We start from the raw sequence: 60,948 nt of genomic DNA on the forward strand, positions 1-60,948 counted from the left end.
GCCCCAGGCAGATTTGGGGAGCCTGGTGGTGGTGCTCAGCGTGTGCGTCCTCCGGCCGGCGAGCCCAAAGGGTTTTGGGGTGATGGGGGCAGCCCGGACCTGCAGTGTGGGGTGGACACACACATGCACGCACAGAGCTGCCATCAGCTCACCACGAGGAGCGGGGTCAGGCCGGAGGCTGCGTTCGTCCCGGACACCTCGCATCGAAGCCTTGCTCTGCTGATGCACCCTGGGCTGCTTTTTTCCCCCCCTAAAAGTACTTTTTCTCCCATTAACAAGAAAAGGTAAGGAATCCATCAAAGCAGTGATTAGCTCAAGGAAAAGGGAGGAGCGGGTCGTTAAAACAGAGGCAGTGACGCAGCCTGAGACGGGCTGGGGAGTGCTGGTAACCCGCTCTGGAAAGTTGGGGGGGCATCGTGGGACCTGGGTGATGCCCCCCCTGCCTCCAAGGCGCCCCCATTACTGCAGCCCGGGGGGTGTGCAGCAGCTCTGGGGGTGTTTTTCCTTCTGGGGGCTCAGAAGAGCCGCGCCGTTCAGCATCACACAGCGGTGGGTCGGGGCTGAGCACGGGGACAGGGGGGAGCTGCGTGAAATGAGGACAAATCAAGCTAAAAGTGCAGTTCTAGGAGGGCGCAGACTGCGTGCGGTGCCGGGAGGTGCTCTGAGGAGCAACGTGTGCTTCACTGCAGCAGCTCCGAGTTGGTTTTGTTGTGACCCCATCCCCACCGGGGGGTGGGCAGCGAGGTTCTCACACATCCCCCGGCAGCAGGAGAGGTCTGAGTCCCAAAGCACCACCCGCCACGAGTGCCTTAGGATGGTGAAACCTCAACTTTGGATCTTTGGTAGGACAAACCCTTACCCGAGGCGGTTGTTGGCCCTGCTGCAGCACAAACGGGCTGAGAGCTGAGCAGAGCTGCTAGGAAAGGGGAAACCCGGCACTTCACCACCACTGGGGGACAGCAGAACCGATGTCGATCGAAGGGCACCACGTCGCAGGGTTAAACTGTACGAGACCACGCACCAGGAACATTTATGGCCCCACGCACCGGGGCTGTGTTACCTCCTCCTGACTTCGGGAATCACAGAAACCTCCCCGCAGCTCTCGGTGACAGACTGGAGCACGCGGGTACGGAAAGAAGCAGCCCACGCGTAGTTCTGCATTGAAAACATTTATTTTACAACAGTGGTTTCAGATAACTTAGCAGTCTTTATTTTAGTTTATATTCAGACGTACGATACACAAAACTACCATGCTAGAACATAAAATAATTCCTTCTGCTGGAACTGCGGGTATGTACAGGAGCTCAGTAGTATCGAGTGTTACAATCCACAAGGTTCGGACAGCCACATCTACTTACATACAGTTCAAAGTATGGTCCTTTAGTAACATAACAAAATATATATATGTCTATATTATAATTGCTTCTCAGATGCATTCATACTTCGATTGTGTTTTTTTCTTTTTTTTTTTTCTTTTTTTACAACTTTTTTTTTTTTGTTTTTAAAGACGGGCTCCCCCCACCCCGCCCCGCCCGAGGTGAAGTACAGTGCAAACGCCGAACGCATTCCCTCCTCCTGCCGTCCTCAGCTCCCTCAGGCTTTGGAAAGAGGCCAGTACAACACAACCCCGTGATGAATTACTTAGCTTAGGGCCCTGCTCACATGCAAAATTAATAGAAACCGCCTTGGATGAGCTGATAACGCAAAGCAAACGACCCACGCCCAGCCCAAAAAAAAAAGTGGGAGAAGGTGGGGACGAGCAGAGGAAGGGATGACAGCAACTGGCTCACGTGGCGCACGCCCAAACGAGGACACGGCGAGGCTCTGGGACTTGGCAAGAGGCAGAGTTCATCGACCGCGTGGGACACGGACAGAACGACAAAGGTGGGCGCAGGAGGTGGGATCCCCCCACCTGCTGCATGGAAACCCACCGTGGAGACTCACGCTCTGCATCAGGCATCAGCTCCTGGGGTGCAGGCTCGGCTGCGCTCTCCACCCGGCACGAGCAGCAGCAACCCGGTGGCACCCCCACGAAGGCCGGCCACAAGCTGCCTTTACACAAACTAACTGCAGTTTGGTGACTTGCAAGAGCTCCCCGGCTTACAAGCCCGACCCGCAAACACTGCAAATTGAGCAGCTGGAGCAGGCTGTGCCAAAACACTGTTCGAGTTTTAATTCTCTCTAGCAAGGAGGGAAGATTTCGGGAGTAAAGGTTGTTTTCTCCTTCCCAAGCAGCACAGCTCCCTGCTTTGCCCACCACCTCTTTATTTATACAACAGGATCCTGCCGCTGTTTCACCAGTCACTCAAGCCAGGAGTTGTTTTTCCTGCAGCTGCAAGGAGAAAACAAAATTCTGGCCACACAAAACTCGCACCGTGCGCTTGTCTGAGAGCTCACAGAAGCACTTTGAGCCAAATTTCACGTTTTACCACCAAAGAAAAAACGGCAGCAAGTGCGAGGTGCACACCTGTTGTATAAATATATGTATGTGCATATACACACACACGGTGCTGCAATCCAAAACCTACAGCGCGGGTTGGGACCTTGCTTTGTGAGCTCAGAAATCCACTTTGTAGAGTACAACGTGGTGAAAACCAGCATAGGGGGAAAAAAAACGCTGTATTCTGTTCACCTCTAGAGATGAGGGTAGTGAGCACGTTTAAACCACCCCCACGTCCCAGCCCACACAAGCCAAACCTACCCCCTTGCCCTCCTTGCGGCTGCTGGGTTTCATTTTGATCCCTAAAAAGAAGCCCGAGCAGCAAAGCCCAGCGCCAGCCGACCGGGCTGAGGCCAAAAGGGTGGAATTTGAGCAGATCACACTCGGTGGAAGCCGTCACCGCGCACGGAGCACGACCACGGGCACACAGCCACGCTGCTGGCCGCGGGGGAAAAGGGAGCAGAGAAGACACCAGCACTCGAGAATGAATGGCCACTTTATAGAAGCGCTTCCTCTGTACACATACATACATATATATAGAGCCACCAGGAACTCCCGGCGTCTACCCTTGGAGCAACAAAATCAGCTGTGCACGGAACACGGGTGCTTCGTTTCCAAACGAAGGTTTGTCTTCCACATTTATGGCATTTGGCTTGTGCAAACAGAAAACAGACCGACAGCTTCCCTCGTGCGGTTCCTTCGTGTACAGGAAGCCTCGCGGAATGGAACAGGGATTCGACAGGGATTTCCATCTTGCAGAGTTCCACACAGCGCTTAAACCTCCGAACGCAGCGCGTGGAGCAGACCAGAGTTCTTGCAGGACTCGGACACGGACAGATTTCCTGCCCCTGAGTTAGCTATCAGTCATACTTTCAGGATATTTAAGCAGTTGGTGCAATGGTATGCTACAAACTAGATGATTTCCACGACAATACAGAGAAGCGGCATCAAATGATGAAGCGAGTTAAGTTTATACCGACCTTACGCCACTAACACTTGCGCTGGGGGGTTACAATTCAGTGCTCTGATTCTAAGATTAACGCGTATTTAAACAGCATCCAGAATTATTAACACGAGGCAGGGGCCGCCAAGGGGCAACAGCCTCCCTGACTGCCTGGCGGGGATCTCCTGTTAAATATTATGCCAATATCCAGTTGCATCGGGTAGGGAAAACTGCAGCACAAAGACGTTTCCTAAACTCTCTGGAAACGTCAAGAACACTGAAGGGCACCAGACAGACGAAGGGCACAAACTACTGGAGAGAACGGGGTACCCCTCTGGAGTGCACAGGTTACAGATGCTCTGAGATGTGCCCCCCTCACAAAAAAAAAAAGCACGCCAGGGTCCCTCGACACCACGCAGCGTAACTGCCTTAATAAACGGGACAGGACAGGACGGGAGGGCATCTCCCAGCGGGTTCCTGCCCGGGTTCTACCTGTAGTGTTTGTAGGCTCTGAGAGGAAAGGGTTTGAAAGCTGCACTCCCCCTTCCCAGGGCACCGTCGCGGGGCTCGGCGTTGCTCAGCTCGGTGCCAACGCCGCCTCCCAGCGCGGGCGCCTCCGGTCAGACCGCAGGCTGTGCAGGACCCGACTTCCAAGAGCATCACATCGTAATACCACTAGGAGCGCTAATATCTAAAGCAGTTTAAAAATATTACAAATCTAAAAATAAGACTAAAAAGGTACGATGGCTCTAAAACATCACCGCGTGGGATCGGCAGAAATGTACACCATATCGGACACCACGGGGGCTTACAAAACCAAAAGTTATATACAGATAAATATTTAAGAACTTCCTACGTACATCACCAACAAAACGATACACGTGAAACTGCTGCAATAACCCTTCAGCAGCTCCAAGCGAGGGCGCAGTCCTCGTACCCCGTATCTGCAGGGAGTGTAGGGGGTCAGGCACCGCGAGCCCCGCACCGCCAACAGCCCCCGGCTGCTGTGCCGTGCTCAGGGCTCTCCTCACTTACCCGAAGCCACGAAGGGCACAACGAAACTCGCAGCGAAGCCAGCAGCCAGCCCTCGACACGCACAGAGTCGGGCTCTGGACGCGCTCCTCCCCGCGAGGAGGAGCCACAAAAGCGCTCAGGAAACGGGCGCTGAGCGGGGGCGGCCGCACTCCCGGAGCTGAGGTCTCAGGCAACTCGTAAAACAAAAAACTGCGATGCAACTTTTTAAAAATAACCAAAAAAAATATCCAAGCTCAAGCGTTCATTCGGGCGGCAGGCCGAAGAGAGATGACAGCGCTCGGGTGCAGCTCTGGAAGGAAACATTCTGCACGCAAGCAGTGCCCGCGAAGCTGCTGCTTCAGCTCTGGCAGGGACAACGCAGCCCCAGCAACTTCAGCTCAGAAATGTGCCACAATTAACAATTATTTCCAACACAACTTTGCATTTACTAGGATGAAATTTGGCCACTTGGAATTGCAACTCCTGTTTGACACGGGGATGCTCTTGTACCTTACCTCCAACAACAAAAAGAAGTGGGCATTGCCCTACCTAGCTTCTGGTTACACAATTTTAGTCTTAAAGCAGCAATGTTTAAATAACTTTTTTGTAGAGTTCAGGAAGAAAGACGTTACTATACAATCATATTAAATTCAGAGGTCTGAGGAGGAATACAGGCAAACTAAGACTGTTTCAAAAAATATGAGTATTTCCCTAAAAAGGCTTTTTCTCCTCATTCCCTGTGACTGGGATCTCAGCATAGCTTCCCTCAGAGCATCTAGCAGCACTCAGACCAATCCCCTACACCCACAGAAACAACCCAAAGGAAAGGAAAGCAGCACCTCTCGCTAAACGAGCAACCAAACCAGGCGGTTTCCCCTGGATGTCACCTTTCCATGCAGTGCAGAATGCAGATGAAGGCATCGCCTCCACCCTCCCTTTGCCCCACACGTCAGACCTGCTGTCAGCTCACCCGCACGGCTTCCCCGCGCTGCTGCTGCCTCCTCGCACCCCGACACCAGCCCTGGTGCACTCGCTCACTCTCCTGGCCGCTCGCTGCTCCCCATCAGCTTTTTTTGGGGTCAAAAGAGGTGCCTGGGGGTTAAGGAACAGAAGCACAGTCAAAGCTTTTTGCTACACGTCCCGATGAACGCGTGGAGATGGGAGAAACACACGCAGAGCGCACGGGGAAACAGCCTTCATCTCGCTCTACCCAGTCAATCGTATCAACTGCGCTCATTTAAAAAGCCAAAAAATCCCCCAGGGCGGTTTTGTTTGTTTAAGCTGACAACATCGAGTGATCTGCGTGGATTACAGGGGCCATTCGAACCAGCGAGTTCTCAGGGAAGGGAGCCTGTAGAGAAATTCAAGCATAATCCAGGGTGCAATTCAACAGCCAGAACCAGCGCCGGGCAAAACCTACAAGGACAGCCTACGTGATGTCATTTTTTTAAGCTTTAAAATTGCTTTTCTTTCCAAGGGGTCAAACAAAGACTTAATTGAAGACCTTGAGCCAAATCAGAACTGTCCTCAAGCCCACTCAAGAAAGTTTTCCTGACAAATCAGAATCTTTCACTAACCCACAACGTTTCAGGTCTGAAGGGCTTTCTGCGAGGCAGAAGTTAACAAATGTGCTCCTTACATCTCGTCAGTTTTCATTTTTGGAACCTGATGTGGTGACAAAAGCATGCTTATTTGCAACAGGCGAGCAATAAACATGGGTTTGTACCAAGAGCGACAGTAAAATCCCACTTTGCACGCGTTCCTCCCTCGGTGTTTAGACTGTTTCTATAACATTTTCTTCTACCCAGTGCGTTGAGCGTGGCTTCACATCAGATTTTATGTGCTCTATCGTTTCCAGCTCATGCACAGATGGAGCGAAAATAAATTCAGAAAGATTCCCTGGCAGGAGGGTACCCTTCATTCGCTGGCAGCTCCCACAGCCTGACAGTGCTTTTTTTTTTTTTTTTACCCCATTCGTAACGCCTGGACCTTAAAAGAGCAGCGGGAGAGACCTTCAAAGCACACCCCGGACGGGAGGCTGTAAATAGCCTCAGGACAGAATCAGGTGAAAAATGAAAAAGGGGAGATGAGGGTACAAAGAACAGAGGCATTGTGATATAAAACCATGAGAGCAGAATTAACGAGGCTGTAATTAGCTGCTAGAAGCGCCACACGTAGCCTTACTGGTAGCTGCTCTAGATCCCGGCTCCGTATGACCTAAACCAAGAGAATTAACAACAAAATACACCAGCGATTCAGCAGCGGACTAAAATGCCTCTTTAACAGTTAAACAAATCTCAGTCAACCACAGTTTCAAGAGAAGTATTCAAACATTATTGGCTTCACAACACAACAGGAAACCTTTCAATGGTTTCCCCACAGTTGTTCCGAGGAAAAGAAAAACTGGTGTAAACAAGTCTAAACGCAAAACAATGTGCAAATTATACAATATAAACATAAAGAAAGGTGGTTTGTTCTTAAAAAGCCATTTAAGTGCTCCACAAAGATGCTCATGAGAAAATTAAAGGGCTAATGGATTATAAAAACACGTAATACCCCATTTGTCTCTTAGTATCTCATAATATTAGAGAAAAATGTAAAAGCCAATTATTATTATTTTTTTTTTTTTTTAACATTTATGCTGTTGCCTGTCTGTATTTTATCCACTTGCTCGGTGAAAACCAACGAACCAGTTTCACTTTAAGATTCTCATGCATTCCGAAAAGCTGCACTATTTGGTCTTTAGCATTTCAGGAAAAGTCAAACCAAACCAGAATTGTGCTTGCAGTTAAAATCCCACCGCCACCACCAACGAAACCCATTCACAGTTGGTTTTGTGACAAACTACAGCTTGTGATTACACTGACACTGAGGATAACCCTTACGCATAAAGAGGTGCTCATCAATTTACCTGTTCAAAGATTGGAAACTCTCCCTTCTTATTTTTCAAGGTAGATTTATTTAAGCTGAAAACCAGCATTAAAGAGAACTCCAGCTCTACAGGACTGGCATTTTTTTTTTTTGGTTCTTGGCTTTGTAAACTTGCTTAAACAATGCAGGAATAAGAGAATTGGCTTGCTGCACCCAAATGAAAATCATGAACTTTTAAAGGTCTTTGACAGCTTGGCTGTATGAAAAAATGGTGGCTTCTGTGAAACTTTTTCTTTTTAAATCTCATTTTTAGGCCAGTACTACTGCTTAAAATGCAGAATGTCTCCCTCACACATATTGTGACAACTCAATACATTACACCACAGACATTTAACATAACTCCATACATGCTATAAAAAAAAAAAAGAGAAAGAAAACATAAAACCGTAGCTAAACTGCTTTAAATACTGCATGCTACAGCACTTCACGTATCATCAAGATACGACACTGAAAGGTGACAAAAGGCTGAAGGGATTACAAAATATTCTCGGCAGGTTGGAAAGCTGCCTTCTTACTCTGGCAGAATTTTTTCCCCCTCCCCATTCTCTACTTCTAATGTTCATGATTCTAGTGTTGAGTTGGCCATGTAATTTTTTATCCATTCTAATTACAGTGTTTCCTTAACTTAATTAAATCCATCAGTGTGGTAGCTGGGGTGAGAGTCAGCTGTGAGCTGGGTCGTCTCTGTGGCTGATGCTGGCTGTATCACAATAGGTGCGTCTGAGGCCTCTGAAAAGCAAAGACAAAAGGTTTAGCACGTCAAGCAGAAGAAAAAGCAGCGTTCTGTGGTGCGGCAAGCGGAAGGTCCGTCTCCCTGCAACACTTTGATAACACAATTTTACACTCCTCTAGAGCACGATGAGGATTTATGGTCTTTCAGTCTGCACACACTGCCATTAGCCTGGCAATAAATGTTCCGTATGTAGCTTTTATTTCTTTCTGCGTTTAAGCAGCTGCTGCTCTCCCACCATTCAGCAACACCAGTTACAAACAGCATCAGAGCACACCCAGGACACTACTGAGCAGGCTGGGGGTGCACGAGGAGCTGGGAGGGGACAGAACCAGATGGGGGCTGCCATCACTCGGTCACTGGTCAGCAGGTGGTGAGCAACTGCCTTGTGCATCACTTTGTCTGTTCTTTTTGTTGTTATTTTAATTTCTTTCACTTTTTCCCCCCCCTCTTTCTTATTAAGCTGTCCTTATCTCAACCCACGAGTTCTTTTACTTTTCTTTTCTTCTCTCCCCCCGTCCCACTGGGCGGGGAGCGAGCGAATGGCTCCCTGCTCAGCTGCCCGCTGGGTTAAACCACAGCAGACACCCATTTCTCCGAAGCTGAACCCAAGTTCAGCAAAGACCCACGGGGACTTCTCAGCAGCTGTATTCCTGTGGTGGTGTTACCCGTGTAACCGTTTAAACTCTGGTGCTTCTTCTCCCCCAGAGACCCGTGCTGATCTCTCTTCAAAGCCAGCACTGCTCCTTAAATAGCCCACTGAGCACGAGGTCAGAGACCGATACTCTCTGAACATCAGTCATCCTACACTTGTAGAAATCTCACAATTTATTTATTATTATTTTTTTACCTACCCCTTTCATCTGACTGCAACTGTGCCTCCAAGTCCTCTGGAGAGACGTAGTATTCCTGCTCTTCGCCTTCAGGAGGTTTAGGTTTACACTTCCCACAGCAACAATTACAGCAGCAGCACAGACAGCAACAGCAATAGCAGCCTGTGATGAGCCCACAGAACACAAACAAGGCCTGCAGAGGACAGAAGATAAAGAAATGTTCATAATCTACGCCCACCACGCCGCGACCATTGAGTTTGTGAGACTTTGATATGGAAACTAGAGACAAAAAAAAAAAAGTGATGTAGAGGCATAACATATTGGCTACGTTTTTATATTTAACCACCGTGAGGTATTTAAAATATGTGCAAAAACTGGTGACAGCTATGAACATTTCCTACTGAGCTGAATACTGTCAGTCTGGTTTACTTGAAGAAATTCCTAGAAATTAGGTTTAAGTGGTCTGTGTTTTCTGCTACATCTGCAAGATGACACTGAAGCAAATCTGTAGTGAAATCCAGAGGTACAATAGTTTCAGACAGACTGGAGTCTGCATAATATCCCTGGCCCAGATTTACACTAGCTAGCCGACGTACAGATTGTCATGTACCTACAGCAGGGACTTACCCAAGGCCGTAGGCATGGCTGCAAAGCTAAATCACACTGAAGTTAGGAGATTAGATCCTACCACTACCTGAGCAAACCAACACAAAGCCAGCTGAGCCTGTCTGGGTGCCCATCACTGTGAGGCAAAATTTTCTCATGAAAATTAATTTTCATGAGCAAAATGAAAATTTTCAGAGGTCACTGCCTAGAACTGTTTGAAAAAATCATTGTACAAGATAGCAAATCACTCTGATTTGGGGACTTCACTTCCTACAAGGGGACAGAGAGATAGAGACAATGCTGGCAACAGGGTAGAAAAACAAGGCATATTATGCTTAAAAATGAGTCCAGTAAAATAATTCCTCGGTGCTAACAGAAGACATCTATACAGTAATTATTTCACCTTTAAAAAAAAAACATTTTAAAAGTATTTGTGAAGAAACATGCAGTGCAATTTGGTACACTGTGAGACTCTTCCACTGTACAAGAAACAATGATTGGCAAGTGAACAAATAATCTGGAGTCTGTGAAATCACAGTTAAAAGGTTAAATTACAAGGTGTCAGAGATTCAACAAGTTCCAGAAGTAAAAGCAAACACCATTTTCAAACGGAGTTCTTTAAGGATTTTAAATGTCAATCCAGAACAACTTCTCCTTGCACTTTTATTTACCTTTGCCCACCAGCTGGATAGGACGAAATACGTGTTCACGTTTTCTTCACCAAACTGCTCTGCTACATACAGACCCAGAGAACCATACTTATCATAAATGTTTCGCTTCGTCGCATCGGTCAATATTGCATGTGCATTATTGATCTCTTTAAATTTTTCTGCTGCCTCTGGATTATCAGGGTTTTTATCAGGATGATATTTCAATGCAAGTTTCCTGCAGAAAGAAAAAGAGTATAGATTAAAAAATGGGATTTGTGTTCCCCATCCCCACCACCTCCTTGTTCCATAGCCTGCCACTCAGGAGAGGTTTTCAAGTCCCCATTGAAAGTATCTAAGCAGCTCTGGTTTCCTTCATTTCTGATTCACTTCCCTGTTGATAACAAAACACTGCTGCACTGTCTAGCTTAATTTGCAGGATTGATTTCAGACTGCTGGATTGAATCCTCAGAAATCCACTGGAAAAATTCAGCACAATGAAGAAAAGAAGAAAGCACTCCCTTCTACCCCTCAGCCCCAGCAATTTCCACCAGTAGGTTTTCATGCTGCTGAAGCAAAAACCAAGCTAACAGAAGAAAGAGACACGGCATGTTTATGATACAGTATCAAAGAGTAAATATAAGCAAGCTGCCACAACTTATCTACAGTGGTGGAACACAAAAATAGAACAGACAATCACTTGTGGTTAATTCACCAGTTCCTGTGCAGGTACAAAATACATTTCAGTTCAAGTCTTGCTAGAACAGAACTGGCTTTCGAGTTTCGAAATATCAGGAAATTTTAACGTACCTCCCCATATCATCCGAGATCTTACAACTAAATGATAGCGGTTTACAGCACCCTGAGGTCACGAAGGATAGCACAAAAATCCAAAAAGTTTAAGGACTGATGAATTTGCAAGTTCAGACATGGCCCAAGCAGTGAAAGACATGAGTACTGGCCAAACACCTCTCTAACGAACACAGAAAAAACACTGCTTGGCCATTTGAGCCATTTGTGCTCCAAAGCAGAAAATGATTTGGAATTCTATGCTTACCACCACCAAAAAGGCACTTGTCCTTTTGTAGAAAATGACCACAAGTTGTTATTTAACAAACACAAAGAAACCTGCAGACATTTACCTGTGACAATTTTGAAGCTGGGCAATATTCAGATAAAATATTTGTGCAAGAACAGGTCTGGATGCACATACACAACATCAGAGTTCAAATAATAGAACAAATGTGCACTTGAAGCATTTTTATACTATGATGATGTTGCGTGGGAAGGTAACATCCAGGGCTGCCAGTAATGCCATAGGCTCGGTGAGGACTGAAGCAATCACAGTTTTTACAATTAGAGGGAAGTTATGTAAACTTAAGGAGGACTTCGCTACTATCAGGTTGCAACAGGTAAATATTTTTCATTTCCCATATGCACACAGATTCCGTAGCCCACCGGCCAGCAAAAGACATCCCAGATCAAATGGAACAAAAACGAGGTGGCCAGTAAAAGAGCAGAGGCAACAAGATAAGGTGACGTTTCAGATACACATTAAGCAGCTACATTCCCCCTTGGATCCAGTCAAGTCCTTCCTCCAAAGGAAAAAAAGTTTGCAGTTTTTACCCCCATGAGTGAAGTCATTTTCTGGTCACTGAGGCTAGGGGACTACTGCCTCAAATTTCCAGTTAAAAGATTTTAGAAAGCCATAGCTAATTCTGGATAGTTTGTCTGCCTAATTTATTCATGGGTTTCACTCTGTAAGCGCTATCAGTATTAAAAAGTGACTTGGAAAGGGAAAAAGGGTTTGGTAAATGTTGAAAACTAGAAGGAAACTTATGTATTCTCAAGTAAAGATTTCTACTGACCCCTAGTGTAATGTTAAACACACTGCCACTTGTCAAATAACACGACCATACATAGCTCATGCTTAAGGTAAAAAAAGCAATTGCATATAAGCAAGTCTGGAGGGAACGTGGGAAGATAGGATGGGTACAGGACTTTAAGTTTTTACTCAGTCAATGTGAAACCACTTCACATGTCCAACTTTAAGAAAAGAGGTAAAAAAATCCAATTTTAAAACTAACTCCACATAAAGTAAGACATTTTGCATGTAATTTTAGAAAGAATTGTCAGTCTCCATCCTTGTTTACATCTTCAGTCTGCACCTCACTGTGTCAGAACTAGAAATGATGGATAAAGGGGCAGGACTGCCCAGCTGTGTTCTCTAAGCCAGGCACAAAGCTACAGAACGTAAATGAGGAGTTAAACTCTGATCCCAGCCTTAAAACATGGTTCAACTTTCAGATAAAGAACTTGCAGAATGATGCTGCACATTTGAGAATTTAACTTGCTATAAAGAACATTTAGGGATCTAACAAGTCTTGCACACAAAGTCTAGGCATGGTTTCCACACAATTTTAAAAAGAAACCACGTGTTTTCACCTGGTGTCCTTGCTAATTTTTCTTGCAAACGTTTTAAATAAACCAACATGAGCCTATACATAAATACCACATCTGTTGAACACTTAAAAAGCTATTTGTGGTATCAGGCAACAGGTGTAAGACTCAAACCTTTACCTGTATGACTTTTTAATGTCATCAGAAGTAGCATTCTTGTCCAGTCCTAGCACGTGGTATAACGATTCTCCAGAGGTAGACAGCGAACGTTGCCTCTGGTCTGCCATCTTAACTAGCCTGAACAGAGGAGTGGTCCCTGGAAGAAAAAAATAAAAAATTAAGAAATGCTTAAACTAAATAGAACAAAGACCTTATTACAGAAATCAGCCTTGAAAAAAGAGGCTTCAGGGTATGAGAACTGCATGTGAAAATTCACCTTGTAGGTTTTAACAGGTGTCGAAGAGAAAAAGCTCTTAATATATGTGGAAGTTAAAGAGTTTCAGAAAACCCAACAGTGAATTATCAGTGAAATTTGCTCCATCTTCAACACATCACCAAGTCCTACAGAATCAGTGGTGTATATACCCAATTTCACTCTTTAAAAAAATAGAATAAAACCCAACAGCTGAAGTGTAGCTACAGGTATGTCCCGCATACACATCCCTAATGCCATTCATCTTCTTTGTCTTAATGTTATTTATTCATGACAACAGCTAGAAAAATAACTGGACAACAGCGAGGCTGCTGTCACACTGAGGCTGCCTTTTTGCACCACAGGTGCACGGGGTAAGCACAAAGCTCCGCGTCCATCTCCCCCCTAAGAACCAAAATCTGTGAATCAACCATTTAACTTGTCTTCTAGATAAATCATACTATGGAAAGCGACAGCCTCCTGCTCTAAATTCAGATGTGCAGACCTCGGAGGTCTCCCCGGCGCAGACAGATATGGATACGCCCTCTAACATCCTTAGGAGATTAGCATCTGCCGTTCTTTAGCTGCAGAACTGCAGCGAGGATGAGCATCGAAGAGAAGACTATTGGCTATTTTTGGATTATGTCATTACAGCTAGCCCACACCAGATTATGTAGACTTTGAAAAAGATATTTAAAGCACCAGACTTTTCAAATTTAACCCTTTGTCTTATATAACAAAGTTAATAACTTCAGCTTTTTTTAATGCTACCTAAAAGAAATACTCAAAGATCTGTCACTACCTGGTTCTTGATTCTCAGAGCCTACCTGGTAACTACTCTGCTGCGTTTGGCCTCCCCAGCTTTTAATTAGTTTAATGCTGATAACTGGGTCTGGTTTTGGTAACTGGAGTGCAGCTGCTGAACTAGTAAACTCTCATCTAATTTCCTTCAATAAATCATTGGCAGCTCTGGTAAGTTTAATTAAATGCTACCTAATAAAGAAGTGGTAAATTAATAATGATGATGATGATAACAGTAGTAAGAATAGCAGCAGCTCTAAATTCATAGGCCAAGAATCCAAAATACACTCCAAGTCAGGAAGGAGGATATGTGTGTAGGAAGAAAAAAAATCTTTTATTTTTTTCCCCTTTTAAAAAGACAGTGATAAGCTACTGAACCGTTTCCACAGGAGAGAAAAAATATCAAGGAGAGGAAAACCATCAAGAACCACCCCGTCCAAGAGCACAGGAGACAAAACACCCTCCAGGGTGGGATTTCCATGCCTGCCACCACCAGCCTGTCCCCCCAGCAGTCCTGCTACAGAGGTCAAAGACTGGTGATCCTGACGTGGATCCGGTAATCTAGCTAATCACACAGGCTGCCCCGATGGCTGTGCAGGCTCCTGTGCTCCATTCTCATCCACCGGGAACACCACCTCTTCCTGGGAAATTCTCTTGCACTTTCTATTACGCCCATGGGCTGTGAGCAGCATCCAGCCCTAGGGACACTTCTCTGGCACTCCACTACCTGTGTTTAGCAGTCTGTAGCTCCACTTAGGCAAAACGAGCTCCCTTTCAAATCAATCCAACACGCCCCTGGCGCACGGATGCTGCAGATCACAGGTACGCACCATGTTCTGCTTAATAAAATCTCTCCTGTTAAATGAGGGCCAATTGGTTTAGTAGAAAAAAATTCAATTTGATGCAGGCTGTGGCTATCAGTCTGTAGGCTGCTTGTCAAGAATAAAGACAGTTATAGGAATAAAATCTCATGCTGCTACAATTTTTTAATCATTTTCATCTGAAAAGTTCAGGGTAGGGGGGTGCTTGCATTTACTTTTCAATACTGGAACGAAGAGGACATGGAGGCATCGGCAGAAGAATGGAGGCCGAGGTGGTAACAGGAATCCACCTGGGAAACTTGTTATTTAAAGGATCAGAACAGCCTTATGACTACGAAAGCAACCTTTGGCTTTTCAAATACGGAACAGAATTACAAATCCAATAAAGGTGCGAGTTATTTAAGTTTACAGGACTTCATAAAGCAGGATATTGCCTACCCTCCTGTTTTTACAAGTGGCTCTAACTCACAGCACAGCTCTGTTTTTAAAGAAGTGTTGTACCCGGCAGTAACAAGGCATCTGCTGCGTGTTCTAAGCAAGCAGGATTCCCTGAAGAGGTTTCGCTCAGAAGGTCCTGAAGAAAGGTAATCCCCCGGATTAAACAGCACAGTTTTTAACCAGCTGTGTACCAGACTGCCCCGCATTAGTCAGCTTTAATAGAACATGCACCTGCTCTCAGCGTGGCCAGATAAGTGTAATCAGCACCAGCTTAACAAAAAGAATTAGATTAAACCTGGACAGTTACAGGAAAACTGTGTATAAATATTTTATACACATCAGTGGTAAACTGGGCCTTAGAAAGACTGATTTTCTTTTTAACTTCTCAAAAGAATCCTATTAAGCTTCCTGAAATTGTTGGTATGTTTCTTTCTGCCAGGTTTGCCGCTTCTTAGACCCTTTTATAACCTGAATTTAAGCCATCAAAATGACAGACTACAATTACAGCAAAGAAAAAAGGATAGTTCCCTGCTATTTTTTTGGGGACATCCCAGTGAGTATCAGCACCAAGGATGACAGCAGATCAGGTGGTTAGAAGCAAGGAGGGCTCAAACTTCTCCCTTTTAAACCTTATCCCAGCCAAACCTGGCCCAGCCACTCCTGCCCCTTCAGCCTGAGACCTCCCGAGCTAACAGCTTGCTGCTGGCCGGAGGGGCCCTGCCTCCTTCTCTCCCAGTCCCAGCAGTGAATTTCCACCACTCCTCCAGTCCCAGCTCTGGCAAGCAGCTGACCCTGCAGCAAGAAGGCGCAGGGACCTGAACTGGAAGGGGGCAGCAAGCAGGGCATCAACTTTTCCAAGACACCAAGCTTATTTGTGTGGTAGGAAGGAGGGGGGAGGTTACAGAAGTCACATTTCTGCTGGAAAGAAGCACAACCTGGAGTAATACAGTGATGGAGGGCTAATTTGACAGAGGGTAAGCATTATTTCAGTGCCATCAGCATCCACGAGCTGCCTAACAACAGCAGCTTTCCACTTCACTCCAAGGCTGGGGCATTAAATATTTAGTCGTTAACAAACCTTTGGAAACTATAGCGCCAAGCTGCCTAAAATATCCCTTTCCACATTTCAAATTCTTTTTTTTTTGTTTTGTTTTGTTTTCCATGTAAGCCACAAAGGCACAGCTGCTCGCCTGGAATTCCTCACTGGGGGAGAGGCTCGGGGAAAGAGCTGTGGATGCTCAGCACCACCGACAAGTCTGGGAGGGGCAGGGGAAACCGAATAACTTTCAGAACACTACCAGAGAAGAACATTAGGTAAAATATGAGAAAATGAAATGCAAAGCCATGCTGGAAGTGCAGGGCAGGAACCGAAGAGACAGGCTCTTCCCACACAACTGCAGGAAACCACAAAAGCCAGCACTCACCTGGAATCTCGTTGGACTATTCTGAGGTAAGCGGTAACTGCTCGCAGGCACCTCCAGAACCGAATCTCCTAAAGACAGAACAAAATCAAGTAAGTTTTTCACTGACTTACGTTGAGGACTCGTTGCCAAGTTGTCATCCCATTATTTTGTCGGAAGAATCCTTTGCAACGTGCTAAAGATGAGAAGGAAGTGAAATAAAAAGTTAACCATTATCTAATTATGCAGAATTTTCACTTGAAGCAGATAAATATTGGAGCTGTCGGGAAGGCGGAGGCACACTGCAGCCAGGATACAGTCACCACGCATACACCTTCCTACCACGTGGTCAGCTGGCATCAAGGAACGTATTTTGAAGGCTGCATCTCAGTATTTCTTCCATCACGCTTTCACTCACACACTGCCTTGCTGTCAATGTCCAAAATAAAATAAGGGTATTTTTATTGCCCCAAATATCTTACTCTACAGGAAATCTCCACAATGTAAAATATTATCTTCAGAAATGATTAGGTCAAATGAAGTTAGAAATACTCGAATCTGTACTTTAAAGGGCTCTGGGCTTCTATCTGTAACTTCAGCCTCTTCTCCCAAACCTCCTACACGCAGACAAACACGTAACCAAAATAAGATGCCAGGCACGCTGATAGCTCTGGGCACACACAAACCACTTATCAGTAAGACTTCAGGCTTTTTCTTCTTAGGCATTTGTGAAAGATCTGGACTTTCAACAAGGGAAGTGTGTTTTTTTAAGTCCTGAGAACCTGTAATGTTGTTAGAGAGAGACTGCTAAAGAAGCTTAGCTAGCAGGGGGACCGCAGGAGCAGCAGGCACGCAGCCTCTCCTGCCTCCCTTGCCAGGGATGCGAGGCTACCCACGGCACTGCAACAGCACAGCACAGAGGGTTTAGCAGTGTTCATATCTCAGGTGCCTTCCTGACCAACAGATATATTTATTTTTATTTTCAGTGGAAGAACAGCACTGCCTGTACTGCACCTTTCTTCACAGGTAGTAACAGCACTGCCGCTCTGATGATCAAGACACGTAAGGAGACAGCAGCTGCACTCTGCCAATTTCAACGTCATTTTGCACAACATCCAGACTGCTCCATGTGCTTCCACTGGACAGCAGCATCAGCTCAATTTGCCAGGGCAAATTTCCATCAAGAAAACCTCACTTTTATCCCAAAGGATGGTTCTTGAGCCCTTAATAATATGCTTTAACTTCTGGTTAGCCCTGAAGTGGTCGGGCAGTTGGACATGATGGTCTTTTAAGGTCCCTTCCAACCAAACTATTCTATTCTAATTCCCATTCCCGTGCTCTGAAGCAGATTGCAGAGGGAAGAAACAAACCTCACTTCAGCGTACAAGGAGGGAGAGAACCTGAGGTGATGCAGCAACAGAGAATACTTCTTCTGTTGGTCAAGACAATGTCACACAGGCTGCTGCGGACCATGAAAACAAGAGAACATGAACAGAGGGACCTTCAAAAAGCTAGATGGTGCTGCAGAAAACCTTAGGGAAAAGCCATCACTGCAATAAATTGGAATTTATTTCTGATTAAGCAGGTACAGAACAAACCTAGCCCACGCCAGGAGTCACAAAGCCACTTCTGATCAGATCAGAGCACAGTCAACTTCGTCTCCTCCTTCCTGCTGCCGCCAGCGGGGCACCAGCCGCAGGGCGCCCCGGGCTCTCCTGCACCGCGGCCGGTGGCTCCTCGGCTCCACATCACACCCTGCCTGGAGCTACCCTCGGGTATCAGAACAGAAACAAAGGGAGAGAAAACAAAAGGACAAAAATCTGAAAAGAAAAAAGGAATTGTTTAAAAAAAAAAATAAATCAAGATCAATGGATGTTACCTGGTTCCAAACAACTCAGCAGTATTAAAACCACGGCAAGAAGTTTTGTAGCACAAATGAAGGAACACGCTCAGGACGTTTGCCTGCTCTTTCAACTACTTTGCTCATACCAACACCAGTTCTTCTAACTTCACTTGTCCTGCAAATTTGCATCCAATCAGCTAAGATGTATTATACATTTTCTACATACACTGCCTGTAGGTCATGTTCAGCACCTTTTCTTCCTCCAAGAGATATAAGCCAACTTTTCAACTTTTCCTTACAGAAATCAGACGTTCCCAGATCTACCCCTTTGTGATAAAGCCATGTTTTTTCTCCTCTCTGCCCTAACCTCGTCTGACGCATGCCAGAGAACCATTATTATTCAACAACTGCATGAACGGAGCTGTCATCGTCCTGCTCCAGAGGTTGTCAGCAGAAAGTGAAACATCTTCAGGATGCCTTGCCTCAAAAGCTACGTCATGTACATGAACTATCCCACACCCATCCAAGTATTTAAAGGATTAATGCTGCAATTAAGGCATAAAAAATACAGTTAGTAAACAGAACAGAAACTCCCTTTTTTTTTTTTATTCTCATGTCCTTATTTGCTCACATCACTTCCAAGATGAACCAGTAGTAGAAAAATGATGTGTAAAGCTGAAGGTAAAGCACACTGGTGGGTAACTACACCCTGACAAGTACTATTAGCTGTTATACTCTTGGTAAATGTTCTCCTAGCTGCCTTGAAACACTTGAGTTTTACCCAAGACATCTATCCACAAAAACCTTGTTCCAAGAGGCTTTTAAATTACAGAAACTGAGGAGCATCCTACAAATCCTACAACCCAGAAGAATCGCTTCTCCTTCACTGTACCACAGAAACAAAACCCTACGTTGAAGCATTGCACTGTAACTCACACGTGCCTTCTACCATCTTTCGATTCAAACTTTAGTAAAGTGTAACTGCAGAAAGCTGTAAATGGACCTTTCTGACTTTAATCCTGAAGAGCATGTTGACTCCAGACAGTTTAAAAATATAAATACCCAGGTAAGGCTGACCTAAGAGCCACAGAATTAATTCCAAATGCACGCATCTTTCTCCTGCAAAGAGCCCCAATTTATCTCCCTTTGGAACAGAAGATGGGTCACCAGCAGTGAAAGTTTTCATAAAATATCCACTGAATTCTCTGAAGTATTGGCTAAAAACCAAACAACTTCTAAAATAAATGAAGTCCCAGGCAACCCAACTTCCCTGTTGATTCAGGCCTAGCCTGAGCTAAGGCCCATCATTACGGACTAAGGCTGCACTGAAACTTGGAGCAAACTTAACTACAGCACCGCGAGTGTTGTTGCTCTAATAAGCTTAGCAGATTAAAATGCAGCCATTTAAGTCTGATTGACCAACCTGTTATAAAAACTTGTGACCTTGGACCTTACACTAGAGTAAGATTCAAACCTACTAAGGAATGGTTTCTGTATCATGAAAAAAAATAACTATTAGATTTACATTTTCTATCCCCCTCAGCCAGAAGAATTATTCTTTAAAACCTTGTTTTAGGATAGATTCCCTGCTTAGGATTTCATTTCTCCTACCTAATCCTTTAGCAAAATTAAATTATTGCTTATGGCATTACAGTAGTTTATAGGGCAGAGTGCAAATGTCACAAATTAGATATGGCTACGAAAATAACTGCATTTGCTTACTCGGCTATCTAAAAATTTAAGAAAAAAACATCAGTTGTGTTGTTTGCCTCGTTATTACTCCTAAAAGTTTCCCCATGAACATCTACGCGGCATTTGGATCACTGACCACTCATAGCATGTGAGTGCACTAAAACCAATCAGGGAAAACATTCAGTGCTGCAGGTGAGTGATGCTAATGTCACTCATTTCTTCTAAAGAAGGATATTTGCACTTTCTTAAAAGCATTTGACGAGGTGCAGCTCCTTCCACACTAGCTGAGTTGAATAAACTATCATTAAAAGTCCTATTGCTACTAACTACACCAATGGAGTAAAGCATTAAGCTTCAAATACAGAAGTGTTAGAACAAACACATGGGTTTATTCGCATAAAAATACAGCTCACACTGCTAAGCAACACTTGCAGGGGGTAAAACAACTGAAGGTGTTGTATTAAAAGTCCAAACCCAGGCGCCCACGGAGCAGAAGCTCAGCAATGTGGATCAGGCTGGCAAAACGAGCCCACCAAACCCTCTGCAGGTTGCTCCAAGCACCTTGCTGCTTTTTGGGGTCAGGCCGAGCTGTGTGTAGCTGCAGATAAGCCGTGAAGGAAAGCCAGGCAGCTCCAGGTGGGTGAGGGAAGCCCGGCCGCCCAGCAGCACCTTCTTGCAGCACAGGCGGTTTTTGGCGAGCCAAAAAAAAAACGGAACAAGGAAAGGTTACGCAGTGCATCTCAGAAAAGCCACGTAAGCAGGCCGAGACACAAAAAAACGATGCCGTGACATTCCCAAACACGAACCCATCTTTCAAGTTACAAATTGTCCACCGAAGGGAGATTTATTAGAAATTAATTTGCAAGGGCAGGGCCAGATTAACCCATGCTCATCTACAGCAGCAAGAGAGGGAGAAAAAAAAATCCATCTGTCTTCTTTTGCTACCAGCCAAGGAGGCAGCCAAAAAGTTAAGTTCTTCCCCTTCTTCCCCCACATCAGGACAGCAATATATGAGCATGGTTTTACACAGCGCAAGTGGTAGACCTGAATTATTTCACAACTAATTGATTACTGCAATTGTCCATCATTAAATAAACTCTTGGCCATTTCAATCATGAAGTTTTTGTTACTGACTTAATAGTTTAACGCATAAAAAAGCAAAACCCACCAGGCTGTACCAGCAATAGAAGGTAATTTGCACAAGTTCAACCTGGTCTAAAATAAAATGATTGAGTCAAACGTTTTATTTTGAAAACCTTTACCTCTGTTTTCAGGTCATTAATCTCTGCCATTCAGCTGTCTGTTAATTATCTCTTCCCCAGGCCAGCACACAGATCTCCCTCTTCAAAAGTCAGGAATAAAAACGCAAAAGAAGCAGAACACCAGCAGAATTTGGAAAGCCAAACAGATACAGCCACCCTCCAAGCCACACAGATCAGGAAAAAAAAGGCTGAAGTGCCCTTGTCTGACACCAAGGTAACTGGCTCTCTTAAGCCATGTCCTCTCTTCCTACTTCACGGGGTAAGTAGGCACTAAAAATCTACAAAATTTCACCTTTTCTTCCCTTAACTGATCAAGACAGAAAAGAAGAAGCTGTTCTTCTCTGACGTACTTTTACCTCTGGTATCCGATCAGGTCTCCCCAGCCTAAGACGATCAGTGCTTGTATCCTTCAGCTGTGAAGACTTCCATTCCAAAGACTTGGCCTTTCGCACAGTTTAAAAATTAAACATCTCTAAAAATCCCTTCTTCTACTTACTCAACTGCATTTCCCCGGTTTTTGTGGAGCGGGGAGGAGACTTCACTATTTCATCATTTCACTTCCTCACAGAAACTGCCAGAGAAAAGAACATTTTAATTTCCTCCCGGACTAAACAGAAACCCCAAGCCTCTTGCAGGCATTCAAAGGCTTCTTTATCAGACCAGAAAGAAACAAAGGCAAAAAAAAAAAAAAAAGCACAACAGGTTTGTTTTCTTTTCAGACAAGATCAGATACCAAGAAGGTATGTATGGAAACAACAGCAAACCACCAGGCTGTTTCTCCCTTCCTATTTTCCAGGTTGTACCCACACAAGAAGTGAAGTCCCTAGGAAGAAGTGGGCCCTAAGCAGGTGGGAGAAACCCCTCCAAACCCTGGTGCCGGGCTGCTGTGAGGAGGAACAGGCATGAGCAGAGCACCTCCAGGCCCAGGTAAGGATCCATCAGGACTGAGAGAACCTAGATGTGGTTTTTGTATGGCCAGTGTCACCTCAGCTCTGGACAATGCTGCCCCAGCGAGCGCAGGACCCCAATGCACACCCCTCACAGGAGCAAGAGCCACACGAGCACCGAGCAGCAGCAGAGATACAAACAATAACCAGGTGAAAGTCCCAACTATGGCTTTACTAAGCTAGCTGATACAAACAAAACAAAGAGGACATGCAAAACTTTCTCCAGTCACCTTCATGCTACCGATTCCATCCCCCTGGGCAGTGCCAAACGCTACCAAAATCACCTCCACAGGCACAAGGAGCTTCGTAGCTGCCCATTCAGCTACCCAGCAGGCTGGTATCCTGAGCATAAAAGGAGTTGTGCTTTCACAATCCAACCTGAACCGACCAGCACAGTTTATACAACTCAGACTGCAGTTTTCTACAGCTTCCTAAAAGTACTTTGGGGCTGATGACACATATTTAGTGCCTAGCAATTAAAAATGGCTTTCACAGCATGGAATAAAGTCTCTGTGAATTATTTACTACTGTAACTATTCTTACTACACACCAACACGTGAACCAGCATACAATCCCCTTGGTCAGTCTGCCCTGCGATGTGCTCCGGACCCAAGACCTTGTTCGTTGTCTCTGCTGGGCTCATTTGGCTGGAAACATCCAAAATAAAGCCCAGGGGTTGGTCCAGAGTGGTTTCCATTTGAGCTGCCGTTTTCTCACAGGAGATAAACTCCTTGGTATTTTCTAATTACACAGCGTGGTCTCACCAACCCAGGATTTGTGTTATCCCACCCTCAGGATCACAAAGCGTACCGATAGTTATTCCCACTCTCCTCTCTCCCTGCACACATCTAACCCGCAAGCCGTGCGGTGAAGTTGGTCTTCAGTTCCACCACTCATTCTGGAACCACTATTTCCTGGCTATTTAGGCAAAAAGCAAGCCGGTAATTTAGAAATCACACGGTAACGGAATGGTGCTGATTTTCCCACTCCTCACCGGTGATTAACAACAAGACACAGCGGGAGTTTGAGACGTGGACTTGGTTTGCAAAGCTGGCACTTAGGGAAAAAAGCGCCTTGCAGACTGCCTGTAACTGAGTTATTCCAACGCGTTATGTATTTTGTAAGATGAGTTTTCAGGCTGCAGTCACAATTCAGAGGCATCAGGACAAAATCACCGCTATTACACTACCTCATAATTTAATCGCTGCCATTCCTAGTAAATACGGCTTTTAGTTTTGCTGTAAAGCATGGAATTATCACATTTAGGCTTTTTTTCCACCCGAACAGCTGAGAACGAAGCCAGAAAACCCTATGGCTCTTGTGACTGTTGTTTTCATTCCTCCCTCTGATCCTACCTGACACCGGAGTTAAACGGCTCGTCGCTCTGCCCGTACCCATGGTGTGATGCTAAACCACCGGTATCCTCATGCTCTTTCCAGATCTGGCAGTACCTCCTCCTGCACACCCCAAAAGGAGCAGAATTTGTTGCAAAATACCACCGTTTCCTTACTTAGGGTTACTTTTAAGCAAGTTTAGATATCTCTACATTTAAGCAGCTTCATAACGGCAAGGAAGGAAGAGTGGAAGCCATCACCGAAAGATAATTTTTAACACACAAGAGGCTTTGTGCTGAAGATGTCAACAAGAAGTCACGGGAAGAAGCGTGGTTTTAAGATAAGATGCAAGAAACCAGGCTCTGAAGTTGCACCTGAGAGGACAGCTACAGGAGATGCTGGGTTTTCATCCTGCAAGGTATTTCATCCAACACGTCCCGTTTCAGGGCTGGAACCAAAAAATGAAGTCACAGGGATCGTTGTTCCTGTTACCCCGTTGTCTGAACCACTCAGGGAAATGACGACGTGTTTGGGAAGTTCCAGCCACGCAGCTCACAACAACTTCTGATTAATTCAGCCTGTCTGGTTTTCCTAAGCTAATTGTGAATAGCAAATGCTGTGGCAAAGCAATTTTTGTAAGGGCCAGAAGGATGAATTAAGTGAGCACGGAAATCAGGAACTTGGTAAGGAAAGGAAAAAAAAAGACGGAGGGAGAGAGTCATTAACAAAGAGCAATATTCTCGCTATCATCCAGGCCAAGTATTTCTGTTCAACGTGCATTTATTTTGCTCAGTGTTCAAAATGGTCTATTTACAGCTAAGTGTGGTATTTCCTTATACGCTGTGATTCCTGGCACTAACTCCAGGGCCTCCAAGAAGAACCACCAGCCTGTTTGTCCACCCAAACCCCTGCGATAAGGAAAGCAGCTTTCTGAAGAGAAGACATGGTTCATTGCCTGGTTTTCTTCCCCTGCTCAGCCCAGTAACTGGAGGCACACACTGCAGTCGCTCTTGGTGGAGAAACAGCTTCGCCGTGTGACTGCTGGAGTTGGGTGGTTGTCACGTGGAAAGCAGTCCTAAAGCTCACAAAGAACAGGAACTCAAAATGAACCTGGACCTTGAATCAACTCAGTGTTTTCAGTAGTCACTGAACTGGGTTTTTCGACTCCACGTAGAGCAGAAAATACAACCAAACATCACTGGTTACAGGCTGTGAGAAACCGGTCACCTCGGCTGTAACCGAGGTATCGAAGGCTGCCCTTCCCTCCCCAGTAATGAGGGGAACAGGAGAGGCCAAACAGGGCAAGAAGGAAAAGAAACCCTTAAGGAGGAAAAGAAACAGACAGCTGCCCCACTGATGTCCCCGAGCAGCGAGGTCCCCTGCCTGAAATGCAGCACGTTGAGGCGAATCAAGCCCGCACACGGGTGCTTGCTGCGACCTGGTGCTGTGTCAGGACAGCACCAGCCCCTGCTGGACCCAAACTACAGCAAAACTGAGAAAAACGTAGTTTCAATTCCCAGCACAAGACAGCAGCTGGTTTCACAAGGACCCCGCGTGCCCTACCCAAGCACGTGAACACGCCGTGAATTTATTTCACACCCCTTCTGCCCGCTGCTCTCGCAGCCATCACGTGCTGGAGACGCCCAGCACGACCCGATCGAGATCTCCACCACATCCCATTCTGCTTCTTGCATTTATCAGCAGCAAGAACACCAACTTCCACGCTGCCCTCGTGACTTCAGAGAAGCAAGATTAAGACATTTCTTAGCGTGTTTGTTAAATCCTCTAACCGCCTGCCAAGCAAGAATAGGAGAAACCTGAAATTATAAATATCTCAGGCGGTGCAACCTGGCTTTGGTGGAATGGATTTCCCACACCGGGCACGTTCCGGATGCCTGCAGCCATCATCACAAGTGACCGCCAGCAAAGCAGCTGGAGGTAGGCCTCTGAAGTCCCCCTTCTCCCGACATGCAGCTTTAAACCTCCTTATGTTTCTCCAGGAAGCGTTCCTAAATCCCCGTGCTGTGAAAAGCAGATTCCTAAGGAAATCTCTTTAATGTCTGGCCCAGCCTAGGCCAAAGCCCACATGTGTCTTACACACCCCGTGCTGGAATTGTGGCACAAAAACTGCAAAATATTTCCGAGCATAAATAAAATCGCTAAGATACTGCCATCGCAGGAACAGAAAATCCTGGTAAGACGTAGAATAAGCAATGACAGATGGAAAGAAATAGAATATTTTCCTTTGAAATACAGCCAGAAATGTAAAGGCTTAAAAGGAGAAAAGCAAGCAGACATGTGCAGGTTTCTTCTTTTTGCAACTTCCTATTTGGCTCCCGTAACATCAGTAAACTCTGGGCTTTTTCTACCTTCATGGCAATGTGTTACCATCCTATAGATCCTACACATTCCCCTTTCCTATCCTGGCCATATTTCTGGCCACAAACGTGCCAGAACATCAGCACTACCAGGTAATGCAGCTTCATCAAGAACTTGTGGTGTCATCACAACCGATTTGAGCAGGTGACAAAAGGGATGGGGACAGCTGCTAATTTTGGTTGACCTGGGCCGAGAAGCCTGGCGCTGCTCGCATGGGTACCACCGTGCTGCTGCACCTTCAGGTCTCGAGGAAAACCTGCAGCTCGAAGGAAAACGCACTGAATTTTAATGCTGCCCTTACAACATGCTGGCATTCAAAGTGTTTCGGCATCTCCGAAGAAGGCGGAGAAGGATTTTAAACAGGCACGTTTTAGTGCAATGCAGATAGAAGTTCGGTGCAGTTAGGAGAAGTCGCCAGGACACGAGAAATCTGAGCAGATCCTAAAGCAGGCCTGTTCACCCCAGCCCAACAAAATCCTACACAGCATCAGTCCACTAAAACCCCGCTACCTAACATTATCAGGACAGGAATCATTATTTAGCTCCTGCACGCAGAGAAGAAAATCGTTACTCTTTTTGGTAGCTATTATCGCGTTATTAAAATATTCCAGCAATGTTTTGAAGAATTTACCTTCTGGAATGTAATTCTTTGCTATCGGCTTACACCATCTGCAGTAGGAAACGGAGCGCTGCTGAGCTAAACCGTGCACTTTCTACTGAAAACAGATGAAGCCCAGTTGTGAAGATAACGGTCCAGCTGAACTTCCGAGTTAATCTTAAAATACTCCACTACTCAAATTCCTGCCTTTCAACAACAAACCCAGTCGCTGGTCAGCAGACCAACAGCAGCCAAGGCAGTACCAAAACCCTCCCAAAAACACATTAAAATAACAGCCAGAATTCCCATGCAGCTCCTGAGCATCAGCAACCTGCTGACAGCCACACACCAACATCACTCCTCCACTTCCTTTCTTCTTCAAGCCTTTTCTTTTGCAAACATCCAGCCACCAAACCTTCCTGAAATCGGAGAGGAGCTCTGCTGGCCAGCACAGGCAGAGAGTTAAACACGCAAAGCATTTACACGGATGCTCCTAAACCAATATTGCTTAATTCACCTGACTTGAATTACTGGAGAACAAGGAAACCACTTTTCCTGTGTTAAAATAAAGAATTGCTCCGTTCTGCTCTGGTCCTCAGCATTCGGCACGCCCCTCGTACCTCCACCCAGACTTTGCCACGACCCCTCTGTGTCCTGCAGTCGCACAACTACTTCCTGGGGCTGCTGAGCTGTCCGCTGCCGTGCTCCACGCCGTCTGCTCCCAGGTCAGGGGTCCCATCCCAGAGGTGAGGCCACCTGCCGAACAGAACGCAAACCCGGCTCTGAAAACTCCTCTTCCTCAGGTGAGGCCTCCCAGGAACAGGCAGCCCCACTCCCAAGCTGCCCAAACACACCAAAAACATTTTGATCTGGATGTCAATATTAAAGTGATTTAAATAAGAGCAAACACCAGGGAACTGAGGGAAGCAGAGCACTCATCACAGGCTGGTTACGGTATCGTTGCTGCACGTTAAGGCATTCACGTGGACAGAAGGGGTTTGCAGAACTGCCTGCCGTTCTCAAATCATGCCCTCCTTCCCAGAGAGGACACCCGGGCAACTGAATTCATAAATTAAAATAAGAAAAAGCCATATCAGCACCTCTTACATCTGACCTAAAGCAGGATGTAAGTAACCCAGTGAGGCTTCCATTCACATTCACCACCCAAATGCCTGAACGCCGATCATTTCTTGAAGCTCACAAAGAAATACGATGACAAATGACAACAACCTCCCAAGACCTCAACTTGCGAGCCAGCCAGGATGTTCAGACCCAACCTGCGTCCCACCAGGCCCCCACACCACGTTCTGCAGCCGCTCCATCCTTCCAAAGCACGAGCATCCAGCCTCACCACTGCCACGATGGGCACCTGCCCTCGGCCCCATAGAAAAACCTGCCTGTGGAGCAAAGAAATTTCCCCCGCTGCTCTCATCAGCTGAAAAGCCAGCGTTTGCAGGCTCCAACCACCTCAGGCAGCTTCACAACTGACGTTACCGACGGCTGTGCCACCTCAACCACAAACCGCGCTGCCTTGTGCACGCCGTGCTAGAGGAGGAGGCTCGCCAGCTGATCAGCAGGCAGGGTTCTTGGCTTTTAGGGCAGCCCGAAAGGTGTTGATGCTTGTGGGGAGTAATTAACGCGGACGCAAAGGCTACGTGGAGACAAAACACACTACAAAGACGCTGCTTTTTGCAGCCGTTCCCTGATAAAGGCTGGTTAAATATAGCAGCAGCCGCCCTGTCAAGTTAGGAAACCACCCCTTGGGTTTTAGCACTGCTTCGGACCTGCAGTTCAGCAGTGCAACACCACAGAAATTTGGGTGGAAAAAGGACGGACTTGCAGCACCTCCCCTTCATTTAAACACCACGGAGAATCCCCAAGACCAAGTAACGGATGGAGGGAAGAAACATTTATTTATGCTTACAAACAGCTGTGAGTCAAAGCCTCACCTCCACGCTGGGGGTTGGCCACACCGCAGGCTGCTCAGCCAACAGCAGGACACGTTTCTCTAAGGCCTCAGAGCACCACGAGCAAACCGCAGAAAGCTGCTCAATAAAATTAAACTTCTTTGCATTCTGTACTCTATCGAAATCAATCTATTTCACTCCAGCTTCTGTCGCCCCTCTTTTCTCCCTCCCAAAGCAGAGAGTACTTAAATTATTAGAACTAATTCGTTAATGCAAATTAATTTGGTGTCTATTTCTCGGAATCTCTTAGATTAGGACTCCACCAGTTTCTACCAAAGGTAAACAAAACAGTAAACAGCGATGTAAGCAGCCCAAAACCAACAGACACCTCAAAACTTCAAAAAACCTCTAATAAAATTGTTGTAACTGTAATAATTTCCACTTAAATGCAGCTGACACTACGTAAGAGCCTAAATAGGTACAATCCTGATGGGTTTCAGAAGGAAAATCAAGACCTTCTGGGCTGTGTTCACATCTGGCTCCTGGTGAGAGCTTCACTTGCCCAAGGAAGCGGCTGAACCACCACCGGGTGAGTGTGGCCTGCAAGTTTTTGCCTCAGCAGCAGCAGACCCATGTGGTATTTAAACACAGACACAGCGTTTTTATTTCCTAAAGACAAACCAGCACAGGAACATTTGTCAGACATTAGCTGGGAGAATTATTTTATACTGCTGCGTGATCATGGACCCGATGGACGCAGTTTTCTTCAGCTTTACCGCATGAGAACGGCCGTTAAGCACAGACAGCTCTACGGCAACGTCTCTCAGCACCCATTACCCCAAAATTAACACCTCCACAAAAACAAACCTTAAAAAAAAAAAAAGGATAGCACCGGCTAGCTTTCCCTTCGCAGGCACGGAGGGTTTCCACCTTGCTCTCCAAGGCGGGGACGGCTCCCCCAGCAGCAAAGCCCACGGCAGCGAGGTAGCGATGAAGCAGGAGGGCAGGAGCGCGGCGTTATCAGCGACCCCACCGTGGCTGCTCCATCCCGGTGCGTTCGGCACCACCAGGATTTCCTGCCTGGAATTCTTAACGCGAGAGCCACGGAACACCGCGCAAATAATTAGAATAATGCTGCCTTCGCAAGTTTCTGGTTTTAAAGCTGGATTTGCTTGCCGGTAATACGCCGCTCGTTAAGCGCGGCGTAATCTGAGCAGTTACGAATCATTTTTAAAAAAAAAAAAATTCAGCAGAACAACGGAAGGAAGGGGAAGCAAAAACCCTCTGAGATCCCTCCAGCGAAAGCCAGTCATGGTGAATCACAGTCCCCACGGCGCACAAACGGCTTTCATTTAGGATTCACCTTTCCAGGGCCTGTGCTTTTGTCTCTTTCTCAATCTTTACAGCCCTGAGCCGAGCCGGAGGATCCAAGCCCCTAAAACGCTGTGGGGCGGTGGAGGAATGCGCATGTGGGCGGCAGATGAGGAGGAGGAAGAGGAGAAGGAGGAGGAGGAGGATCAGGAAGGGGTTCCCACCCCCCCCCAAGCAGGAGCTTCCCAGGGAAGGCGCCGCAGTGCTTCCCAGCGCCGCAGCACGGAGGGATGGATGCTGGCTCCCGACCCACCCGGGGCTTGCCCCGTGTCCCCAGCCTTTGGTGCCCCCCTCCCCAGCCCCCATTTGGGCCTCATGGTCTCTCAGGGCTCAACCCCCATCCCCTCAGCCCCCACAGCTTCCCTTCAGCCCCCTCAGTCCACAACCTCCCTCCCAGAGCCTCCTCAGGCCCAGCCTCGCCTCAGCTCCCAATATTTCCTCAGCCTCCATCCCCCACAGAGCCTCCTCAGGCCCCCCAGGACCCCCTCAGCCTCCCCAGAGCCCCCTTTGAGCCCCCTCAACCTCCTCAGAGCCCCCTCAGGCCCAGCCTCGCCTCAGTCCCCAACCTCCCCTCAGCCTCCAGCCCCCCCAGAGCCTCCTCAGGCCCCTCAGAGCCTCCCCAGCCCCCCAGAGCCTCCCTAGAGCCCCCTCAGCCTCCCCAGAGCCCCCTCAGGCCCAGCCTCGCCTCAGTGCCCCAAATCCCTTCAGCCTCCATCCCCCCCTGAGCCTCCTCAGCCTCCCCAGAGCCCCCCCAGAGCCTCCTCAGCGCCCCCTCAGCCCCCAACCTCCCCTCAGGCCCTGTCCCCTCAGCCCCCATCCCCCCCAGAGCCCCCCAAGAGCCTCCCCAGGCCCCTCAGAGCCCCCTCAGGCCCCCTTTAGGCCCAGCCTCGCCTCAGTCCCCAACCTCCCCTCAGCCCCGTCCCCCCCCCCTCACGCCACGGCTGGGCCCAAACCCAGGCCCGTAACGAGCTTGAGGCCGCACCGGGGCTCACCTGCACCCCCCCGCGCTCGTTGCCGGTACCGGGGCTGAAACCGAAGCCGGTACCGGGGCCGGGCAGCCCCGGGCGGGGCGGAGCGAGGCGGGGGCGGCTCCGGCGGCGGCGCCCCCTGAGCGCTCCTGACGGGACCCGGCGACGCCGACCGCGGGCGGGCGGGGGAGGGGCCGGAGCCGCGCGCACCGCGCATGCGCAGCTCCTCCTGCGCGGGCGCGCATCGGGGAGAGGGGGAGAGGGGAGGGAGGCGCATGCGCAGTGAGGGGCGGGGAGAGGGAGCAACAAAAGGGAACTTCCCTGACCGGGAATCGAACCCGGGCCGCGGCGGTGAGAGCGCCGAATCCTAACCACTAGACCACCAGGGAGGGATGCGGAGCGGGGCGGCTCGTGGTGCTTTGAGCTCGGCGTCCTGACGGGGCTGAGGGGAGCGGGAACTGAGTGGAATCATAGAATGATAATGACAGAATTTCGAGGTTGGAAGAGACCTCGAGATCATCGAGTCCAACCTCTGAGCTAACACCAACAGTCCCCACTAAACCATAGCCCTAAGTTCTACATCTAAACGTCTTTTCAAGACTTCCAGGGATGTGGACTCCACCACCTCCCTGGGCAGCCTGTTCCAATGCCTAAAAACCCTTTCGGTAAAGAAATTCTCCCTAAGATCCAACCTTTGTTGCCCCTCCTCACACACCCCCTCCTTTGGGCACCCCCTCAACTCCCAGCCTGCCCCCCCCCCAGGGCTGGGGGCTCTCGCCCGCCTCAGGAGCTGGTTCATTTTTAATAAACAAGCTTTGGTTTATAATTAGAGGCGAGCAGGTTGATGTGAAGCTCAGGGTCAGGGTGTTTGTCCCAGTTATTCAGGTTTCCCCCTGGGAAGGGTGAGATCCCAGCAGCGCCCTGATGGAGGGTCCCAGAGGGGGTGACCCCGGGGACGCTGTGGGGACGCTGCCCCCGGCCGCTTGTCCCGGCTTCAGCAGGGCCCTGCTGGCTCCTCCAGCCCTTCCCAGCTGTGACTCATGTTTCAAAGAAACAAACAGAGCCAAATCCCCTTTGCCAAGGGAGGCCCAGCCGCTAATCACCCCCCATGTGCCCTCCTCACGCCATACCCAGCTCCCCACCAGGCTGGTACCAACCCTCCAGGGTACAACTGGTCCTTTTTGCCCCCAAAATGTAGGAGGTTGCACCCCAGGACCCCCAGGCACAAGCCCACAAGACAAAGAGATGCTGTGGGAAGCGCTGTGCTCCCCACACTGCTCCCACAGCCCAGGATCCCAGGGAGTTCTTCCCCTCCTGTGACAATAAACACCCAAACCCTTAAAAACAGGCTTTCCTCACTTTTAGCTGGGAGTGGGAACATTGTGCCTGCAGGGAAGAGGGCTTCCTTTAGCTTTTTGCAATCAGTTTGCAGCTTTGATGTTTATCTGCTTCATGGGAAAGCGACGCAGCTCCCTCCGTCCCGCACCGCTCCCCACGAAGCCTCTGCGCCTCGTGCTCCTCCATAAACCTTCCCATTTATCAGGGCTGGATGTTCACCACCTCCTGTAAAGTAACACAAATTACAGCTCTGTCTCCCTGGGGCTGCCACCAGAGCCCACACAGAAGGGACCTTCCCATGTTGGAGCCTCCTCCCCTGTCACAGCTGGGGCTGCCAGGGCCCCAAAGGGAAAAAAAAAAAAAAAAAGTGTTTTTTTTCTTCCCTCTGAGAGCTGCCAGGAGCGCTCCTGGAAACCAAGAGGTGACAAAAACACTGCCGAGCCCGTAGGCAGGACGCTAGGTGAGGTTTAATTAGCCTTCCTCCAAGCTACATGAGGTCTCTTGCTGGCAGGTCCCTCGCTGCCCCATCTCCTCCACAAATTGCTCTGCCTCCAGGTGCGACACCAACCCTTAGACCTGGTTGCAGGGATGGAGTTTTACACACCAAAGTGGGGAAAAAAAAACAACAAAACACATCAAACCAAACCAACAAAACCCCAAACCCCACAAAAACAAAACCCTCACCAAGCGAGCAGATGGCTCTAACCTCACCAACTTCTCCCTCTGCAAGCCCAGCACCACAAGCAGCTCAGTTGGAGAGCAGCTCCCAGCTCAGGTCACACACTCGCTGCTTCCACGGTGCTGCTTCACTCGGCAGTGACTGCCAGAGCTTCCAAGAAGCCGATTCCCTGAGGTACCGTGCTGTAAATCTGAGCCAGCAGCACAGCTGCTGCTTTTCCACGTTACAAGTTTCCCCAGCCTCAGCCCTGCGCCCCAAGCTCAGGAAAGAGGCACGAGGAAGCTCGAGGCACGTTGGGTTCACCTGCAGCACCAGTGGTGAAGGAGCCACGCACTTCGCTTGGAGGAAACCCATGGGTTTGTAACTGGCTGAGCTACGTCTCAGGAACCAGGAGGTGCTCAGCATCTTGAAAAGGAAAAATCAGACCACAAACCATACTGAACAAGTCACTTTATGAGAAAGCATCCAGGGAACGATGCACAAACAAGTCAGGGGGATCATTGCAGGTGGCTGGGATTCGCCTGACATGCCCGTAACACACCTCAGAGCAGAGTTCAGTGCCGTTAGATAGAACGAGTCAAAAACATTCAGCTTGTTTTCTCCCAAAGGAATGCTTTATTGACAAGTTTCCTCGGTATTTATCTGTGAAGAGAAACAGTTCAAGACCCACGCTCCAGCAGTCCCCGTTTCACTGGCTCTGCTCCTCGCATGGAGGCCAGTTTTAGTCAAACGAGGAGGGCTGGTAAATGACACACCACGCTCTGCCTACTGCCTAGCACATCTGCCTTCTACTGCCTCATCGTGTGTCCCCGGATCAGCAGAGGGAAGGGAGTGGGGATGGGGGAAATGGAGATTTAATCAGCAAAGTGTCAAAACTTGCTTCTCTAAAGAAAGGGCAAAGATGGTCCAGTCCCTCCAGGGTGATAAAACTACTAAAACTACCCAGATATGTACATAGGCGAGTCTAAAGACCTGAGCAAGTCCCACTTGGCCTCTAAGGCACAGAAACACTCACTGCAGGTGTATTTATTTGGAGGCATCTTGCCTAGAAGAAGATCAGGCCTCTGTAAGAAAGCTTACAATGTTTCAGCTCCTGAGCAATGAGCTCGGACCTCGGAAGAGCAAAAACACCTATCTGCTTCGGGAACTGGTCGAGCTCTGTGACTCTGCTGGGTTTGTAAACCAAGATCCCAGCCGGGGCTTTCGACTGAACGACCCCCACAGTCCCAGTCAGATGTACCAGACGGAGGAGCCCACGGAGAGCAGAGCAGAGTCCCTCCAGCACAGCGTCCCTAATTGCCAGCAACAGCTCTGTCCTCGTTAAACCCGGCCCTGTTGCTAGCAGCCTTCAGGATTTCTTCCTCCGGGAATGAAGGCATAAGCTGAGAAGGGAGAAGCAAGTTTTATACACTCAGGCAACAGAGTGCACCACTGAAAGTTAACACAAGAACTGGCTTCTAAGCATGCTGCTACTACTGAACGATGCAAAAACTCCAGTGCTCAATATCCAGCTTTATAACCCTTACAGTCCTCTCTAGAGAAAAAAAATCATAAACGAGTAAAGCATAAGGTGATGTAAGGCTTGCAATTCAGTTTCAAAGTCCAAGGGAGCATTTCCCTAATATGATGCCGAAGCTTTTTTTTCTTAAGCTTTATTTCTTTAAAGTTCATTGCATTTAAAAATAAAGATTTTAGTTTTGTTAAAGCTAGAGCATTAGTGTAACAACGAGGCAGCTGCTAAGTGAAGTTTCCCTTTTAGGAGCCCAGAAAAAAAAAAACACACGTAACTATTTACCCCTTTTAACAGATTTCTCCAATGAGAGCCAGAGGAAGCAGTAATGGGAGAAGCCTGGGAGATTGCTGAGTTGCTACATGGCATGCCCTGAGCAGAGAACATAGCCAGAAGCTGAAGCTAAAATGCCCATGCACTTGGCTTCTCCGGTGACTGCCCTCCTCATGCTGCACGGGGCAATTGATCTGCTCCCAGTTGTGACAGAGGTGGGAAAAACTGCTTTTTCTGAGCCAGCGGCGTTTCTGAGCTACTTCAAGGAAACTCCATCTTAAGTGCTCTCCCAAAAGGACAGCACAGTGATACATTTCATCTACAAAGTTTAGTGTAAAATATTATTTGTGTACAAAACTTTGCATTCTCTTTATTTGACTTAGATCCAGCAGCAGTGTCTATGAATGGATTATGGATCTCTCCAGACTGGTTCTCAGCCCCTTCATGGATTGGCATGTTGTTGCTGTTGTGAAGAGTTGGGAGGGAGGAGGCTCGCTCTCGGAGTTGTGCACAGCTGTGCAAAGCCACACCGCAGGTCTAGAAAGGAGCGTTGTCTTGTGGAGGCTTGTCTCCAGCTCCCGAGGGGGAGTGGAGGCCATCGGTGCTGTTTTCCCTGCTGCCCACCACTCTGGACTGAAAGGAGAGAAGCCAGTTAGGATAACAAGAAAGCAGCATCGAGAACACCAAGGGAATTCTCCCTCGTCAAGGTCACTCGCTGTAGCAAAGACTTTGCATATCTGAGAGGCCGTCTGGCCAAATACTAGCCCATGAGAAAAACAGCTCAGAAATCAAAGTTTCTGCTTAAGGCTTCACAATGTGCGTTTCCAAGACAAAGCAGACTGTTACCTTTATGGTCCCGACTCTATCTTCAAACGACTTGAAGGTTGCAGAATTCCTTGAAGAATGGAAAGAGAAAAAAAAGACAAAAATCAAGACAAGTTAGCTCTTAACTGAACCAAACCACACCGTGTGACTGGTCTCTCTGGGCATTCCCATGCAATGCCAGTGCCAGCAGCACTCAGAACACTTGCAGCTCCTCACCACGCTGGCCTTTGGCATGAATATCTCAGGCACACCAGACAAAACACCACAAACAAAAACTCTGAAGGAAAACATTTCTACCATGTGCAATTGCTTGATTGCTCAAGCTGAAAAGTTGAGGGAAAAAGCCCTAGTTCACTAGGGAATCAACGCACGATACGGAGAGAAGAAACTAGTCCTTAGCTTTACAAGGCCTCCAACTAAAAGATTGTTTTATTAAATAATGGAAAAGCTGAAAAGGGATTAAAAAAAAGGCTTCAGTTTCCCACATTGCATCCTGCTGGCAGGAAGGGGAAGGGCCCTGTGCCTGAACCTATGGGCAGTTCTGTTACTAGAGCAGTGGTCATTTATGGCAGGAAATGCTCAGGAAAACCCTGGTGCAATAAATTAGTCAGAGGACTTTGTGTTTGTGGCAAAGCAAGCCAGGTCAGTTTTTAGCACAGGGCTGCTTTCCCTGGGCAAGGTTTTCTAAACACCAGGAGCTGGGCGATGAGGAGCCTCATCTCAGTTCTTGCTGTGCAGAAGAATCACTTTTATACCCATGCCCACAAAGTAACCTCTGTCCATCTGGAACCAGGATGAGCAGAGAGAGGGCATCCATGGGCCTCATTCAGCTCTGGCAATTGTTTCTCCTACAAGATCCCCACCTAATGCACCGCGAGGGCACGCTGAGAAGGGCACTTAGCTTCCAAGCTGGAGACAGAAGGTTCAAGTTCGGATTCCTCTCGGTATTAGCAACGGCTGTGCTGTAAATTGCCAGAGGAGGAGTGTAATCCCTCCCCTCCAGGGACCTCTGAAAGCTGCGAATTTCAATTAGACTTTGGTACAGTTGCAACACTGCACTTAGCCTGGGAACAACACAGGTGCTAATGGCCACAAAAAGGAATTGGGTAAAAAAAGCCCCAAATTGCTCCAACTGCAGGACACAATCACCCCACCGTGCGTGCTGGAGCGAAGCACTTGCACAGCTCAGAACCCAAACCCGAAGGATGACGGTCAGCCATACCCCCCCATCACCCCCCCAGGAAGCAGGATTCTGACATTACCTCATGGCAGGCATACTTATCGAGTGGCGAATGGAGTAACTGCTACTCGGAAGCGTTCAGAGGGAGGAGGAAAAGGTTAAGTGACAATTAAACAGACACCACGCAAGAGCAGCACGCCCCTAGTCCCGAGCGCTTACTGTGAAAAGGGTTTGTCAGCTATACCCAGGACACAGGAGGTATCTCACCCATTATCAAGGTGTTTTTTGTTTTTTTTTTTTTTAAATAACATTTAAAAGAAGCAGAGACAACTACAGGGGACAAAATCGAGCACAACTGGCTTGTATTGAGTTACACAGATGAGTAAGTTTTACTAGTAAAGGCTTCCTCCAAGCCGTAGTCCCAAACCAAGGCTGACAAGGACACACACAGCATGCAGCGAGTGCTCCCAGGTGTGCTGGATTTGTACTTTCAGCTTGGCCAACTGCTGGAAGAGCTCAGAGCCCTACTGCTCTGCAGTTAACACCCTCCTAGCTGCAGCTGTATCCTGTGGCAAGCTGTGCTGCAAATTGCAGCTGTGATACAGAATTCAGCCCCCAGGCACTGCACTGAGCTAGGTTTCTCAATTCGTGTTGGAGATGGAGGCAAGGCTTAGCTAATCAGCCTCCCCTCTAACACCCACGAGGGCCTGGCACAGAAACATCTGCTCTTCGAGCAACCTTGAAGAGTGTCTTACCTAAAGGAATGCGAGAAAGGGTGAGCCCTGAGAGCAGCCACGGGCAGCAGAGAGAAAAGGGAAGCAACAGTCAGACACTTGTGCAGATCCCAACAGGGCAGCTGAGCATGGCCATAGGATCACAGGACAGTAAAGTCACCGAACCATGAGCAAGCCTCTTAAATAAATTACAGAAGCAGGCAAAAAAAAAAAAACAAAAACAAAACAATTGCTTTTCATTAAATCAAATAACCCAAGCTAAGAGGTTTTTCAGAGGAACACACCAGCACATGTTCACCCTTACACATTGCTGTCATTTCATTTTTTTTAAGAGCATGTTTTCCTAAACTGAGGTTTTTACCAAGTGCTAGCTAATTTGGTACAACCATTTCCTTCCCCAAAAGCTCTGACAGCACTGCCAGGCTTTCTGGTTGAGAACTTCTGTACCAGTAACCTGCAATAGATGCCTGTTATCTTGCCAAGTATGCAGATCTCAAAGGTACCGCTCTGAGCAAACACCTCTTAATAAAGATAAGAGTCTCTGTATAAAAAGTGTCACACATACCCAACAACCTGGTTGCCCATTTTTAACTTTCGAGGCAAATTATCCCCCACCAGGTTGCCAATTTCCACCCCTGATTCTGCAATGCATCTCAGGGGTCTGAAATACCAGTCCAAGCTTTCCTTCTTGCACCAGTAGGATTACCAGGGTGTTTTAGGGCTTCTCCTACCAGGAGCAGTGTTTTATTCCACTCAGACACCGTTTTTGCCTTGGCAGCAGAGAAGCAGTCATGGCAAGTTGGGTCTGAAGCACTTGGCAAGGAGCACGAGGGCTTTTCCTTACAGCCTGAGCAGCAACGTTAGACTTTGTGATTTCATTTCCCCATGAATCCAAGTTGGCTCTTTGGCAAGGCAGACTCCTTGAAATGCTGTCTTTGCATGTGAAATAAATTAACTTCCTACTACTTTTTGCTAAAGAACACAGCCAGACGTGCCCATGCACCATGCTGCTCTGCATGCAACACCACAAGCACTGGCAGACTCCTTCAGCACCTTAGCCTGGACCTAGCAGTGACCCTTTTCCTCCAGTCACGAGGATTTAAAGTCTATAAATTCAGGAGTTTTCAGCCACCTTTGGGGCTCAGGCTAGCATTTCGTAATGAATTTGCTCGTAGCATGACATGCAGTAGCAAACTCCATCAGACAACACAAAATGTATTGGGCTAGAGACAAAACCACAAAGCAAGCAGTTATCTGCCAAGAAGAAAACTCTTTCAATTTGCAGTTTACTGGGGTCAGTAAAATGCAGGAACAGAACGTCTGCAAGCCAACTTATTTTTTAACTGTAAGTGGAGATAAGAGTAAGAGCTGAATTGGCCAAGGTTTGCAAAAATCCCTCCCATTAATTAAGCTACATTTTCTCTCCTCATGGCAGCCTAATAGAGTAACAGCATTAATACACTTAGCGTGCAGTTATTGTATTAACCTCACAATCTCTCCTTAAAATACTTCTAAATGTTCAAGCTGTGCATTGTGACCAGAACGCAGCAACCCTGAAGGATTTAACCCAGGGACACGTTACTGCTATTTCACACCACCTCAGTCCAAGCATTTTGGATGAAATTATGACTACGCCCTCTGTGTGTCCGAGGCGTTTGTCCCATTCATCACGCCTTCCTTGCATTTATCAACCGGTGAAGGCTGACTAAACAAGGAAATCCCTTCTGTTATCTCAACACTTCCAGTGCTGGAAAATAAACCTTGGTTACAAGTGAATTTGGAGCGTGAGAGGAAAAAGCAAGTACAGTAACCGAGGTTGCAGCATAGGCTGTGAGGCCTGGAAGAGATTCTCTAAGGACAGAGATCATCCCCATGCATTCAGAGAGGTGATCACGACAATAAACCAGCTTCACTCTTTGTAAGCTCTGATCACATATCAGAACACCAGCTGCACTTTCACCTGGCAGGGGTAGAAAATGGGACAGTCCCTGCAGAAGCTTATGCTCAAAGTTAAACTTAATTCAGAATCAGAAACATCAAGACTTGAATGCAGCACAGGAGACTGAATTCTGTTTATATATGCAGAGAAAAACTAAAGGTTTTCTTAAAAAATAATTATCATTACTGTGTTCCCCCGCAGGGCCGCATACTCAAAGCGGATTCTTCTGAAGTAAATTTGGCAGGGATTCCCTCAATTTATAAGACAGAAGCTGCCTGTGTTTTGTGCTATAACCCCCAAGGCACTATCTGTAAAAAGGAATAGAGGCTTTTAAATTGGTGATTAATGCTGAGCAACACCACTGCTGCAGAGGTCTGACGTGTACGTAGTCAGCCAGGCCAGCATCCACAGCCAGCATCTGCACCAGGACTTTGTCGGGCCAGCTCTGCCACCAGGAGTTCAAATTTTGTTTGGCCGTGCATCCCCTCCCTCCATCGGGTGCTCCTGGGATGGCACAAACATTTGTGCAGCCTCGTGGTAAAATAGATTTTGCCTGCAAATAGAGGCCAGGCAGGACCAAAGCTGTCAGAACAGCTTCTTCTGATGGCGGTGCTGGTTCAGGAGCTCCCCACGTGGTGTAAGGAGGACAGCTCCCAGCCCTTTGTCACAACAGCCTGAGCAGACTGCGGAATTTAGAGATTTACCACATTTACTTCACCATTATCAGTTTAGGAAAATCTATTACCGCCACATCTTGCGCCAGTGTCTGTCTGCTGTGTCTCAAGTGATTACACATGAGTCTCTTCTTCCAACAGACAATGTAGCTTCCAGGAAAGAAAAATGAAAACTTGAATACTGGAAGGGGTAGGAAGCCAACTAGTCCTCTGCCAAATTCAGAGAAGTGAGCTACTGAAAACACTCACCAACAATTACCCTTCAGAAACACAGCAAATAACTCGAGGAGGAGGGATCTAGAATAAATCAGTACTACGTGATCAGAGGCCAACAAGTTCTTACCACTTGGGTACTCCCAGCCACAGCGGAATAGGAAATTCCCTACAAAGAATGACAGCTGCCCATTCAATCCAAGATCTGGCACGTCACATTAAGTACAAGCTCTAAGGATACTTCCTTAATCATCCAGATAACTCATTTGCTCAGAATTAGCTCTCAATTCCAAGAAAAGTGTAGGCAATGTATTTCGCATGACAACCTTGCACGCCACCATTAACGGGGAAGCAACCTTCAGCTTTCATTTCTAAAGACCAGGAAAATCCCCGTGCTAACCTTCAGCTCTGTACAGATGAAGAACTCCCAGAGCAAGAACCTCAGCCAGCAACTGAGGAACCAGCCCCTGACTTTTCGACTGAGAAAAGTTTAAACTTGCAACTATTGCAGCTGCCATCTAAAGGAACCTAGATAATCACCAACACAAGAAGAAATTTGTAATGTTATCATGATCTGATCAATTGATGATTTCTAAACTATGTGACATAACTGTGCTCAGAAGGCAAGCTGCCATTCTTCATGGAAAACTGACACAGGGGCTTGGAGCTGCATGACACGCAGCATCCAGACGTTGTCACGTTTTGAAGTGTAAGAGAGCACAAGAATGACAACCTCCTTCTGATCTTAACCCATAACACGGAGAAAACACACCTCTGTAACACAACAGCGAACAGAAAAGGTAAATTTGAATTCTACGTTCTTATACGTGGTGCAAAAGCTGCAGTGAAGCCATGATGGTAAAAGGGGGAAGGGAAGGGATGTTCTGTCAGTTCTGCTAAGCTGAACTCAATGCCTCGGAATGGGTTTTATCCATCAACCAGTCTTTAAAAAGTGTTTAACCTGTCCTGAACTATGAACCAACTGCAAAGTGCTGCCAACTAAGCAGAAAAATGGAAAAAAGCCTAGTTATTGTCTCAAGTCTCATTACTGTTTGAAACTGAGATCAAAGCACCAAAGCACAAAGCAGAAATCTTACCTCATGTCACCAAGTTTCCTGCTGATAACAGAACCTACATTGGAAAGGGCTGCTGAAGTCTTCTGTCCTGCCTGGGAAAGGGTTTCCTGGGTCTTCTTATAACTAAGAGGGGAAAAAAAAAACAACCACCAATAAGCTATGCTGACAGGGTTAGGACTGAAAGCAAGAAGCATCCCCCCATTTGGAAAAAGGAACCCAAAGTAAAGGAAAGAAGCTGGATTAGTGAGCTGCACTGACCTCACTGAGAGAGCCCCTTCTAGTCTTACATAGATCAAAGACTTGAAGTTTTAAGAAGGCAGCAAGTGCAGGGCTAACCTTTTCACACACTCACTTCAGTTCAGTTACCATTTTGACCATTCATTCCTAAACCTGACAAATATTTGAAGAAAAAAAAAAAAAAAAGCCAATTTTCCATGTGGAAGCTCTAACACCACAGCATTATACCCCCTCTGCTCTATGAAAATATTTTGGAATCTTTGAGAAAACAAGCCTAGGAATTTATTCCATTACAAGCTTGTAGTCCTGAAGAAATTAATAGCTTTTGTTGTAGCGTTAGGGTATGGAGAAAAGAAGCACGTCTGCCATCATCACATAGAAACAGAAACACAAGAAGCAGCACCACCTCTACAATGCAGTTTAGAATGAAATTGATGGAGAAGTTTCCTATCAGTTACCATTAACCACAGTCAGTCAGTCTGACAGCTTGCATTTGTCAGCTGAGTACATTTGGGTTTATACAAGAGCTGGAAAAGACACTCGAAGCCTTCTCGTTCGATGGAAACCAAAGCTCTAGGTACAAAGACCCTTCAAGCCATTTTCTTTTAACTAAGCTATTCCACAGCTGGTGATTAACATCTAGATTTGTGGCATTCTTCAAATTATAAAAAAGACTCAGCCTGGAAAACAATTCTGATAATTTAAGCCAAGTTTTCTTATTCCAAATATATAAATATATATAAACTTACTTTTTTGCTCAAGTGTAATATTTAGGAGAAGGACATTTATAAACAGAGTAGAATATCCCAAGTTGGAAGGGACCCACAAGGATCCTGGAATCCAGCTCCTGGGCTAACGTTAACAGCCTGATGTTCTCATCTCTGAGCTCCCAAGGCTACCAGACCGTGATCTTCCCCTGGTGCTGAGCCCTCTCACGGGACTGGATTTCCAGCTGTCTACCAGAGAAACTGAAGACCTTGTGCTTACTAAAACGTGCTGTGCTTACTCCACTTCTGCCTGGCACTCAGCTCTCTCAGATCAGCACCGAGCACCAGCGCAGCGACGAGGAGCAGTTTACAGAATCAAACGACACCATCCCACCACGCACACGCTGAGAACTCTTAGCTATGAAGCTGAGCTTCAGGAGATAAGAGACTTTCCAACCGTTTTTTCCCCACGTGACAGCAGTATTCTTAAAACAACTGAAATTTAGCACTCGAGTGCTGCTCCTTTCGCCTCAGTGTGCTCCTTCGTGATGCCAGCACAACTGTGTGCTGACGGTGATTTAAACAGGAAAACAATCTGGCTGAAATAGAAGCTTGGAAGGAAAAATAAATTAAAAGATAGCAGCCAGATCAGGTTGCCAGTCTAGCCCTGCATCCACAGCTCCCCCACACACACCTCCACCACTGCAGCACAGGAGGCAGAGCCAGAAAAGCACCACTGAGATGAGAAGCTCGTTAACCCAGAACTGCCATCGCCACAGATGTGGAGCTGCATCTGTGACGAGCAGGGACCAGCTTACACAAGACTTCAGTGCAACTTAACCACACCCAGCTCTGACCCAGAAGCCACAACTGCTCTCCTGCAAGCACCACGGTTAGGTTCACCATGGCTATAAACTCACGGTCACTCGCCTTCCTCCCTTAATGCCAGCATAAAGCACACTGGAATAATCCAAATCTGGGAGTCACAAACATGAGCTATCTTTAATACCTTGCTTAACGAACAGGCAATTGGCTGCGGGAGTGATCTCTGCCCTGTGGTACTCAAACCCTTCACTGCATCGCTCTCCCATAAATCCTGCCAGGGAGGGGCCAGGCCTGCATCCCCAAATCCTTCTTTATCCACTAATGCCAGCTTCCGCTCGCTCCGATCCAGCAGTCCCTGCTCGTACCATCTAAGTCACCTTGCGTCCTGGTCACAACAAAACTGGAGCAAGAGGGAGAGCAGCAGCACCTGCTAGAAAATGCAGCAGAGCCCAAAAGAGCCATAAAGCGAACTGGATGCTTCCTAGCTGTTATGGAGAGCTCTGAGAAAACAGGAAAAGAGGAGGCATTTGCATAACAAACCCAAAACAACCAACTAAAACCTTATCTTCAGTTTTCTTGAACTCAGCTCCTAGCATTTACTGAGCTTTAAAAAATGAAAACAGAAATTCTGTTCATTTTCTGAAATGCTGCCGGAATCGTACCTTTACCCCCTCTCGCCTCTCCATTTTAATTGGCACCCACCTCGTTAGCATGACTTGTCACTCTGCCTAGTGCCAAAGCAAGCAGGAAAACTAGCGTGCCACAGCTAGCCAGGCCCTGAGCACTCCCCAGAAGCACGTTTCCGCCATATCCTTCTGGCACTTGTTAAGCACAAGGAAACAGATATAATGAGAATTTTTCTATTCTAGCAGGCACACCCAGGGAGGAACTCTGATTAACCACCACTGCAGTCAGTCCCAGTGCTGGCAAGCGTGAACATAAAGGTCACTCTCTTTAGCAAGTGAAATAGGGATAATTTACATCTTCTTAATCTCGAAAACATCCACAGAGCATAGCAAGTAGAACCTGCAGACCTGATTTTTGTTTTCTGATACTCCTCCTTTTTATCTGCTCTCATCTTTCATCCATCTTATGAAGAACACCTATCCACAGCCACCGACAACAAAAATCCAGCTCCAAGGACTCGATTTCACCCCCACTCCAGAGAACAGGAAGATCTGACTTACCTAAGACCTACCCCATCACGGTTTAAATCAACTCAGAAAGCAACGACACAATCTATCTGCTCCCACCACGTTACTGTAAAGGATTCCCCTACAAACTGTGCAAAACATGCAGCGAGAAGGACAAAGGCCAACTTTCATAATAGGCTTCCATAATTTAGTCCAGATGCGAATTTAATTCCAAACACTTAATAAAAACCTGGCTAAAAGACTTCTGCAGCCAACAAATGGAGTACAACAGCAGTGAGGTTTGAGCTGTTCACATCCATTTGCAGCCCCAAAATGACAGAACAGCTGCCTTGGACACTGAAGCTCTATTTGTTCTGATCAGATACCATAGCACAAAGAAAGGCTCTCGCTCCCCAAAGAGCACGTTAAGTGGTAAGAAGAGATCAGCCTGTCTATTCCACAGCTTGTCAGCTGAAGCTATGAAACCTGGCATGCAGCTCTCGGGTACCCAGTGGCTTCTGCCAGTTCTCCTCTGAGAGCAGGCGGGTGGTTGAAGGATATTGCTTGGACCGCAGGGAAACCGTTCAAATACTGACCTGAGGAAAAGCTCCCTCTCCCAGAAGAGACAGTTATCAGGTTAAAAAAGTCAAAGCTAGAAAAAAAAGAAGTGCTTAAATAGATCTAGTCAAAGCAGAGGACTGCGAGCAGGGGCACAGAACATGAGAGGCAGCAGACTGTCATGAAAGCATTGGTTAATGCCGAAGGTTAAGACACTCACGCTTCTGATTGAGTTAATTTTTCATTCCAGTCCTCCAGTGTGCTGCTGGCTGAAAGATATCTACAAACACAACGGAGGTTAGACACAGTGCCAAGATTCATGACAGATGCTTCTTTCGACACTTTCCACATTATTAGTGTCTCTTTCCACTTATAGTATCTTGGGTTTTATTTCTCTGACAATGCCTTTCTACCTTCTCTGTTACAGCCAGAAGGAAAGGAGCTGCTGTTTGAGAGGCAGGAAGACACCCAAGCTCTGCTTTCTTTCTCATTTAAGCACCTTCAAACACTTTGCACAAAGAAAGCCTGCAGTTTAGAAGGTGTCAGGAATTGAGAGACTTCAGATCTTCTGTTCCTTTCCTAAATACTTTACGGCAGCTATAGAGTAAAAGCTAAAAGCACAGAGCAGTGAATTAAGCAGAGAGCCAAAAAATCTGACTGCTACACCAAAAGCTGGATTTTATCAATACAATATGACCTTGACAAACTGCTAAATTGCACTTCATTTTCTCATCTTTAGAAATCATCATGCTTTCCTATACCTAAAACGGTATCTTAGGAGTTGTGAGAATAAATGCTGGATGTACAGAACAAATACAGGTACTACAAAAAGTGTCTGCTACCAGCTCAGACAACGTGTAGAGGTGTTCAGAGGACGTAGCATATTGCAGGCAGTTCCTGTCACCCCAGAAATAAAACTATCCCCAATTAGATCAGAACTGTCTTTGCCTACTGATGGGAAATTTCCAACTCGCATTTCTGCTTAGCCAAACAACCACCTCCTTAAACACAACATGCAGAAGGGAGAAAACCTTCAGCGTAGAAAATATTCAAGGTCTCCCTGATGTTCAGTTAAAAAACAAGAATCAAAGTGATTTGTGCCTAAAGAAAACAAAGGTCTAATATACTACAGAATATATTCTAGAGTCAAAAACAGCCAGCTGCATTTGTCACCTGCTTGTATGTACTGCCAGACTAAAATCCACTGCTTTTTAGTGTTTGACAGCAGCAGAAAGGTTCACATACATCAATCCCTCCAGCCAAGGCGTTACAGCTTGCAAAAGCTAATATAAATATATTTATATTTGCACAGCCCCTGTTTTCAGCTACAGGTAAATGCCTTCAGGTATCATTTCTCTCCCCTGTGGCCGTACAGAAAGGCAATAAACAAACTGATTCCACACCTGACAAGAAGAGAAATGATTTCATAGTAAATACAGAGGTTTGCTAATAAGATATTACAATAAATTAACCTAACAGCGATCAGCTGAAGTGTGACTGTGGTTGATTTGTCACATTATTCTTTAACGAAGTGTGGTCTGGTAACTGATTGGAATTTTTCTTCTGCAATGGGAAGACTAAGAGCGAGATGCTAGTAGTAACTTTTACTCATCTCCTCTGCAACCGAGGGATGCTGAGAGCTGGAAGTCAGGCACGCTGCTGCCAGCAGGCCTGACTGTGGCTTTACCACGCCTCCAGCTCCCAGTCAGCCCCTGATGCCTGTGAGAACAAGGAGCAGCACAAATCGGGGAACGCAGCAAGGAGCAAGAAGGTGTTGCTGAGGAGCCCGAGGCACTCACAAGTCAGACTGTGTCACTTTGTCATTCCACTCTCCAAGTTTCTCAGATGTTTTCACATAACTAGAAACAGAAAGTGTTAATGAATATAACTTAATATTCATTTTTAGGAGACAACGACACATTTCAGTTACAAAGGAGTAACAGAAATTGAGCAGGGGGGTAGGAGGGAAGACGAGGAAGAGAAAAACAAACAGGGTAACAGCTCAAAGATCTGCCCTGCAGTAGTACTGTCACTAACTCCAAATTCTAGTTAAGTTACATGTGACATTTTTGGACCAAACAATAACCCTGGGGGCACAAAGGGCCTCTTATATCTGGGCATAACTGCAGGTTAAACTTACCCCTTTGTCTCTCCTTTGGGCGCTATTGAGCAGTGCTGTGACTGTAACTTTAGTACCTGTTGAGGAACAGTCAGCCTAATTTCAAACGTTCTTTAGGCAGAGATGTCTCTGTATATGGCATTGATGGCACAGTAATGCTACAGACGTTTTTCTTCTCAGAATACACAGACTTTTTAAATTAAAGCTATATGGCCCAGAAAACAGATTTCTGAACTAACACACGGTAACACTTTTAAGTTACCTGACCTCAGGAAGTTAGCTCAGTGAATTTTAGCAATTTTTGCACTTCTCTTTGAGCTGGAGTTCAGAATGAGGTAGCAGCAGCCTGTGCTTCACAGAAATGGGCAGCAGTGCGCAAACCGAACTGTTCAGTGGTGATCTAGATTTCAAACGTTATACAAAAAAGAAGCAGCAACAATTTATCCAGATCATAAATATTAGAGTTCTGTTTGCACTGACACGAGATCAATTAAATTAATAGTTGGTTTTGGTTTTTTAAATACCCTTTTCTCTATATAGCCATCAGGGCAAAAGCCTTCAGACACTTGGAGAAGCCCTGGAACATGCTGCAGGGGAATAATTGCTACAGAGCAACATTTAAATATGAAACGTGCATCACAAGCAACACTTACGCGTTGGAGACTTGCACGTCGTGCCAGCTTTTGGACAGGTTTTGCTTTAACCCATCCAAGGGAGTCAGACCCAGCTTCCTCTTCAACTCTCCACAGTGCCTCTCTTTAGCAGCCAGGACTTGTCTAAGAGTACCAATTTCTTCTTCAACCTTAGAAAGAGATAGACACAGATCTCAGTATCACAGTTTAATAAAATTCTGAAAATTAAGCCAGCTTTCCACCTCCCTCAAAATTATTACAGTTTTACTAACATGAATACAGAGAATTGGCAGGAACCTTCAGGTGCACACAAAATAATTCAACTAAACATGAATGGTGTCGGAATGGCAGGCCAGTGGCTCAGACTTCAGTTAGGAAAACACCCATAAAAGCCGCTATACTGGTGACTTAATGGCAACAAGATTATCAGAACGCAGTCCTAGCATCGCAATTTCAACAGAAAATACCATTAAAAAGAAAAAATCAGTTGCCAAATACTTATTAACTAAGGTTCCAATCCTATGATTCTCTTCCCCTGCTGCCATTAGAACAAAGAGCTTTCCCTCAGAGATATTTCTTACAAGATTTTCACAACACTCTAGAATTGTTTCAGGACAGAGAAGGTTCGTTTCTACTTTTAGCTAACTGCAGCTTCCCAGCAGCTGTATGATCATGCAAAACAGTGAAGTCCCCCTTGCTAGAACATACGAATCAGGGAGATTCTCAAATGAAACATAAGAACAACCAAAACTACCTTCAGCTCTATTTCAGGTACAAATTATAAGCTGACCTTTAAAACTCAGAAGGTGCCCACGATTCGGGATATTACATTATAAGCTTTCAGCTTTTCAAAAGCATACAGGCACCAAAAACAACTGCCTATCACGCATAATAAATATTTAAGAGAAAAGATAGAAGAAGAAAGCACATTAAGTATGCCATTGTCTCGGTTTCATAAGAGAGTTTCATTTGCATACCGCTTGCCTAAAGTGTTTTCTTGCTTCAAGCACAGCTACAAGTCTAGATGAATTTCACTGCATCAAAGGCCGTGTACTTCCTGAGAGCTCTAAATTAAGATGTTCTGGGAAAGAGCGTGCAACATCACGCTCCGTTTGAAGTGTCTGCCAGCTTTGTTGATTTCAACAAAGCCCTGGGAGACGCACAGGTAACGCTGCCATCAGAAGCAAAATAAAACCCCCGAGCCCTGCTCCTGTGGCACCCCAAGTTCTTGATCTTTCCCCCCCAGCAGGACCCAGCTGAGGCTCTCCCTACCTTGGCGATCTCGGCTCTCAGCTCCTCTTCCTCGGCGGCTGTCAGCCCCTCAGGCGCCGCGGTCCTGGCTGCGGCCGAGCTATCCACGGGCACGTCGGTCATGGCATCGGCCAGCAGACCTTTGTTGGGAGAGTTAAGGTTGATATCTGCCGCAGACGAGAAGCACACAGGGTGAGCGGGCAGCAAGCGAGGAGGCGTCCTGCAAACCCACCCGGGGAAGGCCAAGGACGGGAAAGGGAAGGGAAACCTCGCCTGGACGGCCCGGGGCAGTGGGGAGAACCGGCAGTGCCTTCACCGGGCCTGCACGGCACCGGGATCCCCCCTCTGGGCACCGGGACCCCCCCTCAGGGCACCGGGACCCCCTCTCAAGAAACCGGGACCCCCCCTCATGGACCCGGGACCCCCCCCCTCATGGAACCGGGACCCCTCCTCATGGAACCGGGACCCCCCCCTCATGGAACCGGGACCCCCCCCCCTCATGGAACCGGGACCCCCCCCCCTCATGGAACCGGGACCCCCCCCTCATGGAACCGGGACCCCCCCTCATGGAACCGGGACCACCCTCATGGAACCGGGACCACCCTCAGGGAAACCGGGACCCCCTCTCAAGGAACCTGGGACCCCCCCTCAGGGCACCGGGCCCCCCCCCTCTGGCCACCAGGCCCCCCCGTCACAGCACCGGGCCCCCCCCTCACGGCCTCCTCTCCCCTCACGGAGCTCCCCCCGGTTCCCCCCCAGCCCAAACCGAGGGGTTTAACCCCTGGGGAAGGAGCCCTCGAGCACAGGCCCGGCCCCACCGCGGCCTCCCCTACCCTGGCTCGCGCCCTCCATGGCGGCGCCCAGGCCCCGGCCCCGTCTCCGCCGCCGCCGCCGCCCCCCCCCGTGACGCGATCAGCGCCGCGCCCGCTTCCGGGAGGGGGGCGGGGGGGGGGGGGGGCGCGGGGAGAGCGCGTCACCCGCGCGTCGCCATGGCAACGGCGCCACGTTCACCCCCCCCCTTCCCGCCCCCTTCACCCGTTTGGATGACGTCATAGCGTTGATATGACGTCATAGCGTCGATATGATGTCACATGGGGCTGGGATTGCATCATATGGGGTTGGGGTGATGTCATAGGGCTGCCACTTCCCCCCCCCCAGTTATCCCCGGAGCCCCCCCTCAAGCCCATGGTGGCTTTTGTGTCCGCCCCTGTTGTTGCCAGTCCCCATTGAGACCAAAATGGCACGGGGAGGCCAAACTGGGAGGGCTCAGCCTCCCCTGGGTCTCCCCCATGGCCTCGTGCCCCAGCGGCTCTCGGTGCCCCTTCCCCAAATGTGGGGGCTGCGGTGGGGCACCCACTCGCACCCAGACAGGGAGGTGATGGCGGGGCCAAGGAGCTCGCCCCACAGCCGGTGGCTCCTCACGGCACCTTGTGGCACCTTGTGGCACCTCACGGCACCTCATAGCTCCCCATGGCACCTCACGGCACCTCATGACACCTCGTGGCACCTCATGGCACCATTATGGCTCCTCACAGCTCCTCGTGGCACCTCGTGGCACCTCACGGCTCCTCATAGCACCTCATGGCACCTCATAGCTCCCCACAGCCCCTCACAGCACCTTGTGGCATCTCATGGCACCTCACAGCACCTCACAGTATTTTGTGGCACCTCATGGCACCTCATGGCACCTCATAGCTCCCCACAGCCCCTCACGGCATCTCACGGCACCTCACGGCACCTCACAGCACCTCATGGCTACTTATGGCACCTCACGGCACCTCACAGCATTTTGTGGCACCTCATAGCACCTCATGGCACCTCACGGCACCTCACGGCACTTTGTGGCACCTCACGGCTCCTCATGGCCCCTCACGGCACCTCATGGCACCTCATGGCACCTCATGGCTACTTATGGCACCTCACGGCACCTCACAGCATTTTGTGGCACCTCATAGCACCTCATGGCACCTCACGGCACCTCACGGCACTTTGTGGCACCTCACGGCTCCTCATGGCACCTCACGGCACCTCATGGCACCTCACACCCTCCTGCCTCCACTCCTCCATCTCCAGGCAGCCCCAGCAGCTCCCAGGGGATGCTGTTAGCCCCGGTGCTGAGCCTTGACCAAACCCCCCGGCTGTGACACCCCAGCTCTTGCCATGTTTCTGGGAAGCCCTTGGCAGCCATCACAAGGGCGCTGGGGAAGCCCTGGGCGGCCGATGGAGAATTTGCAAGCCCTGCTGAAAGCCCCACGGCTCCTTTCCACCCCCGTTGCCAGCCCCTTTCATTTTCGGGGCCGTTTCCACCTGGTCTGTTTGCATTGCCCGAGATGAGCCTGAAAAGGGAAGCGAATATAAATGGGGAAATGTGCATTAATTTTTCAGAGCCGTTTCCAGCGGCGCTCGGTGGGCACCGAGCAGAGGGACCGCACTCGGCGCTCACAAGAAAATAAATAAATAAATAAAAAAGCTGCTGGAAAACACAAAAGCTGCTGGAAATACCCTGCCAGGGGCCGAGCACATCGCCTCGGAGGAGAGCCCCATCTCCCCGAGGTCACACAGAGGCACTTTTGAAAAGGATGGGGAGCATTTTAAGAGCTCAACTTTTTATCGTTGATTTTATTAGGGCCTGGAGAGGGGGTTATTTAGAAATTCAGGCCCTGATTTCAGTGGAAACCCAGCCGAGAGCTGAACCCAAGGGGAAACGTGGGGAAGGGCTTTGGGCTCCCGGCAGCTCGGCCCCGAGAGATGGAGGCAGCAGGAGGCGCTGGGAGGTTCTGGCTCGCTGGGAGCCGCCGCGGCCTCCGACAGCTCTGCCAGGCACAAAAACCCGATTCAGAGAGGCCAGGCTGCCAGCGAGCAGGGTGTGCCTCCTCGGCCGGCGGACGAGCACCCGCTGCTGGCTCATTTTGCTGCACCTTTCTTCAAGCAGCGATTTTTAATTAAACGTATCCCAGCGCCCGCTCGCTTGTTCTTTCTCGCAGCCCCTGGATGTGTTGTTGGGTCCGGGAAGCAGCAAGGCTGAATTTGGGGTGGAAAAAACATCCTCTTTGTGCCAGGATGGTGCTGCTGCTCGGAATGGCTGTGGCTCTGCCGGGGGTGTCCCCCCTGGGCTGCCCCCTCCACCTCCGCCAAGCTCCGTGCCCTTCACACTGTCCCCCCCCAGTTCTCCTTTGGCTGCTGCTGGGCTTTTCGCTCCGATGGGGTTTTTCTGGTGAAATGTCAGGCCCAGGGTCAGTTCCTTTCACTGATGCCCTCCCAGCTGCTTTGTCTGCCACACGGAGGTGGAAGGGAGAGCAGGGGACAGCTCTGATGTCCCTTGGGGGGGGGGTGGCAGCAGCATTTCCCCTGTGCCGGGCATCTCTCCGTGCCCCCAGCAAGGGCACATCCCTGGGCAGAGTTACAAAACACATTGTTGATTTATTTTTTTCCAGCAAAGCCAGGAATTGCGTGAGCAGCCCTGCAATGGGAACGGGTGTCCCGAGGCACCATCTGCTCCCGCTCGCTCTGATCCCAGATCCCCCCCAGCACTGACGGGGATGCTCCAGGAGGACCCGGACATTTCCCTGCCGCCGTTCCCTGCTCGGCAAAGCGCTGCTGTGGCTCTGCTGCTTCCCTTGGAAGCCGACACGAACTGGGCTCCGTGCCCCTTTTAAAGAAAGCCCTGACCTAGATTTCACTGCCCGCTAGCAAAGCCGCCCGGCTCCGCTTTCCTCATCGCTCCTTCCTGCAGCTGGAAAGGGCCCAGCAGAGGAGCCCTGGCTCCTGCTCGTTAACCCGGTGGCGATTAACACCACCAGGAGCCCCCACAGGCTGATGGGCCCTTATTTTACCCACTCTTCCCCAAAAATTCACAAATTCACAAAGCATTACCCGAGCATCCCTGCAGGTGGGGGCCCTGCCGCAGCACCCATGGCTCACAGACAGCCCTCACCCCATCTGCTCTCCCCGCTGGGCTCCTAAAATACCACCTCCAGCTCCCTGGCTCTCCTCGGACAGCAGGCTGCAGGGCAGGATGGCATTTACGTGGGCTGTGGGGGCAAAAAAAAAACACCCTTACGAGTGAAAAGTCACCAAAAACTGCTTGCATCAACGCCGCCCCCGCTCTGCGCCCTGCGGTCTCCGGACGCCAGCGGGTGGGCACAGGGAGCATCGGGGGGTCCCTGCGCAGCCACCGCTTCCCCAGCATCACCCCATTGCGGCAGTGGGGCTGCCCGAGCCACCCCCGTGCACCCCAAAAAACCCCGCTGAGCTTCAGGTGGGACGGATCCGCTTTCTTCAGCCTTGTCCCCGGGGTGGGAGCGGGGGCTGCGGGCTGGTGGTGACGGCGATGTTCCTCTTTTCCAGCCCCCCCCCGCCACCCCCCTGCGTGCTGCAGGGGCTTTGCCCGCCCGCCCGCCAGCCCTGCTGTCACCTCGTGCAGCCTTCCTCTTTTCTCAAAACCCAAAATAAGCCCCGGGCTGCAGCAGGGGGGACGCCAGAGGTGATGCTTCCTCTTTTTGAGACATCTCTGGGACGGGACGGGGACTCTCAAACGGGGCTGGGGGGGGACGAGGGCGCAGCTGCTGGGGCCAGGGGGCAGACATCAAGTGTGGGGCCCGTGGGCTGCATCCTGAGCAGCCCCTGTGGGGTGCCCAGCTGGTCCCCAGCGGGATCCTGCTGCAATCCTACACCCCCATGGTGCCACCCCGCAGCAGCTGGCTCCGGACACACAGCACAGGAGGCTCCGAGACATCAAACAGCCGGGGTGGGCTGGGGTCCCCGGCACCCCAAAGGGGTCCCCGTACCCATGGCAGGGCTTGAACCACGTTGTAGCTTCTCTCTGTTCCTTTGGGGCCATTTAAAATCTTTGCACGCCTCTGCCTGGAAATGGGGCCCTCATTTCTACCCCGTTATCTGACCGCTCTCAGCCCCAAACAGCCCCTGGGGCTTCTCGGGGATTGCCTGAGCGCAGTGTCCCCGCCGAGGGGGGGGTTTCTCTCTCATCCCCACCTTGTCACATCTCAACCAGTTGGCCTCATTCATCCCCACCCCGAGGGCTGGGAATTCCCCCGACAGCCTTTGGGGTGAAGTCACAGCGGGGATGCAAGAGCTGTGGGAGGAGGGGGACTGCCCCGTTCCAGCCCCATAAAACCAGTCTGATTGTCCCCGTCCCGTGTCCCCTGTGGTCCCCATGAGCTCACGGGATGATGTGTGTGCACGGGGCGTCCTGCCTGGCACCCGGTGACATCGGAGCCCTCCCGGTGCCTCCTATCCGGGAACGGGCTGGCCAAAAATCCACCTCCTCCCCATTTCTGCCTGATTTCCCATCCTGCTAACCTCGCCCCGGGACCCATCCGGCACCATCTGCCGCCTGCAAAACCCCTGCTCCCTAAGCCGCCCTAATCCCCCAAATCCCATCCGCGTCCCAGCAGCCGTGGGCATTTCCCCCGGGGTTTTTGGGGCAAGCTTTTGGGTTTGTGGGGCTGAGCGGGGTTTGGTGCAGCTCCAATTTCCCTGCTGATGGGGACAGGGAGGGAGCGGAGCGGCTGCAGCGGGCCTGGTGCTGCGGGCACGGAGCCAGGGCCTGGCTTCAGCTGCAGGAAAATACAAAATGCAGTGGTTCTGCGGGGTATTTTGGGAGAAAAAGGGGAAAAAAAAACAGTAAAATGTGTTCGACGCTTCCACCTCCATGCCCTGAGAGCTCCGTGGCCACAGCGAGCGGCGGGGTCGGGGGCTGGCGTGCAGGATCCGACCCCACAGCCCCCGGAACAGGGCAGGACGGCCTCAGGACGGCTTGGCGAGAGAAGAAAGGGGCTGGGGGAGAGGTGTGGGGGGGCTGCCCCGCTGGGGGGGACCTTCCTGGAGGGCTCGGGGCAAGAGGAAGCGCGGCAGACAGCTGCACAACATCTGGCAGTGGCGCGTTCCCCCCCTCCCGTCCCCAAATGTGGGGTCCGAGCCAGCGCTCCGCTTCCTGCCACCCCCTCCCCGCGGCCAGATGTGCCCCCCGCTGCCCCCCCGGGGGTCACCCGAGGGTCCCACCCTTCCCTCCGGGCCGTGCCCAACACCTGCTTCCAGCTCGGTCCCGTTTCTCCCAGGCCCCCGTGGCCCCACAACGCCCAGGGGAAAGGCGGCCCCGTCACCTCTTGGCATCCCCATCCTCCGCCGGGCTGGATGCGGGTTGGCAGCTCTTGGCCCTCCACAACCCGGAAAATCCACCCAAAAAGGGGCCTGCCCCCCCCCACGGCACCGTGGCGCCAGTAATGGACAAAGGATTTGGACATCGCCCCACACCGGAGCTGCCTGGGGTTGGGGGAGCACCGAGAACCCCCCCAAATCCACCAGCAGCACCCCAAATCCCGCTGGGTGCCCCGGCTGAATGGCTCCAAACCCCACTGCTGGGTGAGCTTGCAAGGAAAGGCTTAGCCCCAGGCAACAAAAATAGGCTCCCTCCTTAAAAATAGCTTTCCTGGGCTTAAAAATAGACAGTTCCCGAAGGCGATGCTCAAGGAGACCGGGCCACCCGCCGCCTCCATGCCTGGGGACAATCCTGGGGGGCTGGCTGTGGGCTCAGCCCCTCGGTGCCACCCTTGGGAGGCTGCTGTGGGGTCAGGCCCCCAGCTGGGGATAACCCCATTACTCCTTTTCCTCCCCCAGCAGTGTTTTGTCCGTGTTTAGGATCAGGCCCTGGTGTGGTTGTGGATTTCCACGGCCGGGCGAGCTCCTGGGTGCTTCCCTATGGTTTGGGGCCATCCCCAGTCCCGGCACCCCACAGAAAGCCCCAGTTTGGGGGCGATGATGGGGTGGGGGGTGCGGTGCTGGGGGCACGCAGGAGCTCCCGGTGCCGCCTCGCAGCTGGGAGCTCGGGGGGAGGAAAGAAAAAAGGGCAGGAAGAGAGCTCGGGCTGAGCCGGAGCAAAACTGGGAGGCGAACAATTCAAAGCGGAGGAGAAAGCGCCTCAAATCCCCGGTGTGCAGCAGGGGGAGAAGAAAAGCTCCGAAAAGCTCCGTGGCTGCCCTGCCCCAGGCGCAATCCCCGCAGGATTTGTGCCTCGAATTGCGCCTCGTGCCCGCTGTCAGTGCTGAGCTGAGATGTGAAACCGGGGAGAGGGGAGAGAAAATAGGGGAAAGGGGAAGGGGAAACGGGTGCGGGGCTCTCTCCAGGCTCCAAATCTCCCTCCGACCACATTGCTCCACGTGCCCCAGCCCCCGGCAACCCCACAAAACCCCCTCGCTCCGGCCCCAGCGGGGTGCCGGGGTCTGGGGCACGGCGCTGAGCCTCGGGGACACCGGGGACAGCGCGGGGAGGGCAGCACGTGGCCGGGAGAGGCTTCGGGAGCGGGGTCGGGGATGAGCGAGCAGCCAGGGCCGCAGCAGAGGGGCTCAGCTGGAGCCGGGACGGGTTAGGACACCCTGGGGATGTCCCCCCCCTCCCCGGGGCCACGCTCCCGGCGCCCTGGGACCGGCTCTGGGGCTCGCTCCCACGGCCGGGAAGCGGCGGCGGCTCGGCCTCCGGAGGCAGGAAATCAGCACGCGGGGGCTGCGGGGACACGGGGACACGGGGACATGGGGACAGCGGGGGGGCCCGGTGAGCCCTAGGGATGCTGCCCGCACCTCCAGCAGGACGCGGGGCGCACCCAGAGGGCTCGCGGGCAGGGTTTGCGCCCCCCGGGCGCTGCAGTTGGTGAGCGCTGCGGCCCCCCCCGGCCGTGCCAGGAGCCCTCCCAGCAGGATTCGTCCCCGTTTCCACCTTGCCCCCGCTGGGGCGAGGAGCGCGGCTCCTCCCAGCGCCGCAGGAAAGCGGCATCAAAGGCTGCTGGCGGGGCTGGGAACGTGGGGCTCGTGGCTTCCCAGCAGCTCCAACACCGGTGCCAACGGCCGGCGGCGGCCCCGTTTCGGAGCCGGGTGCTGGGGGTGACAAGGGGACAGGGCCAGGCCTGGTGTCCCCAGCACGGTGCAGGGGGGGGGTGGCAGCGTGGCCGTGGTGCTGCTGGGTTTGACATTTCCACCTCCTGCGCTCCGCTCCCCTCCCACTCCGTGTTTTTCTCTCCCTCCTCGCTTTTCTCCCCGCGTTGCCATTCGTCATGGCAGCGGCACCGGGCTTTGCGCAAGGGCTGCGAGCAGGGCGAGGAGACCTCTGCCTCCTCCTCCTCCTCCTCCTCCTCCTCCTCCTCGTCCTCATCCTCCTCCTCCTCGCAGCAGCAGCCGTGGGGAGGGTGCAGGGGCCAGGAGGCCCAGCAGGCGCCAACATTTCAGCAGGACAAAACTTGGCTTCTCCCCTAAATCCCCAGCCCCTGGAGTGGTGTCGGGGCGCCAGGTGGTGCCCGCGTTGCTTCAGATCAAAAAATCTCCGCACCCATCCCGCGCTCAGCACCCCCCAACCCCAAATACGAGGTCCCCGTGTCCTGGTGGCAGCGTCAGGGCCTCGTACCCGCACACCCCCCCGTGTGCCACCCACCCCGCTGCCAGGGGACACGGTGGGGACAGCCAAATGGGGCTGGGGGGGGGGCCTCTCCGTGCCTCCTGTTATCAGCAGCTCCATCCTCCTCCCCCCTGCCCAGGCAGGGCATTATCCAGCTGATCCCTCTCTCAGCCTCCCTAAATCCCTTCGGGGGGTTAAAGCCAGCGCCTGGCCCTACCCTGACCCCAGGGGACCCCATCCCCAACTCCCCCAGGAGCTCGGGGGGCGCAGGGATGGGGGCGGCTCCATCCCCCCGCCATACCCAGGCGGGTTGGAAGCACAACCCCATGCCCCCCCCGGCACCGGCACCCCCTGCTCGCCCCTCTCTGCCTTCCCCGAGCCCCTTGGTCGAGGTTTGGGAGATGAAAGCCCCCCCGCCGCCCGCCTCCCACATCCTTCCCTGCGAATTCCTTCTCCCTCCTTCATCTCTCCGGGGGTGCCCGGCTGCGCCGAGCGAGAGCCCGCGGCGGAGCGGGGCCGGAGGAGACCTTTCGCGTTTTCCCCTCCGTTAAAAATAGCATGAGATTTATTTTCTGGCAGCATGGAAAGCCCCCGGGGGCGTAAGAGAGGAAGCAGACGGAGCTTCTGCAGGCCGGGGAAGGGTGTGGGGGGGGGGGGTTGGTGGGCAAAGGGAGGCGGAGGGGGGGGGGGGGGAGAGCGAAAAGGGCAGGAAATAACCCCCCGGCAGCAGCAGCAGCAGCCCTGCGGAGGGGAAAAAAGCTCAAATGCAAACAGTGTGTGGTTAATGTGGAAACTCCCAGGGCAGAGCCAGGCTGCCCCGTGTCCTGCTGTCCGGCCAAAAAGCCTCTTCCTGCTGCCAGCAGCCAGCCTCCTGCAGCACGGCCCCCACCCCTTACCCTAAATCCCCCCCCTTTGCACCCTTTTTGGCCACCCTCAGCCCCTCGCCGCCGGCCCTGACGCCCCCAATCCCCCCACCCGGGGGTGACGGAGGAATTTGGGCACCCCCGGCCCTGATCCGTGGAGGGGGGAGATGGGGATGCACGCAGGGCTCCCCCCTCCCCAAAGGCTGGGACCTTCCCAGCTGGGCAGTCCCTGGGTTTGGGTTTTGTCCCCGTCCCCCCCCCCCATGATGACCGAGCGGGGCTGGCAGCTGCCGGGGCGTAAATCACCTCCGCCCGGCTCTCCCCGGGGGTTTTCTCCTCCTCTCAGCCTCCCCCTGTCCCAAAACACAACCGGAGGGGGGGCTGGGGCGTCCCCGTGCCACCCCCAGCACCCCCCTGCCCCTCGCGGGGGGCACCCAGTGCCACGAGGAGCGGGCAGCCCCCAATTTCTCTGCGTCCCCAGTGCCACCGGCCGGCCCCGGTGACCTTCCTCCACCTCCGGGGGGTTTGTTCCGATTTCCTGGGGACATTTTGTTGCCTTTCCCCCCCTTCCCCAGCCCCTGCGTTATCAGGCTGGCGATGATTTCCTCCCCGTCCACCCACCTGCTTATTTTAGCCGCTTCTTCCTTCCTCCCAGCTGCTCTCGGCCTCCAGCCCCGCTCCCCCTCCCGCAGCCCCTCCGCGGCCCCGTTTTGGCCCCGTTTTGGCCCCGTTGTCCCCCCCCTCCGGGTGCCACGCTGCCCGCCGTGCCGTGCCCTGCCCGCTCTATTTAGGGCAGGATCCTCGGGCTAAATTGAAGCCCTGCGGCTGCCGTTTGGAGCCTCCTTGGCTCCTCTCCTCCGTGCCGAGCTTCCCTCCCGGGCTCCCTGTCCTCTGCCTGAACCCTGCCTCCTGCCCCCGCTCCCTGCGCCCCCACCCGTGCCCCCCACCTCCCCAAATATCCCCCAAATATCCCCAAAATCCCCCCACACAAATTCCTCGCTCGCTTCTCCGAGGCGCAGCGCCGTGGGGATGGCCCCGTGCCCCTCAAACCCTGCTGCCAGCGTGGGGGGAGGCCGTGGGGGGGGTGATTTATGGCCAGCAGCATCCCCACGGCCTTCAGGAGCGCATCCGGAGCCGCCGCCGCCTCCCCCAGCCCTTCCTCTCCCCCCTCCAGCTCCCCCCGGTGCTGGCTCCGCGATGTCCCCATGGGGAGGGGGACGCAGCCACCCCTCGCCCTCTGCGTGACATTGGCCTTGGCATGGGGCTGGGGGGGGGGGACACGCGCTTCCCACTGGCCTCCCCCCGTCCCCGGTGGCACATGGGGGACGCCTCCGGTGTCACGGTGCCTGGCGTGGTGGCAGGGAGGTGGCAGGGAGGTGACAGGGACGTGTGGCTCGGGCGCAGTTTCCAAGGAAACCCCGGCTGAGCGCGGCCTCCGCGTCCCTCCGTGCCCCCCGCGCACGTGGACGCAGCCCCCAGGGGCCTCGCTGCGGGAGGAGGGATCGGGGTGGGGGCAGCGGCAGCTGGAGATGGGGCTGGGGACAGGGATGGGGACAAGGATAGGGACAGGGATGGGGATGGGGACAGAGATGGGGACAAGAACAGGGATGGGGATGGGGACAGGGAGAGGGAAAGGAAAAGAGATGGAGATGGGGATGGGGATGGGGACGGAGGGAGGGACAGGGACAGGAATGTGTTATGGGGACAGGAATGGAGATGGGGACGGGGACAGGGACGGGGAAGGGGATGGGGATGGGGATGGGGATGGGGATGGGGATGGAGACAGAGATGGGGATGGGGACGAGGACGGGGACGGGGACAGGGAAAGGAAAAGAGATGGGGATGGGGACGAGGACAGGGAAAGTGACAGGGACAGGGACAGGAATGTGTTATGGGGACAGGAATGGGGATGGGGACAGGAATGGGGATGGGGACAGGGACAGGGACAGGGACAGGGACAGGGACAGGACAGGGATAGTGAGGGGACAGGGATGGGGACAAATATGGGGACAGAAATGTGGACGGAGACAGGGACAGGGACAGGGATGGGGATGGGGATGGGGATGGGGTTGGGGATGGGGATAGGGATGGGGACAGAAATGTGTTACGGGGACAGAAATGGGGATGGGGACAGGGACGTGGAAGGGAATGGGGTCGGTACCCAGCCTGGGGGAGGAGGGCTGGGGACGGGGAGCGCTGCAGGACATCCCTGCCCACCCCGTTCCCAGCACAGCCGTCCCCTGGGCACGGGTGTGTGCGGCACGTCCCGGAGATGGGACCTCGGGGACCTCGGGGACCTCGGGGACCTCGGGGAGCGGGTCAGGGTGTTCCCGTCCTCCCCAGGGCCGGAGCCTGCGGGGCACCTCCCATGGAGAGCGCCAGAAATAGGAGCTGCGGGTCCCCACCCAGCCGCGGGCACGGGGCCAGGGCCGCGGGTGGGAGCGCGGGGCTGAGCCCGTGGGGAGCGTCCCCGAGCCCAATTTGGGGCCGTTTACCCCGGGGGACGCCCTCCTTGGGGCCCGTCCCCGAGCCTCCCGTGCGTCCTGCGGGTCGGGATGAACCGTGGCAGCGGCACCAAGCCCCCAGCACGGAGCTGTGGGGCCGGGTACAATTCTGCCACCCTTCCTGAGCTCCCCGGGGTCGGAGCAGACCGGGGCAGACCGGGGCAGGGCAGGATGCTCGGCCCAGCACCAGTTTGTCCCCTGGGCAAAGAGCAAACTGGTCCCAGTATGAGCGTGGCAGCGCTCCCAGTCCCCGAGCCTTCCCGCGGCGCGCTGGCAGCAGCTCGGGCTCGTTGCAATCTGTTCCAGCTCGCTGCCTCCACGATCTGCATCCCCGGGACCTGGGCAAGCAGGAATTGGATTCCTCCCCGCTAATGAGGAGAAGGGGCTGCGGAGATGGAGAGCCCGGCGTCAGCTCTGCCACCGATCCCATCGCACGGCCCCGGGGACAAGGGGACGCCGCAGGAGGGCTCGGAGGCTGTGGCTGTGCTCGGGCTGCCCGCCCTGGGGAATTGGCAGCAGCAGAGTGGGGAGATCCCAGAGCCAGGGGGTCCCCAAATTGTA

The 60,948-nt window shown here is 50.6% G+C and overlaps 2 protein-coding genes and 1 non-coding gene across 23 annotated transcripts; all 3 read right to left on the reverse strand.

The window, feature by feature from the left end:
* Positions 1–1,153: 1,153 nt before the first annotated feature.
* On the reverse strand, positions 1,154–30,920 carry DNAJC5 (DnaJ heat shock protein family (Hsp40) member C5). 8 transcript variants are annotated; one of them, XM_068700614.1, is made up of 7 exons: positions 30,742–30,920; positions 27,092–27,227; positions 16,441–16,508; positions 12,725–12,860; positions 10,169–10,382; positions 8,913–9,084; positions 1,154–8,057 (listed from the first exon to the last, which is right to left on the reverse strand). In XM_068700614.1, exons 4-7 carry the CDS (start codon positions 12,829–12,831, stop codon positions 7,954–7,956), a joined length of 597 nt encoding a protein of 198 aa, XP_068556715.1. In that variant the 5' UTR covers positions 12,832–12,860; positions 16,441–16,508; positions 27,092–27,227; positions 30,742–30,920; the 3' UTR covers positions 1,154–7,953. The 8 variants fall into 8 exon arrangements, with proteins under 8 accessions (XP_068556715.1, XP_068556714.1, XP_068556718.1 ...); XM_068700613.1 differs by lacking the exon at positions 27,092–27,227; XM_068700617.1 differs by lacking the exon at positions 27,092–27,227 and having other exon boundaries at positions 30,732–30,920.
* A 114-nt stretch (positions 30,921–31,034) lies between these two features.
* Positions 31,035–31,106, reverse strand: TRNAE-CUC (transfer RNA glutamic acid (anticodon CUC)). The gene has a single exon. It is a non-coding gene; the product is annotated as a tRNA-Glu (tRNA).
* Positions 31,107–33,326: 2,220 nt separating this feature from the next.
* On the reverse strand, positions 33,327–58,604 carry TPD52L2 (TPD52 like 2). Of its 14 annotated transcripts, XM_068700226.1 has the most exons (11): positions 49,454–49,621; positions 48,642–48,787; positions 47,391–47,539; positions 46,418–46,477; positions 44,839–44,898; positions 41,180–41,281; positions 40,213–40,251; positions 37,278–37,304; positions 36,605–36,646; positions 35,364–35,412; positions 33,327–35,150 (listed from the first exon to the last, which is right to left on the reverse strand). In XM_068700226.1, exons 1-11 carry the CDS (start codon positions 49,470–49,472, stop codon positions 35,055–35,057), a joined length of 789 nt encoding a protein of 262 aa, XP_068556327.1. In that variant the 5' UTR covers positions 49,473–49,621; the 3' UTR covers positions 33,327–35,054. The 14 variants fall into 14 exon arrangements, with proteins under 14 accessions (XP_068556327.1, XP_068556319.1, XP_068556320.1 ...); XM_068700218.1 differs by lacking the exons at positions 40,213–40,251; positions 49,454–49,621 and adding an exon at positions 58,505–58,604 and having other exon boundaries at positions 36,605–36,649; XM_068700219.1 differs by lacking the exons at positions 40,213–40,251; positions 49,454–49,621 and adding an exon at positions 58,505–58,523 and having other exon boundaries at positions 36,605–36,649; positions 48,642–48,760.
* Between the last annotated feature and the right edge of the window lie 2,344 nt (positions 58,605–60,948).

The sequence above is a fragment of the Anas acuta genome, chromosome 16, assembly GCF_963932015.1.
Source record: "Anas acuta chromosome 16, bAnaAcu1.1, whole genome shotgun sequence".
NCBI lineage: Eukaryota > Metazoa > Chordata > Aves > Anseriformes > Anatidae > Anas > Anas acuta.

Excerpts from the sequence above, each read along its gene's own strand:
- DNAJC5 (XM_068700613.1), bottom strand. The coding sequence starts at position 12,831 with ATGGCAGACCAGAGGCAACGTTCGCTGTCTACCTCTGGAGAATCGTTA. Across the intron at positions 10,383-12,724 it reads GACATTAAAAAGTCATACAG|GAAACTTGCATTGAAATATC; the intron begins GTAAAGGTTTGA and ends TTCTTTCTGCAG. Across the intron at positions 9,085-10,168 it reads TATCCAGCTGGTGGGCAAAG|GCCTTGTTTGTGTTCTGTGG; the intron begins GTAAATAAAAGT and ends TGTCCTCTGCAG.
- TPD52L2 (XM_068700226.1), bottom strand. Across the intron at positions 46,478-47,390 it reads GACGTGCAAGTCTCCAACGC|TTATGTGAAAACATCTGAGA; the intron begins GTAAGTGTTGCT and ends TTCTGTTTCTAG. Across the intron at positions 40,252-41,179 it reads AGGAAACTTGGTGACATGAG|GGAATTTCCTATTCCGCTGT; the intron begins GTAAGATTTCTG and ends CATTCTTTGTAG.